Here is a 72089-nt window from a genome sequence, read left to right as displayed (position 1 = left end):
TGGACTTTTCACTGCGTATTTGGTTCTAGATAACCTCGTTAGGAATGTTTCCAAGGACATGTTCAGAGGTTCAAAGGCTGTTACCATTGATGTCGCGTCCCTTGAATGCCCCGCTTGAGCATCATTGCCCTCTGATAGAGGCTCTGGGTTTTCCATCCTGTCCGAATCGCTGGGATTACTTCTTCCTTGATTCGCAAGACTCCAGTTCCTGGAATCACATCTCCCAGTCGCATATGTGTCTTGCATCCGTCGTTCATTTGCGGTTGGTCTGTTGCCAGTCGAACTTCCTCTGATGTTTGAGCGACGTGGCCTAGTGTCCCCTGTGGCACAGCTGGATGAACTACCTCTTCCTCTAGTGGATCCATGTGTCCTTCTTCTATTGGGTTGTTCAGTGAATTTCACTCTCGTCTCCTTGCCGGGTTCTCCTGAGTTTGGTTCCCCAGTCTTCCATCCACTCCTGCTTCCTAGTAGCCCATCCAATCTATCTATGATAGCCTGCGTTCTCCTCTCCATCATCGCGTCTATCTTCGTGTCAAGATTTCCAAGAGTCTGCTCTTGTTGAATTCTCAACGTCTCCATGTCATCTCTCAATCGTAACTCTCTTTGCTCAGCTTCCCTCGTCATTCGCGACAAGTTCTTGGCCAAGTGTTCATCCGTTCTCTCCTTCAAGCGTTTTTTGCTTCTGCTAACTTCTTGTCTATTGCGGTTGATCTCTTCCCGCAAGTTTTCTCTCTCGACGTGGACTGCCATTTCTAGTTCACTCTTTCTTAGGGACATCTGTTCATTCTGCTCTACTATGCTGCCCACTATGATGATCAAGGCTTCTTCGATTGATGCTACGTTGTCCACTAATTGCGTCACAAGTGGCAGTGTCACCCTGTCGGCTCCAGGTAGCTTGGTGCTGGTCGAGACTCGGGTCTTGATTCTCTGACGTCTTTTCATGATCCACTTCTGTATCCGCAGGTGGGTTACATAGCCCTGTGTTTCTGTTCTTTCCAGCTTGCATCTCCGATTTCGTCATGGTCACAAAGTCTCGTGACTGGTCTGTTCCGTTTGTGGTTTTGCTTATTTCCTGAACACACCAAACGGGTCCATAGAGCCAGTCTCTCTATCGATGTATGCATCATTCTCGAACTATTGAGGCTGTCTTGAGATCCAAAGTCATCTTGCTCGTCGTAGTCCTCTTCCTCTACCTGGGTTTCTGCTTCATCGCCTGTACCCGTTCCCATGGTAAATGGAAAGAATTGTCCTCATTTGTTCTTCACTCTTTCTGAAAACGAGGAGGACGTTGCCGGTTTCTCCGTCACCTAATGCATCGTAGTGTTGTCTATGGGTGATCTGTAGTCGCCACATTTTTAGTGGAGATGTCGGACAGTTCCGACATCTCTTCTCGGTCTAGAGTTCCGGTGGAAGTGGCAAAATCTTGTCTTGTTCTACTGGAGTAGGTTCAATCGCCAACCTTCTGTTTCCTATCCCTTCCTGTCCATGTCCGTCCCGGTTCTCATCAATAGCAGGTTCCGGATGGACCTCTACTTTTAACATTCCCTTTGTCTTTCTGAGGACTTTTAACTCCTGGTTTCATCCATTCTGCCTGAAACTTTCTTCCCTCTGTCGGTCCGGGTTCGTGCGATCCTTTCAACAAAAGGGTCTCTCATTGCCTTTCTTTGTTTCTCTGGTATAAATTTCCTGGAGCTATCATTTAGTTTAGGTATCCTTGACTTGTCTAGACTCATTTTAAATTTATCACTTCCTACTACCTATACACTCAATTTGATTGCTAATGCCCTCATTGTTTGACCACTGATAATAATAACAACACAATACAAAAAATTCCAAAAGTTTCACTTAAATAGTGACCACGAATCCCTGTATGTTATCACAGTACAGCGTGTATACAATTTATTCACAAAAATCGATTATTAGTTGTAAGATAGGAAGCTAGCACAGTCTGATGATATCAATATTTATAAAAGATAGTGTACTAACTACCCAATCAAGAACAGATATTATTGATTTAAAACCAAAAATGAAGGAGAATATAAAATTATTCAATGAAAAACGTATGTGTTTATTTGTACTTTAGTTAGTCGCAATATAAGAGTCGAACTTGTTTCTAAAGAAAGAGCTTTACTTGTTCGGTGCCGCACCAAACAGACAAAACTTGCAGGCAGTAATTTTCTCAAATGGGCGTTTATTGCACCCAACGAGTCCCGTGTTACCTATCTGCATTCGGATTGCCCGAGCTAGTCCTACTAAAATCCTCAAGGAAATCACTTTTCCAAAAAAACGATTTGGATTTCAATCCACACAAATCAGTGACAAACTCTTGTTCAGTTTAGACTTAGTGTCGCGAAAATCCGGGTTTAGACGGGTTTTGTCTTAATCTGTTTTTCTATAAAAGGCAAGTTACCAGTGCAGTCACTGGTTCCTAGCCTGACTCCTAATAACCTAATACCTTTCACTAGTTACTTTTCTTTTGTCTACTTAAGTTTTGACAAATATAGGAACGTTCCGGAATGGCAAAATTCGGACCCTTCCGAATTGGCAAAAATAGGACCCCTCAGGATTGGCAAAATAGGACCCCTCCGGATCGGCAAAATTGGAAGCCCTCCGAATTGACAAAAATAGGACTCTTCCGGATTGGCAAAAATAGGACCCTTCCAGATTGGCAAAAATAGGACCCTTCCGGATTGGCAAAAATAGGACCCCTCCGGATTGGCAAAATTGGGACCCCTCCAGATTGACAAAATTGGGACCCCTCCGGATTGCCAAAATTGGGACCCCTCCGGATTGGCCAAATCTGGACCCTTCCGTATTGGCAAAAAAAGAACCATTCTGGATTGGCAAAATTGGGACCCTTCCGGGTTTGTTAAAATAGCTTTTCCGTGCCTTCTAAAATTTCCTCCAGATACCCTTCCGGATAGTTTTCCGATGCTATTATGCTTTTGGAACTAACTAGGAAGGGTCTATTTTCCGTCCCTAGACCCTTCCGGATCGAAACTAAGCCTCTTGTTTCGCTATTCTACTCAACTGTGAAGTGTTTTATAACTAGCCTAGTTTTGACTCGACTATGGTTTTCTGGGTTCCTTAGCCCTCCCTTGTTGTCTAAAACAGCGTACAATTGCCTTATTCAACCGTTACTACACTTTGGTAGGGGTATAAGGGCTTTCCAAAAAAATTACAAAACTTGAAGGGTCTAGCTTCACAAATTTGTAATATTGCTAAAAACAACCTGAAAAAATTTTCACGCCTACTTTTTCGAATAGTTCAAGGTTCTATGAGTAAGCTCACCTACTTTTTGATCTTATGGTTCCAAGATCCAAAGTCAAAAAATTTGATCTCATAGGTTCCGCCTAACTTTTTTTCACAATTCTTATCTTTTTCACCTAAAAATTATTGATCCTAGCTCAGAAGGCCTATACTCTTCTAGTTCAATGCAAAAGACCCAATCTAAAACATTCCAGCTGAATCAATTTGCCAAAAACAATGCTATTTGTACCCTTCCGGAATGATGAATTCACTAAGCCAAACACGCTAAGTTCGATTTCACTGTAACCCGGAAGGTTATCGGCAAATGGGTTTTAAAACCTGTCGATTCACTAGCAAAAGTTGTCCGAACAACAATTTTTACTGTCCTTACTCAATAATTTCAAAATTGTATTCTATTTTGTAGCGTTTCGTTTGTTCAAAATTCAAGAAAATTCGGTTTTTGGTACTCAATTAGTTCCAACCACTTCTGAACTAAACACAACCGGTTCTACCTATTATATTAGTACAGTTACAATGTTACTTACTAATTTTGCGCTTTTTTCCGTTTCAAAAAATATCGATATCTAAAAAATCGCGATTTGTGACGTGATCAAAACATCGCTATTTTGACCCTAAAAACCGGTCTGCTTACTCAGAAATTCGGAAAATCGTACTTCGGTGAAGGGTCACTACAGTGCAGTCACTGTCGAGCCCCTCAAAGATTTATATCTTACTTTTTGTTTTAAAAGGGATACAAAACTTGTTAAAGATACCCAACAGTCGATTGTTGTTGTCCTTGAGCCCCTTCTTGTCGCTCCTTGCACTGCTTGCCGGATCAGTCTTCTTCTCTAATCCGGAGACCCTTCCGGATTGAGCGCAAATTAGCATTAATGTGCTTAAATACTCAAATAACTCTACAGTACAAGCACCACAAACAGGCCAACATATTGATCGTAACAACCATGACTGATATAAATGCCTGTAATAACAATATATCTAACAACAACAAACGGGAGGGTCGGATCGCATCTCGTCTGGGGGGATGATTTCTACTGATTTTATATTTTCTTACTGTTTTTCGTTTTTTCGGTTTTTTTAATGTTTTTTTGTTTTTCTTAAGTACTTTTTGTTTGGTTTCCTGTATATCTTTAAGTGTTTTTGGTCACGTACCACTCAGGGAATGACGGGACCGCGAATCCCCCACCCTTCCTGGTTAGTGAACTTTCGGTCTTAAATGGGTTAAAAAGCTATTCACGGGAACTCGGAAGGCTTCCGCTTTCCGAACTACCCTTTCGCCCCGGTGGTTAGTGCCTTGTTTTGAGCATCCGCTCGGCGCGGAATACTCGTTAACGGTTCTCCCGATCATGATGTTAAAAAAGAAAAACACCCAGGAGCGCCATAAAAACATCTATGTAACTATTGTCCGGAAGTACATATCGACGGAAAATAAAGCTAGGTTGTAAAACGACTGGCTAGCGTCTAAACACAGCTCTACATGCTTTTCACTTTCCTGCCAAAGCCAGTTCTTTTGATGGTCTTTCTGTTATCGGGTCGACAACAACGTTACTGTTTCCGACTTCGATCAGAACGCTCTAATTAACTGAATTACATGCAAAAATAGTGAGCTCATGGCTGGGTCTCATTATCCCCAGACCACGAGGTCACTCCTAAAAACAGGGCTACTACTTATTTATTATATTAAGATTGTTTTTGTTCAGTTGATAAAAATCATCATCTCCATCGAAGATGGATCAGCCCTTTACCTCAACTCCTAGCTTCTCATTATCTGAAAACGAATTCAGATGTTAATAATTCAATTCAGGACATCTCCAGAACGCTTAAAGTTTACTCCCGAGACTTCTCTGGAATCTGAAATCCGGGGAAATAACATCCTTATTTCTCTCCGGAAGGCTGTACCAACACCCCGGGAATTGCTTTGAATTGCGGTTCTCGGGAATTGCTTTGTAGCGATTGTAACTGCACAATAGTTACAACTCGGAACGGTCTGATTGTTGTTTTCTATTCCAATTTCAATTTGTTTCTCACAACTGTTGTTCACTGTTTTTCTCTACTAATTCCGTTGTTCTCCTTGAGAATGCTGTTGTTGATGTGTTTCGCCATTTCAGTTGGTGCAAAATCTCAAAGTCGTTACGGGTCTTTATTTCGAAACGAATTTTCAAAAATTACATGACACTCCATATTAACTCTTTCGAGTTCGTCAAAATGAACGGTTAAGACCTCTATTCTGTTAAAATCGTCAATCTTCTCGGTCCGATGTTACAAAAAGATTTCGAATTCGAACTTGCGTTTTGACACATTCTGGTCGAATGTCACACTTATGCGTTATGTGTGTGTAACCGCCCTTTGCACAGAGTAGAGCATGTATCTAGTTAAAATTTGAACCAAATGCACATGTGAGTGGGGTTTTGGTCGGTTCCAATCCGTATCTTAAGTAAACACCATCTCTGATTTCTGATTTGTTCAGGTTGAAGTTGCATCTGCTCAGTGGTAGAGCATTGAGCTAGTTAGAGGCTGCTTTTTCAGAGGCCAGGTCGATTGCGTAACTATCCGTTTCATTTAGGGAGTTAATGAGGTTTATTTCTTTCGGTTTGTTCAATCAGTGTTCAATTTTTTTTAATTTCGGACATAACTTTTCTTGCTGTGTTGTTGCTGTAACAGGATCTTGAGACTCCAGTACTTGTGATGTTTATTTAGACCATTCTAAATAGCTTTCATGATCGGATGGCAGCTTGATGTTAAGGTCGCCCATTTTGATGGGTGAGGAAGATATCTCACGGAACTGGAGTTCAAAAGTTCTTTACCGAGTAGGTTAGGTACTATTTGTTCTTTGATAGTCTTTTCACATCTTTCTATGTTTTCCACAGTGCTAGGCGTTGTCTTGGTAAGAAATGGTAGCTTTTCTTGAACTCCTTTGGTAAAGCAGTTATAAACGTCTTGGGGGGAGGTTTTAGCGACTTTTGTTATTTTATTCAAAATTTGGATTTGCTCACTCTGTTAAAATTCGAGGAGTTTTTTTAAAATCAGATTCATTTTCTATAACTGAACCAAGTCTTCGGGTGCCTGCTTTTATAGTTATTGGTGTATTTTCGATGATTTTCTCAGCTTCCTCGAGTTTTTCATCTTTTTCAACTCACCGACAATGAGTTGGCTTTTGGTTACCTAACATGGTAGCCAAAAGATTTACATAGTGATACAATTTTGTCGAGGACTGTTTGTAGAATGCCTAATTTAACGACTGTGTTTCCATCGTCTGCGTACCATTTCTGGGTAACGTTGTCTATTGATAACAGCTTTATGAGGGGTATTATGGCTAGAACGCCGTTTATGGTCACTGCTAGTGGGTCCTCCTGGGTTCGTGAGAGTAGATTGTTTTTTGTTAATGAACAGTTTCGATGGATTGGAGTAGGAGTTTTTAATTGCTGTTAAAAGATATTGGCCGGTATTTTTGATGTTAGTCAATTCCAGCTTTCGATTTCGCGAGTTGAAAGCGCTTTTGGCATCTATCAGTGAAACAGCATGGGCGGAGGCTTTGTGGTATTGATCTCTTAGCGTGTGGATTGCATAATCAATGCCAAGATTTTCCAAGACAGAGTTGGTAGTTTGAACCGGGCGACATGAGTGCGTTTTTTAGACATTTGTTTATTGTTAGTCCTATTATCCTACGCATAACTTTTACGCATTACAGGAAAATCAATGAAGTAATCACAAAAACAGTATGTCCATCAAATGTGAGTGGGCAACTTCAACTAACCAGACTAACAACGCCAAGATACGTGAGTTTGAACCTTTCAAAATCCCCGATGGTTCCAAAGTTCTGATTTTGGGATCCAGTATCATTGCTCGAGTATGAACGGAAGCTATGCCGAATGACAACATAATTCATACTTTTTGAGGAAGAAGCAATCCTGAAAAGAAAATTCAAATTTTGAGTAAGTATCCATCAGCAGAATTTAAGTGTGCTATGGTCCAAGATGGCACTAATTCCATTCTGAAAAAAATATGATAATGTGAAGGAGTTTGAAATCAAGCATCAGAAACTTATTGATGATAATACTAATAAATTCACCCCTGAAATGACTGTAGTGAGCGAGGTACCTCCAGTCGTAAAAAAAGAGGAGACAACCTATAAGGTTGAATTGTATAATGTCTACTTAAAAGTCCTTTACAATAGCAAACCAGGTCTTCAAGTGGTAAAACTCAACCCTATGATGAAAAAAATCAGTAATTTGAGCTTTCTAAATTGGGATAACAATAATCTTATTGATGATCATGTTGTGCCCTTTTTGCAGAACAATTGTATGCCAATTTCAATTTATCTGCCACGATCACAAACTGTCGAGAGGTATAATAGTCGCACTCAAAATAGCTTCACTAATCGCAACCACCCCTATTCTCGGACCGGTGCTTATCGTCAGATTCTTAACCGGCGAAATAAATCACCATATAGTCAAGAGCTGTGCCATTATCAAAACGTGTTAAGATGATTTCTATAAATAAGGTTGGCATATAATTTACTCGTTAAGATGATTTCATTAAATAAATCTGGCATTTAAAGTTTTTTAAAGTGACACTGGCCTTTACTTTTTAACTGGCATTTAAGACTGGCATTTAATTTTTTTTAAGCATTTTTGGCATCTATCAGTAAAACAACATCGGCGGAAGTTTTGTGGTAGTGATCTCTTAGCGTATGGTGCGCATATTTAATGCACATTTTTGTCCTAGACAGAGTTGGTAGTTTGAACCGAGTGACATGATTATGTTTTTTAGACATTTGGTTATTTCTCTCAAATGTGAGTGATGCAACTCCAACTGAGGCAACTAAACAGACTACCAACGCCAAGATACGTGAGTTTGAACTTTTCAAAATCCTCGATGGTCCAAAATTTTGGTTTTGTGTCCAGTATCATGGCTCGAATATGAACGGAAACTATGCCGAATGACAACATAGCTCATACTTGTTGAGGAAATAGTGCTGAAGAGAAAATCAAACTTTTGAAAAAGTGTCTATCAGCGGAATTTGAAATTTAAATGTGCTATGGTCCAAGATGGCACTGATTCTATTCTGAAATCAAAATATGTTTATGTGAATGAGTTTGAAATCAGGCATCAGAAACTGATTGAAGATAATACTAATAAATTCACTCCCGAAATGAATGTAGTGTGCGAGGTACCTCCAGTCGTAAAAAAAGAGGAGGCAATCTTTAAGGTTGACTTGTATAATGACTACTTAAAAGTCCTTTCCAATAGCAAACCAGGTCTTCAAGTGGTAAAATTCAACCCAATGTTGAAAAAAAATCAGTAATTTGAGCTTTCTAAAATGGGATAACAATCATCTTAATGATGATCATGTTGTGCTCTTTTTGCAGAACAATTGTATGCCAATTTCAATTTATCTGCCACGATCAAAAACTGTCGAAAGGTATAACAGTCGCACTCAAAATAGCTTCACTAATCGCAACCACCCCTACTCTCGGATCGGTGCTTATCGTCAGATTCTTAACCGGCTAAATAAATCACCATATAGTCAAGTGCTGTGCCTTTATCAATACTTGTTAAGATGGTTTCTTTAAATAAGTTTGGCATATAATTTACTCGTTAAGATGATGTAATTAAATAAATCTGGTATTTAAATTTTTATTAAAGTGACACTGGCCTTTACTTTTTAACTGGCATTTAAGACTGGCATTTAATTTTTTTAAAAGCATTTTTGGCATCTATCAGTAAAACAACATCGGCGTAGGTTTTGTGGTATTGACCTTTTAGCGTATGGATCGCATATTTAATGCATATTTTTGTCCTGGACAGAGTTGGTAGTTTGAACCGAGTGACATGATTATGTTTTTAAGACATTTGGTTATGTCTCTCAAATGTGAATGATGCAACTACAACTGAGGCAACTAACCAGACTACCAACGCAAGATACGTGAGTTTGAACCTTTCAAAATCCCCAATGGTTCCAAAATTTTGCTTTTGTGTCCAGTATCATGGCTCGAATATGAACGGAAACTATGCCGAATGACAACACAGCTCATACTTGTTGAGGAAATAGTGCTGAAGAGAAAATCAAACTTTTGAAAAAGTGTCTATCAGCGGAATTGAAAAATTAAATGTGCTATGGTCCAAGATGGCACTAATTCTATTCTGAAATCAAAATTTGATTATGCGAATGAGTTTGAAATCAGGCATCAGAACCTGAATGAAGATAAAAACTAATAAATTCACTCCCGAAATGATTGTAGTGTGCGAGGTACCTCCAGTCGTAAAAAGCGAGGAGGCAATCTCTGAGGTTGAGTTGTATAATGACTACTTAAAAGTCATTAACAGTAGCAAACCAGGTCTTCAAGTGGTAAAACTCAACTCTAGGATGAAAAAAGCAGTAATTTGAGATTTCTAAATTGGGATAACAATCATCTGATCATGATCATATTGTGCATTTTTTTGCAGAACAATTGTATGCCAATTTCAATTTATCTGCCACGATCAAAAAATGCCGAAAAGTATAATAATCGAGAATAATTTCACCAATCGCAAACACCCCTACTCTTGGACCGGTGCTTGTCGTCAAATTCTTAACCGGAGAAATAAATCATCATATAGTCAAGTGCTGTGCCAGTATCAAAACTTGTTAAGATGATTTCTTTAAATAAGGTTGGCATATAATTTACTCGTTAAGATGATTTCATTAAATAAATCTGGCATTTAAAGTTTTTTAAAGTGACACTGGCCTTTACTTTTTAACTGGCATTTAAGACTGGCATTTAATTTTTTAAAGCATTTTTGGCATCTATCAGTAAAACAACGTCGGCGGAGGTTTTGTGGTTTTTATCTCTTAGCGTATGGATGTCATATTCAATGCCACATTTCTGTCCTAAAAAGAGTTGGTAGTTTGAACCGAGCGTCATGAGTTTGTTTTTTTAGACATTTGGTTATTGTTCGTCCTATTATCTTATGCATAATTTCTACGCATTACAGAAAAATCATTGAAGTAATCACAATTACAGTATGTCTATCAAATGTGAGTGATGCAACTACAACTGAGGCAACTAACCAGACTACGACCGCCAAGATACGTGAGTTTGAACCTTTCAAAATCCCCGATGGTTCAAAAATTCTGATTTTGTGATCCAGTATCACGACTCGATTAAGAACGAAAACTATGCCGAATGACAACATAGCTCACACTTATTGACGAAGTTGTCCTGAAGAGAAAATCAAAGTTTTGAGTGAGTGTCCATCAGCAGAATTTAAATGTGTTATGGTCCAATATGGCACTAATTCCATCCTGTTTTGTACGGCACCTTTTTGCAATCAAATCAAAACATAAGTATTCAGTCAGTTGATATTCACCAAAACCGGGCCCACCAATAAAATATAACAGCATCATAAAAATTTGATGAATTAAAAAAACAACATCAAAACTTACATTTTAACTCTAGAAACTTACCAAGGAAACGTTGAGATCTGACAACGTTTATGAAAACTATTGAAAAATTTTCCTTTTTTTAGAAATTTAGCTCAATGAGTCAAACGACCAACTTCTGTGGAATATTGATATAAGAAAATACGTTGTTTTTCGATGCAATAGATCTGTGGAAGCCAGCAAAAAATCAAAAAGTTTTGGGATTATGCTCCTAATACCCAAAATACTCAGCCCAAAACCACGGCAAAACTTAAACACTCATCGTAAAAAAATACGATAGCATGTGGATTGAAATCAAAACAACGTTTTTGAAAAAACGAGAGAAAAACGCTTTTGAATATATAACATATAATCAGTGCAAAGCAAATAAAATTGATTTCCTGTGTCAGTCGGTCATAGTCCGAAGTTTAATCTTAATTTTATGGTAAATATTAAATTTTGAACAAATCGAATTGGCTATGCCATGCTCAAGTCTATCGCAGCAACTGAAAAAAGAAGTGAAAAAAAATCACAAGAATCTAATTATAATTGCGGGCAAGTAGTTGAAAAATCAGTCTGGAGGTAAATTGCTATTCGCAATTTCTCTGATAATAACAATCAATTCGAGTAGATCTGTGGTATTCCTGATAGAGAACGCCGAGAACTATTGCGAGAGTGTTACTTTTGGGATAAGAAGAACCCTGAGTGGGCAGGACGACGAGTGAAGCAATCCAATGATCCAGATAACAAAAATATTGAGTTAAAACTAGTTATTCTATAAAACTTCTAGAGTTGCTTTAATTACGTTATTTAGTTAATTCTAGAGTTAATTCGACTGTTACCCTTCCTTACAACGAACATGGGGTATTGAAAGGGTTTTCAGAGAGCCTTGCAATTTTGGATAATTACTGGAAGACTTCACTGGGAAAGATGACCAATGGGATAGCGAAGGGGTTCAGAGGACTGAAGTCCTGGAAATCAATTAAGGACACTACTTTGAAGAGGCTATTTGAGTATTAATTTTAATTTCTTGAATGTATAATACCCATTCATTAAGAGATAGGGCGGGTCTTAGCTTGATCCATCTGAAATGGATCAAATGTCCACTGTCTAATAAAAACTAATGGTATACTTGAGTTTCGAACCCTGTTTTCAACGGCGTTCCCATGTGTGAGGTGTTTAGATACCTAGCCATGGGGACATTGTTATTTCTAAAGTGGGGTTATTTTGGTAGCGGCCTTTAACCTGCAACACGATTTTCTAGTCCCCTTCCTTAGGCGAACCGAATTGGCTCCGACATAATGATGGACAGAAACACAAGAAGTAGTGTCCGTGACCCTTGAGCGAATGGCATAATAGGGCCAATTTTTCCTATCCTTAAAAGTGACGTACGCGGACGACTGTAACATAGTGTTTTTATGGCGCTCCTGAGTGTTTAACGACATCATGACTACGGGATTGAACCCACTTGACGCTGCTCCGGGCTACATGCCCGTTTTAGAGTACCAGTGATACAGCTCAACTGGAACGTCTCCACCTTCTGGTCGTGCGTGTTAGTGTTTTAGGTGAAATTGTAAAAACTTTATAGGTCCGCTTTCGAAAATGAGGCTTAGCTTACCGAGTATGCGGGGCCACTAGAGAAACAAAAAACGGGTAAGAGACATAAAGCGAAACAAAAACAAACAAGAAAATAAATTAAAAGAAAACCAGAACAAAGTAGAAAACGGACAGTGACCTTGATTTCCAGGTTAGATGGTTTCTATCAAAATAGCTGTATTTAGCAGGTGCCCGACTTTGGGGCATTGAAAGGGTTTTCAGAGAGCCTTGCAACATTGGATAATTACTGGAAGACTTCACTGGAAAAGATGACCAATGGGATAGCGAAGGGGTTCAGAGGACTGAAGTCCTGGAAATCAAAAAAAGGACACTACTTTGAAGAGGCTACCAGAAGATTAACCAGTGCAGTGTGAATACTGGATGATATCAACCAAGCGTGCTGTTTGGTCAAACAAGTTTTGCTTACATGCAACTTATACTCAAAGAGATAGGAATAAATACGACTGAACGGTACCCCACAGTTTTTACTTAAGCAAACATTTTTTACTTGAGCAGAGCTTGGAAACAGATTCTACGAGATTTCTCTGGGGTGTCTTAGCACCCATCGCGCTTAAGGGGTTTTCACTTAAGTTGGGAGCTATAAAGAGGGACATTAGAGAGGGGGGTTGATTAAGAGAGAGGTTGTGGTTGGAAATTGTAAAAAAGGGGTTCTTATTACTGTTACCAAAAATTGGCATGACTGCAATAAAGACTAGAAACAGGAGTTGAAACGCAAAGGTACACCAAAATGAACTCGAGATACAGAAGATGGTTTGGCTGGAGGGGATCGGAGAAAGAGTCTCTTGATACAACAATCCTTGTTCCTTAAAACTTTGACATTACTAACAAAACAGTACCCACTTATTCGAAAACCCTAATTGACTCTATTAAAACCGATCTATCTTTGAAATATCAAAAATCAAAATTTTTAACAACTGTATTTACGCCATCCTTCAAAACAGACCACTTAGCTACAATTTTTTTAACAGAACTAAAGCTTCCTGCTAAAACTATACCAACAAACCCAAAGTCTACGATTAAAAAATTACTCAGCAGAAGATTATAATCAAACTTTTCTAGAGCAAAGTGGTAACAAATTTACAGGAAACTGATTCTGCGTCAAAGTAGATCATTTTCACTAACAAAAATGTACTATATATTATAATTTCGCCCTGCAAAAACCAATCTTTATCCGTAACGGCCAACCCAGAGCAACTTTCCAGGATGAACAATTCATTTCGCAGCGTTTCAGCTCAAAAAAATTAGACAAAAAAAAGGAATTATGTCAATGATACTAGAAATTCAAAAAAATCAGCAAATCATATTTCTCTTCTAGGAAATTAATTCGGTGAAATAGTTACAAACAGTTCCGAAATGGAAAATTTGCTTAACTACAAATTTTCAATGTTACGCTGCTTTATGATAACGTTACGACAACCAACCCTCTTTCCTCAAAAATTACCTTAACTTAAATAACAAAATGAGTTTTAATTCAGATTTTTTACCAGTCCTGAGTGCAAAACAAAACTTGTAAAAACCAATTCTTAAAAACCACCGAAAACTTCTGACATTTCAGCATGGGCACGAAAAGATGGTTGCAATGAGTTACACCTACACCTTTCTTTCCTTTTCAGTGAAAATCTAAAAAATTATATCTCTAGCGATGCGCCTAAAAAAGCCAAAAAAGACGATCCAGAACCAATAGAAAACTACGAGCCAATCTCAATAACAGGTACATAATCAGTAGTATTCGAATAACTTTCATACAAACAAGTAAGCGATCATATTTTATTGCAACACCTGCTATGTTACACCCAATTTGGTTTCAAAGCCTCATATTCAACAACAGATGCAATCATATTCTGCACCGAACTTTTTAGAAAATCAAATGATCGCAACAAGTGTGTTGCTTGCTCATTATTAGATTTTGCAAAGCCTTCGATTCTATTGATCATAAGTTTCCACAACATAAATTTAAATCTCTCAAGTTTTTTGAAATCGCTATAGAATTGATAAATCCATCCTTTCATCAGTTACCGACAACAGAAACCAATTGTAAACAGCATTGAATCAGATTGAATTTCGTTGCACCAAGGTGTCCCTCAGGGCACTGTTTCGGTACCCCTGATCTTTAGTTTGTATATCATTGTCAATCACAAACAGTGCAAAGTAGTACAGTAAGCAGGTGGCACGCTACTTTTTTTGCGAAAATCAAAGTGCTGATTTAGCAAAAAAAAAACAACTAGAAAAAATTGAAAACTATTTTTATTGGCATATATTATAGCTGAACACTAAAAACGGAACTAATCATCTTCAGCAGAAAACATTCGCAACACCACGAAACTAAAAAGCTGCTTATTATGAGAACATCAAACCACACAACGCCTCTTCGGAAAACTGGTGTATCCCGGCTGACATGAATGGGGATGACTACTTGATAGCGGATCCTGTTTATGAAGTAAACGAGAGGGGCACACGCAATAAAAAACGACGAAACGAGGTTGTGACTGATTGTGATCTGCCACTGGACTTAGAATTATTTGAGCGAATAGAAGTCGATGACGAAACCCTCCTTTATGTCGAGGAGGACTGGAATGGCCAAGAGCAGACTGAAAATCACAAATGAGTAGAGCCTGACTTTTCCTTGACCATGGAGCAAGAGGGGAAGAGACAACAAGAAGTACAATCCGTACGGTGAGGATTTTGTCGTAGACATAATTGCACTAGACGTCATAACGGAATCACTATTAGGTCTCGATGAGATATTAGTCTCGCAGGACATCGACCTGGTCGAATGTACAGAGACAGACTGAATCGACGATCAATCAGAAACGGAAATTGAGTTCGAGCCTGAATTGGAGCAATTGCATGAGCAAGAGTTGACAAATTTGCGAGTGCTCGAATGGCTCCATGATCTGCCCGCAGATCCAAAGGAGACAGTCCCTACAATTCAGGATGTCGATCAGTTCAGCATCAAGTATATCAGTCACGACAACACTGAGTCCAACTGGGTCGTTCGAGATGGACCATTGTGAGTTCCCGAATCCAACCTCGGTCTGCTCGATAATTGGCGATCGACGGGGACGTCGATGGATATTTTTGTCCGAAGAGTGGGGATAGGACTCACCCACACCGGAAACTTTATGATCAAATACCTAAAATTGGCAACGAAAACAGGAAAACTGGGAACGATGGGAGAAAAACCTGAGAAACCAGCTTTTGGACAAAATTTCGAATCATATTTTGACCTACCCAATCACTACTGGAACTACATCGTTGTGAGCGACAGTGATTTTATACTCACGGAACGAACGTGAGCCATAGCGATAACTGCGGATGGAAGTTTCAAAACAGCACTAGCGGCCGACTTTAAAAGAGTATATTAGAATATCGAGTTTTTATGGAAACAAAGGCCTGGTGTAGGGGGAATGATAGAGCTGCCCCAAATACCGAGTGTTTTTTGGTAACCAAGGCCACCGATAGGCAACACGTGAATCCGGAAAGTTTAGCGCTGGAACTAACTCGACTCAGTGTTTTCCTGGTCGAGAGAGGAGTGATCTCGCTTTCCTTACCCGTTTATGATCCCATTAGGAGAAAACTACATACCAGAGAGCTTAACGCTCTATTGCATGTGGTTTTCTGGGAAACGTATATAGAAGTCTACTTCAATAAGAAGTACTATCTGCGCAAATGCTAACGCTACGATTAAGGATGAAAGTACTTCTTTTAGGGTTAAGAGTTTTCTACTAGGCATAGTTTTTAGATTCAAATAAGGATAAGTATTGAGTATTAGGTTTTTTGTATAGTAACGTTGATATGTGTTATTGTTATGTTCTGTATTTGAGTCTGGTTATGATTACGTGGCTGTTGCTTGATTGTGACCTGGACCATTCCAAGTGTGAAAGCTGACAGCACCTAATAAGTTTAAAATGACTTAGATGGAGCTGGACAATCCACCTCGTTTTCAAATTTTAGATCAAACGAAGTGACAAATTTCAATTGACTGTTTATAAAAAAAGATGTGAAAGATGTTTTATATTTGACATAAAACTGTCTTGTATAACGGTTCTAAATTGCGATCTGTCATTTAGAATACCAGTACAAGTACAGAAGCCAGTACAAGAAGACAGTGCAGAAGCCAGTACAAGAAATAAGTTGACTTTACGGCAAAATGGATATCAGTGACTAAATGTATTCCTCAAGGATCAATCCTGGGTCCGTTTCCATTTGTCGTTTACATTAAAGATTTACCTTCTAGCTGTAAAACTTCAAAGTTTTTCTTTTTGCATATGAATCTGCCATTGTGTTAGAAAAATATAGTTTTTCTCTGGATGTTTCACAAGTCAGTGACTGGACGAAATCAACTCATCGCACTCTAAATAACAAAAATTACAAAAATCCTGAGATTTTCTCAGTCAAAAACTGCAGCAGCAGATTCAGTTAAGTTAAAAACAAAGCAAGTAAACAAGTTCCATTTTGTAAAGTTTTTCCAGTATAATTAGTTAATGAAAAAATTGTGTTTTGATTTTTGGATAACAATGTTTCAAACAGAGTATCAAAACTCTTTGGTCTTTTTTAAATAAAAAACTTGTTTCACTGGAAGCTGTTAGTTACTACGAGAGTTTCATTAAGCCAATCATTCAGTTTGATGTTTTAATAAACAGTTGCTCAAATAAAAGTCTGAATCAGGCAGTAAACCTGCAAAATCGAAGATTCTTTTTTTTTTCAAAAAATACCGTCCTTTCTTCGGGTACTGGATGATCGGAAATAAAATCTCCAGTGCTTTGGGATGCATTTGTAAGAACTGCTCAATGAGGTAGTCAAACAGATTTCGAAAACTAGTAATTTAAACTGTATGAATCTTGTGCAACCCAGTCGAATTCCAAGTCTAAATTTTGCGTTTTTCTTCAGTAGTAGGGAACAGTGTCAAAAAAGGCTTCAAAATAGGATGAACAAAGTATGCAACTACTTTGGTGCTTTAAATGGCTTAGAAAACATTCCTGATATTGAGTGTCGATTTTGTTTCAGCTGCTTTGTTCACAGAATTTAAGACTGTTCTTTTTAGATCTAAACAACGTTGTTTTTGAAAACTGAAAAAAAACTTACACTATCTATTTTGGTGTTGAGAGAACAGTGGGCTTTAAAAGCTTCGATAATTTTTAATCAAGCATAAATGTGGAGCTTGCATAAGAAAAATTCTTGAATTTTGTTTTCAGCTTGCGTTCAGTAGACTAGAGCCCCTATTGTTTTGTTTACTGTCACATGGGCTCAGTTGGGTGTTTTCTTTCCAAAACTGTCCTCTCTGTTCTACAAGGGTTGTAGAGACTCTTGGTTAAAAACAAATTTATTAGAATTGGGATCAAAAAATAAACAAACTCAAGAACTTTGAAAAAACTGGTTACAGGGGCCTGCGACTATCGAGTTTCAGAACCAAAACAATTTCACTAGTGTTAAATTTGAGAAAAAACTAAGATCTCGTGTTTGGTTTGCCATTTTATATTATCAATTTCGCGATAACTAATCGACTAATGCTAAAGGACCTGCCTTTGTAGCAGTAGAAAAAAATTGAGTATCACAAGTGAAAAAAAATTTTTAAAATCAAATCAGGTGAAATTATTTGTTCAACTCCGACATCAGGGCTAGCGAAGTGGCTGATCCTAAGCAGAGTTGCAGTCTTTAGTCAAACCTATTTTTTGTAGATAGATTGAAGCCAAACTTGTTACGAGGCTTATGACTTTTTTGGAACTCCCCTCATTTACTTGTTTATTTTTTAAACTTTTCTAGACTATCAGCTTAATTCGAGCCTCAATCAGGAGAAACATGTCCTTTTGAAGGATTTCAATGAATGTTAGCTCCTGCTGTTTCAGATTTGTTTGTTAACGTTAGCTTCCCCAGTTAATGTTTGTGAAACTCTCTGGCTTAATAAGCTGACAAGAAACACCAGCATAAAAGATAATTTAGACTTAAGCGGATTTTTCTCAGGAAATCGTATTTATTTGACGATCTGTTGTGTGATTAAAATCAAAACCTAGATAAAAAAGACAAAAACTGGTCTTTCGGTTGACTGAAATTTCATTTCATTAGCCTGTCGGAGTTCTCGTCAATTTAGGTGGGTATTGTCAGCTAAATATAACGGTAAGTCCCAAAGATAGGAGGCGACGTCTTTTTCTCAAATCCCGTTATATTGTCCCTATATCTTCTTAATTCCTTCCTTAATTGAACCGCTCATTCTTTTTATTACCACCACATAACAAACCTGATCCGACGTTATCTGATTTAATTAAAAATGTTAAAATCTATAAGCAAAATACCACCAGTTTAGTAGTTTTTCATCACAAAAATTCGCAAATCACACCGAGTGTTTTTTCATTTTGAAAAACGTTCAGCAGGTTATTACAATTTTTGCAATATCCTTTCGTAAACGAACATTTCGGACCTTACAAATTTTATTGAAGTTAGCTATTTAACAAAAGTGCGTCAGTGTTATGATTTATTTCAGGGTCAAAATCAGTCTAAAATCGGACACGTGTTGTTTACATGTTGCATCCACCCCACGTAAAGACTATAAATCTAACCTTTCTGAAGTTCATTTTGTTGTTTATCTTGACAACACCCAATAAATGAACCTGAACATTCGGACAATCAAAATCAAAATTTTATTTGAGGAGGATTTGAGGGTCGTTTTTGACCGGACAACGGATGCGCATGACGGGCAAATATTTGGCCCCGATTGAAGTGTAAATCATCTTTTCGCACCGATGATTATCTTTTCGATGTCATAATATTGTTTACAATCAAAGGTTTCAAAGGTTTCTTTATTATAACTAAATTCAGATCGAAGTTGAAGTTCATTCATCAGAATTTTCCGGCAATATTCTTAATCAAAAATTTTGTCTTGCAAACAGTCGCGTTCATCACTGCAGAAAATTTTCAAAACTGGTTAGTTATATATATTTTTTCAATTTTACTTAATTTTTTTAAACTTAATTTCGAGTTTGTTTCTTTAATTGAGTAAGTGTCTTAATTTTATGATGTTTAAATTGAATCAACTTCAACTGTTTCGATCTTAGATTAGAGAAAAATCTATTTCACAAGAAAGTTGAGCTAGAAAAATTTTAGAAAAACGTAGAAAGTGAATCATCCAAAAAAAAATTCAGCATATTAAGATTTCAAGCATTATGATTTTCTGCCATAGGTTTTATCAGCCCTATTCTCATGGGCGGATCTAAAATTTTCTCGAGGGGGGGAGGGGGTATGGATTTCAAAATTTTCTCCAAAATGTCAAAATTTTCTCCCAGAATACTATAAAAACACTATTTTGACAAAACTTTTCGAAAAAATTTTCAAAAATAAACAGGCCAAAAAAGGCGTTTTCAGTCACATTTTGGAAAGTTTTAACGAAAAAAAAGTGTTTTTTCGGCGTGCACTCTCCCCTAAAAATTAATTATATTATATATATATATATTGGCGCCAAAGATGCCTTCAGAAAAGTTTTAGGGTCCGTCAGCCAAAAACGGATATCTCAATAAAAAGCATAAGGAGATTTTTTGGGGCGCTATTCTTCTCTCTACATCTCTGGAGCTGGCTTATTTGAACGTATCAATTTCTTGCTAGATGGGGTATTTCGGAAAACTAATTTGGTAGATCTAGAAAAAAAGGTCGACAAAATTTTCGAAAATTTTTTCGCAAATCCCCCCCCTCTCGAGTAAATCCTAGATTCGCCCGTGGATATCAGTATAGTTATTGTATCAAATGTAAAATCCTAAGTCTACGAAATTTTGCAATTCAAAACAAGAATACTGATCTTTTTAAGTGAACAAAACAAAACGAAACAGAATTGACATAAATGTACGAAACTTATCCAATTTTCTCTATTTTCTTAAGAGAGTCAACGAATGACAACGCTCAAATGTGAAATGCTTAATACGTTTACTAAAAAAAGTTTGACACAGCTAAAAATTTGGCAGTTTAGGTTGTTTGCATTGAACCCGTACTCTTTTTTGGCATTTGGTTGCTCTTTTTAAATGAACGAGCAGTTTGATCATTGAAAAACATGCTGTAGTTTTGGTTTTAGCAGTAGTTTTAGCTGTTGTGAAGGTAATTATATGCACTTGTTTTTTTGTAAAGGAGCCTTTGATGCCACTGCATACTAATTTTGATAGGGGAGCCCTTCAAAAATCTTGCGACAAGTGCTTTACGGTGTCAAATTTTTCTGGTTTGATCTAAAATTTTTCTCTAGTCGCTTTTGATACCACTGTATACTAGTTTTGATGAGGGAGCTATGAAAATCATTTTTGTCGACCTGAAAACTTTTTTGCTAACTTTCCAAGAAAACTTTTTGAAAAAAACATCCCCCTCGCGCCTCTGGTTTCTGCTAAACCCTGGCAGAAACTCTACAAAATCTCACACTTGACTAGAAAATTTCTTTTTGGTAGTCGTCCTAGTTCACAGTCATAAAACTTTTCAAGTTAAAGTAAACAGGTTAATTATTGAGAGCATTTATTTTGCCTAACATATCTGTCTGCGAACGACATAATGACAGGAAAGTTTTAATGAATAATTATTTTGAAAAAAAGACCAAAAGTTCATTTTTAGAAAATTGCTTGAACCGTAAAAAAGGAGGTTTTGTCTCTCGAAGAGCGCGTCGATGATTCACTTTTTTGCAGACACGAATCTGGCACTATTTATTCATTTGTTTAAAAGTGAGTTTTTTGCTCTTAATCAATTTTGTGGTCCTGTCAGTTCTTTTTAAAATCTATTTGTGCGTTCTCGTTCTTTCTTTGTTTGAAAGTGTAAAAAATCATAAGTGACAAAATAATTGACACATTTTGGTCTATTTTTTCTTTTTTCTTCATTAAAAATTCTCATCATTAATTTGTACTTTTTTAACAACAAGAATTAGAAATTTCTAGTCCATTTGTTCCTAACTACACTGTACAGTTTGACAGTGTTACAATTACATAATCACCGCAAAATTACCTGGACAACCATTGAGAAATTACGTAACAAAAAGACAATCAAATTAAGCACCTGTTCCTTAATAATGAATCATACAATGCTGAACTCGAATTAAGTTATCGGTAATTTGTATTCAAAAAGCACATCGCTTGAATTTTTAGAATTAAAATTTACAAAATGATCATTTGAACTAAAATAAAAAATATCAAAATTTCATTCACCCTTTTTTATTGGATTCAGCTGTAAAACAAGCGATTGAAATTTTCCTTTTTAATTCTCAATCGATGACCGTTGTTGTAAATCTTGCTTTGTTCACATAATCTGACTCATTTTTACAATACCTCAGGTCAAATAGGAACTGCCCTTCTAAACAAACCAGGCTTCCACGTCAATGTAGGTTTAATCTCAACTTCAATAAGCCTTTTCATCTTTATGCATATGGTCAGATTAAGCATTCTTACTTCAATACGGTTAAGTCTTGATGATACTTGAATCAAATGGAAATTATCTTTGTCCATGAAAAACGTTTATGATGGTGTCGAATTGAGGATCAAGTCTTTAATTGATAGAAAAAACGTCGAAACGATTTACAACCGAAAAACAAGGTAAGATTCAAAATTTTTGCTTTTTTCGAATCCTTGCCCCTAAAATGTGGGTATACTTCATGTAAAGACGTTACTTCACAAAGCGACCGCTGCCCATTTTGGCTGACCTTTTGGTGCTGTTTGCACCATTAATACTAATTTTAAAGGGAGATCGCGGGAGATGGCGCGCCAAAAAAAATTTCACTAATGGGGCAAAAAAACTTTACAAAACCAGCCAACAACAGCATTTTTAGCCCTTTTTTCAAAAAAATGACAAAATATATGAAAAAATATTTTGAAAAAAAAGATTCTTTATTTTAGATAGTCTTGTTTTGAGATAGTATGGTTTTAGAGTGTTTTGTATGAAAATCAAATCGGCAGACCTAAAAAAAAAGTTGGGTTTTTTTCCGAAAAATTTACTGACTATCCCCCCCCCCCTTAAAAATTCCTGCTAGAGGCTCTGAAAGATGTTAAAGTTATACAGTTTTGTTTTGTTAAAATGTCATTAAAATCAGAAAATTCAGAACGCACTGATTATAATACATTTTTTCTATGTCGTTAAGATGATTTTAAGGGAGAATACTTGAATCATGCTCACCTTTGATAATATAAATGTCTCATAAAAACACCGCCTGCATGACGTCGCTTTAGTTTACGTTTAACTATTAGTCAATCAACCATTTATGACATCCAAATGCCAAAAAGTCCAAAACATGAAAATTCGCGACTTTTCTTACCAATTGCTTTTAAATTGAGCGAATTGACTCAAAATAAGAACTGGTTTCTTGGCAGAAATAAAGATAATAAAACATTAGTTTCACGTAATAAAACGCGGATCAGATTCAAACCATTCGAGTAAAATGAATTGAAGAGTTGTTTACTTAACGCTTCTTGATTATTTACGTTTTGTTCACCTGTAATTGGCGAATAAAGAGTTGGTTGGCTTCCCACGTTGGTTAAAGTTTGCCTTATGTTTAAGTTTTTATTAGCCGAATGTTTACGATCAGTCGCGACAAACTGTAAATCGGTTCACTCTTAAATGTTGTTGACCCGAAAATAGTTTTGAACGAAAAACGCCCGAAGTTAACAAGCTTTCTGATTGACATTTGACATCTTAAAGAGCAAACAAACTGCCTTCATTGTCAATCAACTCTTGTCAAATCCGACTCAGCGCATTTTTTTTTCTTCAAGTTTTTATCTTTTACCATCAAATTCCTTGATTTCTGCTTCAGCTATTATTAGTAACGGGTTTATTGCAATAAAGATAAAAAACAGGTTTGTATTTTTTCCATCATTTGATATTATGATCTTGATTTTGGTGACAAATTTTGTTGAATGTAACTTTTCTGTGTTAGGTAATTGTTTCAAATTGTAGCAAAATTGCGTTGTGATATTTTTTGAAACTTTCAATTTCTAATTAAATTTATAAAATGAAAGATTTTTTTGTAAGAGAAATCCAATAGTTTCATACAAAAGTTTTCATGACACTAAAATTCCGCTAATATGCCAGGACAACGGAAATTTTTAGCACAAAAGTTTTTGAAAAAAAATCAAATAAATTAAGTTTTGTTGTAGGATTAATCCGGATGAAAATCTCACAAATAAAAATTTTTAAAAAATCTAGAGAAAGAAAAGCATTATTTCGAGAAATTACCAAATAAATTACAAATAATACAAGACTGCTCGTATATCAGGACAAAGCGTTGAATGTTCCCATTGCATTTTAAGGCCAACTGAATTTTTTTTGCTCGAAAAATTGACTTACGGTCAGAAATTTTTTTTTGTTTCCTTCTTCCATTTATCCCCCACACACTAATGTAAGTAAGCTACAAAGGGATATATTTATTGTATCCTAATATTATGACCAAATGACATGACTAAAATCAATTTGAAATGAGATAATACGCCGCTTAAGCGTGCTATAAGAACGCAATATATCGCGCGTAAAAAATTATCCTAAATTAAAATAGTTAGAAATTTCAAACCTGTTTTAAACCTGTTAGTAGAAACTGTTTCGTTCTGATTTATGAGAATAGGAGAAATCATTTTTGTCCAGTAGTACTTTTAAGCCGTATTGCACTCCTATTGAACTTCTAGTTTAGTTTTTACATGAATAGATTTATCAACCAGCCAAGGATGATTAGCTTTCTCCTGTCTTTTTTCCCAGATAAAACGTTAAGCAATGTCTAATAGTAACTTTCTGTGTTACTTGCACAGCCACCGAGAATGCTTTTTTTTCGCATTCTAATTCAAAACATCTAAGCAGAAGCATTACTGACTCCTTACTATTTCTGTAATTCATTCATAATTGAATATGTGCTGCTATAATTTAGGGCTCAATTATTGGAGTCATGGGTGTCAAAGAGATATTTTCAGCTGCTACATATTGTTTTTAGAAGAAAACGAGACTTTTTTATAATTGCAAAATCTCTTTTTTCAGCCATTAGGTTTTGTTTGCTATTCGTAATTGAATAGGCGGTTAGTCTGCAAGTAACATAGAATACTTTGAACATTGAAATCAAAACAAAATATGGCATACACTATTTTTTAAAGAAATGATTTTTTTAATATTTGATCTTTTTTCATAAAATATTTCAAAATGGAGCAGTGAATAAACTGAACACCATTCAAATATATCCTAAACATCAAAAATTATTCTGAAAAATGGAATGGGCAAGCCAAGTTTTATTCGACAGTGACAAACTGTTTGAAATTTTTTTGTTATCCAAAAGTCGGCTGAAAGAGTTTCAAAATGGCACTTTGTTGATGATATACAATGCTTCTGTGCAGCTGCTGATTTTACCTTAAAAGCACATACGAGCCAAAAACTGTTTTGCATACAGGGGCAAAAAGTTTTTGCGGCATGCTTGAAGTTCTAAACCAAAAATAATTAATCTTCACAAAAATGTTGTTGGCGTCTCTATAAAAAATTTCAAAATTATTCACTTCAAACTATATAAACGGAGTTTTGAGCAAATTTACTTAGACTTTCTGTTCTGAACATGAAATTCTATAAAAGACCTTCTCGTTCTAGGAGATAAATCTCCCGTTTTATACTGCTGCCTGATTTTAAGAAAGCATTGTTTTCTTCTTTTCGTGACATAGCATAGTGTTACAGCGTTCATAGGGGTTCAACATAATCGCATGGCGTTTACATTGAGAAAGACAGATTGAGTGTTCGAAGTCCTGTTACGGCAATGATAGTGTGTGAGGACGAGCTCTCACTTTACCTTCAGTTCAAGCGCACCACGGCGTGACCGATTTGGGCTGCAATGATAAAACCACGTGAAAATCTAAACGCAAATAAACGGCCTTGAGGCGTAAAAAAGAGCTTTGCTCAACGAAATAACATATAGTCTACAAAGTCAAAAAATTATTTAAATAAACCGTTAAAGCCTTTTGAAAGCTCCTCTACGATTCGCAAAAACCACATGTACTGCGATTATTTAAAGCCATTTATCCACAATAGGAAGGACCAACATGCGTGCTGTGCAGCTCATCACGTCGAATAGCCGTTGTGCCCCTGCTTAATAACTACATGTAATTTTTTGTTATTTTTCTGAGCTGGGTAATTTGGCCTAAGCCTCAAGCCGCAAGCACGAATAATCTTGGGCCTCGAACATCCGACCGTTCAACTGAGATGCGGAGACGTAACCTTTTCACCTCTGCTCAACATAGTATTTTCATTTTTTCTCAGCCTTAAAAATTTTCTCTTAAAGATATAAATTTCGAAACTACTAGCTAAAAAAAAGGAAATTGCTTGTTGCTTTAAAAAGTTCGTTGTTTCAACTTAATATCCAAATTTGGCTTCTAGCTCGACTTGAGGGCAGGCCAGATGGCGTTACTGTCTAACGCTTTTGTGAAAAGATGCAAAGCTTTATTTTAGTTTCAGTTCTCAATTGTTTATTGTTTGTTTATTTAGTTCAAGCTGCCAGCTCTTGAACGATTTTGCCTTGAACGATCATATAAAGACCGTATATACTGGAATAAGAATATCTAAAACAAAACCAACCCCCCTCTCACCCCGCCTCATTCTTTTGCAAAATAGAAATTCGTTTGCTACAGATAAAAAATTCGCATATCTGTAGCCGTTGAATTAGTCCTTTTTACCGCTGGATACTCTTAAGTACACCGGCGTGAGCAGAAAATTATCTAGGGGGGGGGGGGGGGGGGGGGGGGCGGTGGTTTTGGTAGAAGAATTTTTAATTTTTTTGACCTTCTTTGTTTAAGCTCGACCACTTTGATTTTTCGAGCTCTCCGAAAGTACTATAAGGACCCTCTTTTGCCAAACTTGAAAAAACAGGCTAAAATTGACGTTTTGAACGCGTTTAAAAAATTTTTATTTGACCGAAAATCGCGTTTTTTTGGCGCGCACTAAACCCCCCCCCCCCCCTCTGCAGAATACTGGCTAAGAACCATATTAAGGAAAGGAAGAATTTGCAATGAAACTGAGTTCGTTTACGTTTATCTAAACGCCAAACACCCCCCCCCCCCCCCCCCCTATCTGCAAATATAACCGAATGAACATAATGTTTATGTTGCGTTATTGATATGAAAATTTGCAAAGCATGAAAACTTATCCCACATTTGTTTTTCCAGCATAACCTTGAAGGGGGTGACGGTAAGGTCAAAGCGCCGGTAACTGATATCATTTTAAAATATTGTGAAAAAGCCAAGGCGTTCAAATTGTTTATACTCCCATAATTTTGTTAAATTTGTGACATGATGGCTATAGTTTTAGCTTTTTTTTCAACTGAAACGACATTGAATTTTACTGCTGACTTAGTCTGTGTATATAAATACACAATAAAAATATGGATTCAGGAAAATATACCATCGCTTTAGAAATAGCAGCAAAAAAAAAGAAATAGCAACACAGTTTCTTAAAAAAGCGTTTTATTTTGCAGACGGTGCTCTTTGCATATATTAAAAAGCTTGTCAGACCAATGTTCTGAATATATTTGATTATTTAAATAATTTTCAGACTTGGAGCGGTTTATAAATTTAGCTTCACTAATTCCATTGCCAAATATTGGCCTTTCTTTGATTCAATTTAGCAAACATAGAAATTCAAATTTTTCTAATTAATAGTTTTTGCGTTATGTTTCATCAATGCGTACCGAATCCCTTTTTGGCAAGTACACAGTTATAAAAAATACAATGAATTCACTCTTGAAGGTGTAAAATGTATTCATTATTGTGTCACCGTAACAAAAGACCAAAGCGCCGGAAATTACCTGTGGGGAGACTCTTTTCTAACCGATGTCTATGACACTTGATCCTGTAATTGTTCAGCCAGCCTTAATGTCTGTTGTATTAGTACGTTAAATACGGTAACGGCACCTTAATTCTAAAGGAATGAAAAGATTTGAAATCTTACCTTATTAAATTATCTTCACGCCGCCATTGGATAAATTTCATGGTTTTTGCGCGAAATATATTTATTTTTATAGTTGACAAGCTTACCGTTGTATTCTTGGCGCCACTATACCATCATAGTGAGTCACTGATTTTCAAAAATTTAACAGGACATTTCTTTTCAAAATGGTTAAACCACTTCACAAGACCGACGGAAATTCAACAATTGAAACATTTATTATTTTTCACTGAACTCAGTTTTGTTGACTCCGATTTTGAGCAAATTAACGACCATCAGTGCTAATATTTATCTAAATTTATTCATAAAAATGCAATAAAATTTTTGGTTTTTGCATTGAAGTTATATCGAACTGCATGATTTGGAAAATTTGTTTTGTGTTTAGATTTGTGCAGATCTACGAGCAGTCGATTACAGGGCCATAATTTAAACCCATTGAGTTGATTCATGGTCGACGATTTATTGTCCATGAATAATTCACGATCCCAGGAATAAAAAAAGCATCGACACTTGAAGCGAATCGAAGCGCCGTTGCGAAACTGCAAAAGGAAATTATATTTATTAAATCCAATTTCAACTGCTCATTCCCAGTGACCAAAGGTTATTAATAAAGTCCATTTGGTGAAATAAATAAATCCGGCCGTGACATTTACCCAAAAGTCTACAGGGTTTATAAACTTTATTTGTTGTGATTACAATCTAAATTGCCAAAATTTTATAGCCAGACAGCCAAGGTAATTGTGGGTTATTGTTCAACCGGTTGTTGTTATTGATTGACAAAAAGTTAATTATTATTTTCACATTATTTTCAAAAACCCAGTCTGTCCCAAGTGAGTAAAAGTAATTGAACAAATTTAACCCAAATTTCATCAAAATTTGGCCTCGTATTGTTCAACTGTTTTGCAGAAAAGTTTATTCTTTTGATTTGCCCTTTCTTTTACATCTCCGTAACCGGATTTTATCAAGAGCCGCGCTGGTACACATTAATCATCATCTACATTTTCCAGTTTTTGGGTCAAAACCAGTGTAATTCCAGTTGAAAGGTAATCAATACTTTACTGGGTTTTCACCTCTCAAATCGGATTAGGAGATATTAAGGAGTTTTCTTATCTTTTTTGTTTTACAATACTGGGATACCTGAACCTGCCAATTTCACTGCATTTACGTGTAATTTGCCCATTGAAAAATTGTCATTTTGGTTATTTTATATTCCATTTTTGGTTATTTATAAACTCCGAAGATAACTTCTGTAGGCCTCACTGGATTACAAATAACACACAACCGTTATTTAAAAAAATACTACGAATAAATACTAATAAAAAAATTTCGAATTTTTCAATAGAGGTGACTAATCAATCATCTATCCAGCTTTTGTTACCTAAAAAAAGTTCAGGTCTGCTGAGTCCCTGAGGTGAGCTGATCACGCTTGTAAACCATCGAATTCAATAAAGTACCGCTTGAAAGATTATATTTCGATAATTCAATTCACCCAAAACACCTTTCAGCTCAGAACAGTCCCCCTCAACACTAACAGGAAAAGTTAGGCATAACACTAAGCTAAGGATTACATAATACCGGTCTCATTCCAGCACCTTTCAACGTAATTTTCTAACCCTTGTTACTTTTATTACGTAATATTGGATCTGAGATTATTTCAACTTGAATTTTATAGCCAATTTACTTTTGGTAGGTTCTTATCAAACAGAGACGTTGGTTGGAACCCCCAAAGTTTCTGTGGATTTCGTGACTCAATGTTTATGTAGTTTCGAGGAACTTATTTGCCTAATTAACTCTTAATACAGGTGACAACAACATTTTTCAAGTACAATTTATTCAAAATTTACACGATTTTGTCAGAATTTACAATTTCAGCTGTATTTGCTGTACCAATTCCTGGCTAGGTTATCTTATAGGAAAACAGCAGAGTTTACCGAGTAAAGAATTTATTCCAACAATTATCGGCTTTATTTTGATCTCGCATTGTAGTGGAAATCAACAAAGTCCCAAATCATCATCTTTAGTTAAAATTTTATTATAGCAATTATTGATTTTTCCCTTGGTGCTAAGCAAATTCTCCAAAATGGTTACCTCACAAAGTGTTCGGCAACCAATTGTCATCAGCTTTATTGGTATTTTATGGTCATGTTCTATGTTTTTATCGACTTTGGCCAGCCAGGTTTACAAATGTCACGATTTTTGCGTGTGTAATTCTCAAAATGGGATGGCAACTGCGAATTGTGAATTCCGAAACATCGACCAGATTCCGGCAATTATGAGAATTGACACGAACGACGAAGAACTGGGAGAGCTTCTTCTCACAGGGAACTCAATTCCGAGGCTTAACTCCAATTCCTTCGACGACTACCGGTTCTTGAAGAGCCTTCAGCTATCGACGAATTCAATCAGCTTTATAGACGACTCGGCATTTAAAAATCTCCAATCGATTGAAACAATCAACTTGAACTTCAATAACTTGAAAGATTTACCGGTGTATAGCTTCATTAAGGCCAGGCCAAGCTCGAGTGATGCCAGAAATCTGAAGATCTCGATATCACACAATCCTATTCCGTGCTCCTGTGAAATAAATGCAAAGCTAAACACTATCAAAAATATGAACGAAAAAATTGAGCAAATTTTTGTCACTTGCGACGACAACTCAAATACAATTCAGGTCGAAAAGTATGCTGAAAAAAATTGCGATGATCCTAGCGCAAGCGTGGATAACGAGTATACAAGAGCCACGACTAAAGTAGCCCCAACACATGTCAAAATGGACCCTCCTGAAAACCGGATTGAGGACTCGGGCTTCACGACTCAAGTTACTAGCCCGCCGTTGAAGACTTCGGTTCACCCGAATGCGAATGGAACTGTGAGCTACCCGACTTTAAATCTGGAATCGGGCGAAGTTACAATAAAACTATGGCATCTTTTGGTTCTAGTTGGAAGCGCAATGCTAGCTTCCATGTTAGTGATTCTCGTCTGTTATTTAGCCGTCTCGCGACTCTGTAAACTCGGCAAAGACGACAACCAATCAACGTCACCGAGGCGTTCGCTTTATCTACCAAACTCCAACACGCAAGATCTTCAGTTCACAACTTTGAATCGGATTCACACAAGTCAAAGCAACGGTTATGTTCCAGTCGGTCTTTACGACAACTTACCGCTCACCGGAACAGCTTACTCAACTCTGTCTCGGGGTCCTTACGACTCATCCGAGTATATTTTGGGCAACGATTTGCAACGAAGAAGTCGAAACAGTTCGCAAATAAGCGCTAGTGGGAACTTGCTTTACAGTACCGATAACGTCATGGCACCGACTTGTAATAACATTGAAGATTTTCCCGATTTCACCGCATCCTGTGAGGTAAAGCCGAGACTAGTTCCGAACGGGCACATCGAGGCGAAGTTCACCGCGAACGGCAAGCTCCCAGATTTTTCAGATGTCAGCAACGCCAACTACATTCGACCGAATCGGGAAAACGAATTATTTTTCCTTGACCGAAACGATCCCAACTGTAGAACCAATTCTAACTATGTCAATTTTGGTCCAAGAGAGGACGATAGCTCAGATTGGCTTCATATATAAACATGAAAAAACCTTTTGAAAAAACTTTAGACACTTATTTTGAAAAACTGATTCGATTGCTTAGATTAAAGCTTTTATACGCATTGATTTTGGTATTTTCGAACAATCAGCAAGAGTAGTTAAAATAAATATTTATAATCAAAATTTACTGATTTGAAAAGTTTATGTATTTTACTTAGTTGAATTTAAACCATAAAAATAACCAAAGTTTTATAAACAATGAGAGCTAGTTTTTACCACAAAAACTCAAATGAAAAATTCAACTGATGAAAAATTTTGTAAAAGAACTTGAAAATATCGATATCAAAACAAAAAACTCAATTTTTGGTTTCGAACAAATCTAGTATACAGTCGGTGTTTTTTTAAGGTAAAGTAGATCGAATTATGTTTATCGCTACAAAAATAGTTTGTTAATTGCTAGACTAATCTAAGAATTGTGCTTGTAACTTGATCTCGTAATTTTTGTGTATTTTAGTCTGAAAAAGAGAAAAGTGCAGGCCAGTTTTTCTCGTCACTGAGACAACTTTTTTGAAATTTTCATTTACAATCCGACTCACGACCATATATGGCTTTAATTTAAGTCCCTATTAATTTGATCCCCTACGAATTTTTTTGAATTAGTCAAAAGAGGGCGCAAAAACCCATGGCTCTAGTCGGACCAATAAAATCAGAGCACGATTAATGAAAATTTTGGAAGAAGACACGGATATTTATGCACAAAATGAAATGCAGCGTGCGGTTGTTTTTAAGAACCAACCGAGCCATTAAAACATCAGCGCAATTTGAACTGGCGACAAAAAACAATAATTAAGCGACAGTTTAACGAATTCGGATTGTTTTCATTAAAGAAGATAAACCATATTCTCAAAAACGTAACACGTTTTTCCTGCAATTTTACTATAAAGAAGGCTAAAGCTTAAGCATATTCGATAGTAATTGAAGGAAAGACATTTTGGAAAACAGTACATTTCCAATAAGCTGATATTTTTGGGATCCAACATCAGTAGTTTACTATTTTGCTCATTTTGATAAGTTTTTTAACGTGGTTTCACCCCTGAGAATTAGCCGAAATAGCAATACACTATCGACAAAATTTGTTATTGTGGCAGTGAACATCGATAATTCATCAATGGCGATTGCTCTTTTTTCCAATTTTTATCGCTTATTTTCAATGTGAACTCAACCCGAGAGCCTATCTTACGAGCATGAGTACAAGTCATTATGTTTACATCACAGCCATTATTGGTTTTTCAAATTGTGAGTAATTAGTGAGAAAGACCTACCTCCCACTCTTTCAATTCGTACTACAAGCTGCATTTGGTTATCTTGTTATCCAGCTAAATGATACTGTTGATGTTTTTTTTTGCTTTTCCTGCTCTGATAAATGAAAACTGTATTGAGCTGTCGGTTATGTGTTGATGTGTTGTTTGTTTTTTGGAAGGCAGTTTTTTTTCGAATGCAGGTATCTGTGTAACCAATCAGTTGATGGTTCTTATCGTAGACCCAGCATCGTTTTTTTATTGAAAAATCAAAAAAAATTTCTGTCAAACTTTTTTTTTTCGTACAAATGAGTTTAGTGCGGGTAAAAGATCACTGGTAAAAAATTGAAAATTTATAATGATTATTTGCTATCAAATGAGTTTGTAGTTTTGGAAAAATCAGTAATACTTTGTGTATGGCCGTGATATTTTTGAATTGGAAGGTTGTTGTGTAGTTTTGTCGTGCTGAAAAGATCGGCATACAATTATTTTTGTATTTTCAACCCAGCCAGTCCAAACTTTGCAAAATGAACATCCTCGAAAAGCGTCGACTACTATGTTATTGTAAAACTCAAAATGAAAATAAAAACATCTTCAAAAATTAAAGCAAAAAATTGTGATATAGTCATGAGGCGACTTTCTGTACCTCACTCTACTCTATGTATCTATGTAATTAATTATCTATTTAGTACAGTATGGAGTACAGCAGTTCTTGTGATTGAAGACAAAACTGACATATAATGATTTCCGCCTATCTGGCAAAATTAATTGGTGAAACTACAGTTTTTGTGAGAATCATGAACAGCACAGTTTTTTTTCCGCTAACCTTTAGGATGATATTTCCTTATTTAAAGTAGATTTTGCCCCAGCGGACGTAATTGACGATCCTTGTTCGGAGTCAGAAGCAATGGGGACCTTAGAATGGCAGCAAACAAAAACAAGACTGCTCGCATCAGGGCGAAGCCCTGAATGTTCCGACTGCCTTTTAAGGTCTATTGAGCAGTAATAACATGAAACAAATTAAATGTAAAAAACTAAAATTAAACTTTTTAAAATTGAGATTTTTGTGAAAATCATCCCCCCTCACGCCATATTGAATACAAAAGAATAAGTTTTGCTCCTTGTAACAAATCAATTATGGCAAATAAGCTTCTTTCAACCAATTTGGAACGATTTCTAACATGGATTAAATCTCCGCTTACGCGTTAATAGCGCCAAATAAATCGCGCGTTAATTGTCCCAAATTGACCAAAATGGCAATCTTTAAACTCCCATAACTTTACAAAAAATGATCACAGGTGAAATATCTTTTCAAATTTAAGGTCAGGAAAACAATACCTTTTGAATGCTGTAAAATCCGTCAAAAATGACTAGTTAAAAGTCAAAACTTGTCTGAAGAAAAAAAAACTCACCACGAGCACAAATATTCCGTTGCTTTTGTTACGAAAGTCGGAACAAAAAAGACTGCGAGATGAAGCAGCCGCAAGGAGAGTGAATGAACTAAAAATAGTGAGACGCGGAATTTAAATTGAGACTCATCTTCTCATTAGAGAATGAAGGAATGCGAATGATTACAAATTCCTACTTAAATTTGGATTATAACGCTTGAACCTTAATTGAGTTTCACAAGTTGTGTGTAGACTTATTCAAGAATGACCGAGATTATACATATAAAACACATCGACACGATGTTTTTGAATAATAACGTTTCGTTTGTGTAGTTTTTCTCAAGTCTAAATGACGAAGCCGCGGTATGCCCAAGAGAAAGCCACGCTCAAAAAAACTTAAAAACTTTAATAGGCCGTGCCCGAGACGTAGGTGTTCAGCAATAGTTAATAAAAGAAAAAATTGATCAGAACGAGGAGTTTAAGATCGCCCTGGAACTTGAGAAATAAGCCAAAACATTTTCAATTACTACTGCCATACAATCAGCCATTAATGTCGAAACAGCATAAGAATCAAGTTCGGGTCGGGTCAAATAACTGTCCCAAAAAACTTCAGTATCAAAATCAAGCTGGCAAAAATAATACTGCGAAAATTCTTTTTCGCTAGAACACCGGAGGTCAAACGCTCGTAAAAAAAGAGACACTTTGCTAAAGTCTGCAATTCCCCTTAAAAACGAATTAATTTGGTGCATCGAGAAGAAAAGGTTGAAAGCGATTTCATCGACATCGAGTGTGATAGCTAGCCAGATTACGCAATAACGTCAGTAGAGGTGGTGACAAAAACAGTGTTGAAATGCTGAGAGCTGACGGAGATAAATTTCGTAGTCTCTGTAAACAATTTCAATCAAGCGGTGGTTTTTCTATGCAACGATCGTTACGGGAAACCCCGCGTCCTTCCTGAACAAAAATGTTGGAATTAATTTTTCGCGAAATAACCCGAAAACCCAATTCAGATGTGTGAGGGTAACTGGTATGAACTAGGTACGTAAACTACAAAAAAAACCGATCAAACTGTTTGGTTCTATCCTTAAGGCTAGAAGGTGCCAAGAGCCAATTTCTTAGTTCCAGAGAAATTCCTAGTTCCAAAATCTGTTAGTATTTAACTTACATTAGTACCTGGGAAAAACAGCAGCTCGGAAAATTTGCAGGAGACCAGCGTGACTGAGGAAGAACAAAAGAACCTACCTCCAGTTCTGGAAAGAACATTTGGTAAAAAAAGTATGGCCAGGTCTTTAGCCGTTTAAGTGGCTCTAGATCTCAAAAAATATTCACTACTTCAAAATTCTATTGGACTCATGACAGTTAAGAGAAAGAAAATTAACTGATTATAATGACGACCAAGCCGCAATGCAAAAGCAACATTAGTAAAGGACAAACACAGACAGAATTAGAACGGAATGAACCCGTTAGTGCTCTGATTGTTCTAACCGCAAACTCAACAAACTCAAATTTGTGAGTGTTCAGATCTAGCAAAACAGATATCAGATACCAAATATGCTCAAACTTATAGATTCTGCGGCACAAATCATCACTAAAGATACTCTGTATCTTCAACATTTGTGTCTTCAGCATTTTTTGAGGTCAGACAACCGGAACAAATAAATTCAAGACCAGAACCTCCGGACTCACGGACCCACCCAAAGAAACCAAGAAAACGATGGAATGAACCCTCCACGACTTTGAATGAGTAATTTGTTATCTGGAAAACATTTTAGTTTTAAGTAAGCAGTCTTATTTGGCTTGGATATCAGAAAAATGAAACCTTTTATTCGTCGAAATTTTCAAAAATTGAGACAATCAAGTCGTTGAAACCTCCGAAAACGCTGAAGCAAAAGTCATATTTCATGTGCACGTTTTTATCCAAGATTTTATCCACGCTTTCATCCAAGATTTGCACAAAAGCACCCTTACATTCCCACCATTGCTTAAAGCATATAACAAAAAATCATTTTTGTGTTAAGAGGAGCAAAATGACAATTTCTCGAAAATATTGAAACTTCTGGTATCATACTAATCTAAATCACTATGAATCATCCAATGTTTCTCGAGTAGAGTGCAAGGCTACTCTTAGCGGGCTAAATGTGTGTTCTGCTTTAAATGGTAACTATGCTAATGGGTCTTACCAACGAAGCTTAATTTGGTGCTTGGATAGGTTAAGTTCGTTCGACCATGAAGTAATAGATATTCCGGCTACTTCCGTGGGAATTGTGATCTAAATGTGCCGACAACTTTCACACGAGGCACTCAAACCGTCTTCGCATGACAAGCTGATCGTTATCATGTCAATTCATGCATTGGATAAAGCAACTATTTTGTATGTTCTCAAGAACACCTTAAATCCACTATAAATAGCACAACTACGAGCTCGTTAAACTCTCTGTCAATCAGATCTTCTTTTGTAATTTCAGGCAAAAACAGTCAACTTTCTTCCAAACTTTTCAATCAATCAGAATTTTAGAAAAGTCACATCCTTTTGCTGCTATAGAGTGTCAATGATGAGCTTTCTATTCTCAACCAATCCCAGCAGACTAGACAACTTAACAACATGCAGGACTCGCCGATTCAAGCGCAAAAACGGTAAAACAATCAAAGATTAGCTTGCTAACTCAAAGCTGCAAACATGATTATATCCAAAAAATTCATTTTCTCCGATTTTACTGTTCAAAACTGTAGTTTTTCATTTCAAACTCGAAATTATTTCCTAACTTAAAAAACGGTGAGCACATTTCGCCGACACGATCAACGAACAATCAAAACAACTCAATTTCGTTGAAATCTTTAACATCCCCGAACTTCCGGATCCCAAGTCATGGGCAAAAATTTTACTCAGTCTCTACAAGAATGTCGAATCGTCCAATTACTATTGACGTTATCCGAGGCTGGAACAGAGCCAAGGTCCAGCATTCGGAAGAGCGCTCTGTACTAAAGCGTCAAGCAACTAATCGGGACAAGCTAACGCAACAATTGGGCAAAAGCCATCACAGAAAGAGGCTCACAAGAGCGGCCCAGCAACAGGCCGTCGTGCTTGTGGAGATCGATGAAGTCAATAGAAAAAAATCGCTGATAAAAAAGACATCAGCGTAGTTAGCAATTACATGTTCGTGGAAATTATATGTTCGTAGTTAGCAATTACATGTTCGAATGCAAATCAGAATGCACTCTGTTTGGTGAAAATATCATAAGTGCAAAATAACATAATTCCCTTAAGCCTTGATCAGAATCTACTCATTGAATCCAGAAACACTTGATTTTGCGGTCTCGGAGATTGAAAAAAAATTGAAATCAACTGTTTTCAGTGGCTGCAGACCTTTTTCTGAAAATTTTGTTGTTATTGCTAGCTAAAACCACAAATGAAGAAATTGTAATCAAGTTTTCACGTTTATATGTCAAAAATTGGCATCTCTAAACCAATAAAAGTAAACCACGGTTCCGGGAAACAATAAAGCCAACTTGAAAGAATTCTGGCAGAGTTTGCTGGGTACCATAGAGATCTCTTCAAACATCGCATAAAAAGTAGGCTCAGAAAAGTTAGATTCATATTCCAAAAATCTGAAATCAACAGTACAACAGATCGTAAGTCACATCAGAAAAACAAATCGCGCAGTTCTAGAAAAATCAGCATTTGAAATGCATTTAGGACAAAAACCGAAAACAAATTTTTTCTGACAGGTGAAAACTATTTTAATCTTTTTCATTCTGCTAAGGCACTGGAGGAAAAACTATTGTTACTGGAACAGAGAACCAGTCAAGACGATAGCAGAGACCGAGCAAAAGTGGAACCAAAAAGAGCTGCAAACAGTTCGGAGATCCCGGCCAGATTCAAACCGATGTTGTGGGTTGGATGGGTTGGATGACGGTTTATGACATTCAGCACAATAAGGCACTTGAGGTTCTGGCTAAAGCAGTAAATTCTTGATGTCATATAATGAGAAACGTGGCGCCTCATCAGGGCAGACTTTTACTGAAGAAATAGTGATCTGTCACGCAAGAATGGAATCACAAAGAGACGCTAAGTTTTCACGACCATGTGGGGGACTCGAACATCCCCGCTTTTTCACGCAGCCAACGGCTGAACTTGGCCTCTTTCATGAGACCAAACGACTACCAAGAAAAAATGAACTGAAAAGTTTTTTTAAGAACTGTGGTACCACCGCAACTGCTACTGCCATTGCAGTAACTATGCAGTCCTCATATATTGGCCTTGATAGTGCTACTTACATCTGCCACTGCTATCGCAGTAATCAGATAGTCATCACATATTGACCTTGATAGTGCTATACATATTGTTATCTATAAATTATATAATTCTATTATAAAAACCAAGGTCAAAGAATACGTGACCTTTTACAAATCCAAGAGAGTCAATCTCTCAGGCCTGTGGCTAAGAACACAGTCAGTAAGAAACTAACAACAGAAAAGAAACGGTTTCATTATGGTTAATTAAACTCTTTCGAAACCACTTCAGTTTTCACTATACAACCTCAGAGGTATTGTTAGTTATCACATGGCGCAGTCAGCAGGATCCGGTTTCACTGCTCAGGATAATAGGACCGATCTAGGAATCCCAGTATTTTGGGCATCCGCAAATTCAGACCCACCTTGGAGTTTTGAAACGTGGCTTGACCAGTTCCTATTAGCTGTTACAGTTAAAGAGAATGTGGATCCAGAAATAATGTTACAAGAACCCAAACCGGTATTAGAAGAACCTTTACCAACTCCTGAAACACCAGCACAAAATGAGGATGAGATTGCGACAGCAGAAAGAGAAGCTCGGAACAGATTGGCTCGAGATAGAGTGGTTCAAGAAAATGAAGAACGGACACTAAGAGGACCTAGAGTGGGACACAATGTATTCTATCACGAAGTGGGCAAACGGCTAACATCGAGATTATTCCTCGCTTTAGGAGCAGAAGGGAAGAAAAAATTTATACAAAAGAACCCTCACACAGAAATATCCAAACTAGGGTTTCGCGATATAATTCGATTAGCAAAACTCTCATTTGAGAAAACGAGATGCATTACCTATGAGAGATACAAACTGTTCACACGATCCCACGAATCAAATGAAACGTTGGAATCTTTTCATGCCGCACTGACTGCACAAGCAGCAAAGGCTGAATTGGGAGCGTTGGAAGAAGAATTGGTACGAGATTTATTCATCTCAAGAATGAAAAATGCTGTCCTCCAAGACACATTGACTTTCGAAACATTCTCTCCAGAAGAAGTGTTAAAACGTGCACTAAAGTTTGAATATAGCAAACAAACAACTCAAGCATTCCAAAAATCTTCAAACACAAACAGCTCAGGACTGTTTACAACTCCACAGATGAAGATTAAACAAGAACCAATTATGGCAATCGGAAACAAAGGGTATAACCCTAGACGTCAAAATCAAAACAGAAGAAAACAGTACGAAAATAAACCTCCAAAAGGTAAAGGAGATCAAAAACAATGTACGAGATGCGGTAGAGCATTTGTAGAGAATCATTTAAAAAATTGTCCGGCAATGGGCAAAACATGTAAAAATTGTAACAAACCTAATCACTTCGCTAAAATGTGTAGGTCTCAACAAATTAACGAAATTGCAAATGAAGATTCGAGTTCGGGGGAAGAGTGCAATCTTATACAAACATTCGATTCATGTGATGATTTTGAAATCATGTCAGTAGAGGAAGAGTGCGCTTCCATCATGGACATAGAAAAGTACATCACAAAAAGGATTTCGGAAAATGCGTACAATAACGAAAAAAGTCAGAATAGAGCATTGACGGAGAAGTCGGGTAAAATTGAAAAGATCGAAATTCGCAGAAATCCCAAATCGCATCAAATTAAAGCACTTAAAGCTTTGGTTAAGATTGATAGTCATATTTTGAATATGACTATAGATACTGGCAGTCCAGTATCACTCCTGAATTGGGCAACAACGAAACAGATTCTGGAAGGACCTTCGAATTCAAAATTTATTCCGGCAGAAAAGCTGAACCTGTCCGCGCAGTTTGTGGATTATAATAAACGACCTATTCTAATATTAGGAGCGTTAAAGGCCAATCTACGTTCGGCAGGTTGGGAAGTGTTGGGAGCGATATTACTGGTCACAGAGAGACGTATGCGGTGCATATTAGGTTTAGATCTTCAGAGTAAACTAGGAATTCAAACCACGCAAAAATCGGCTCCAACACGAAGGTCCAGGTTTGATGTGTTACTGTGCGAACAGTCAGATAGTTGGAAGATTTATTTTTATAAGAAGTTCAAAGATCTATTCGATAGACAAGGGGAATCAAAAAATCACATGGTGAGTACAAAATTTAAATATCCTCTGTGCCCTATTCAAGAGAAAGGTAGGAGAATTCCTATACACATTCAGGATAAAGTTCAAACAGAACTAGACAAGCTGCTCACAGAGGGACACATTGCGAAATTAGACAAATGCACAAGCGATTGTTTTATTGCCCCAATTGTTATCACGGTAAAAAAAGACGATTCTATTAAATTAGCCTTGGACGCCAAACCCATTAATAGACAGTTGTACAAAAATAAATACCAGATGCCTAATGTGGACGAACTGATTGATGGAGTTAGCCAGATCATCACATCAGCATCAGAAGGCTCTCTCTTTTTCACCGTGTTAGACCTGAAATATGCTTATAGCCAGATAAAACTAACTGCTGAAACAGCAAAACAATGCAATTTCAATATAATAGGGGGTAATGCAACGGGTACGTACAGATTTCTGACAGGTTTCCACGGGTTGGCAGATATGCCAGCCGAATTCCAAAAAGCGATGGATAGAACACTAAACCACGCAAAGAATACCTTTTGCTTCTTGGATGATATCCTAATTGTTTCAAAGGGGGAAGCTAAAGAGCACGAGAAATTAGTACACAATGTGTTGCAAAAGTTGGACGACGAAAATCTCGCATTAAAAATTTCGAAATGCGAATTCCTGCAGCCCGCAGTGAACTGGTTAGGTCATAATTTGTCAATACAGGGTATAATTCCAAAAGTTACTAAAACGGAGGCAATTGCAAACCTTCAACCCCCAAATCATTAAAGCAACTCAGATCGTTCATGGGTAGCATCAACCACTTAGCGAAATTTATTCCAAATGCGGCTAGTTTAACTGAAAAACTTAGACCACTACTGAAAGAAGAAAATGAAAAAAAGACGATGAAAAATGTCCGGTTACCAGTTAAAAAATTTGAGTGGAACGATCAACACTCAGTAATTTTTGAGGACATAAAAAGGGCAGTTGCTAATATAGCCTTGTTAAACTATTACGATCCAGCAAAGCAATCTAGAGTAAAATGCGATGCAAGTCATAGTGGGCTCGGAGCTACTTTAGAACAATGGTCTCATCAGAGCGATTGGATACCGATCGCATTCGCTTCCCGGTATTTAAATGCTCAAGAAAAAAAATATTCTACCAATGAACTTGAGCTATTAGCAGTAGTTTGGGCGGTAGATCGTTTCAAACATTATCTACTAGGGAGAGAATTTGTCATAGCAACAGACCACAAGGCATTGACATCAGCTTTGGGAGAACATAGATCAAATAAAACGTATCAATCTCGTTTGACTAGGTGGGTTGACCGATTATTGCCCTTCCAATTTAAAATTACTCATATTCCCGGAAGGGATATGGGTATCGTTGACTACTTGTCAAGAGAACCTAATGGAGAACCGTGGCCAGAATCGGAACTGGATGAGAGATTCGTAGTAACGTCTATAGAAAGTTTCCATAAAGCACTCGACTGTTTAAACAGTCGGTCTAGTGAAACAAACCAAAGTAGCACTATGAACATTCCAGAACATTCTAGAACATCAAGAGAAATTAACTACTGTAAAGACAGCTCATCACGCGGTTGCTATGACAACCAGTTTGTTCAAAACCGGACAAAGCTCGACCGGAACGAAAACGGTCAAAACTCAAGTTTTCAAACAGTTGAGAAGCACAAAAACACATTGGACAGAATAGCTCGTGAGAAACAGTTGGTCGATATTTCAAAACTCAAAGATAAATTAAACTCCAAACAATTAGAACCTAAGGAAACGGCGTCATCGACAAAAATGGAAAGAAGTGAAACAGGAAAATCAAAGAAGTTGAAAAATAAACAGAACGGAAATCAGAGGGAGGACGATCAACTAACGGAACAAGTAACAGAAACCACCTTCTCTCGAACACGGATGGTAAAGAGAGGCGCTGCATGCAGTCGACAGGAGTCAGACGATTCTGATTCAGATATACCGCAAGTTGAGTGGAGACCAGTGAGAAAGACGATAAAGCCTAGAGGACTTAAAGAAATACAATCTGGAAAGGCGTCAGGAACTAGTGGAACAACCCTAATGTCATTTTGGGACCTCATGGGGGCAGAGAGACCAGACAATCCAACAAGTCTACTTGAATTAGAGGCACAGACAAGTCTACTTGAATTAGAGGCACAGACAGCCTTGGCAGATTGTAATAGAGGTGACCAGTCATCACAATTGAATACCCAAAGTGAAATCCCCCAAATTATTGAAGTGGACCTAACAGCCGAGAGCCCTTCGGAAAGCCCAGAAGTCAGCCTAATTAAAAAGGAAAAGACATGTCACGCTTCCAGGAAACGCAAACCAGATCAAAATAACGTGCGTACAGATATCAGTCTGGACAACCTAAACAAACTATTTGATAGAAGCCTATTAGCGGAGCTGATATCAGAAGACGCCTGGATGGACAGGCTGCGGCGGGTCATTGAGAGGAACGATCGACACAGCTTCGAGCTGATGGGTCCATATACCAACCCTCTCTGGCACCAACTCTCAGTTGTGGACGACTGCATCCTGGTTGACAACAGATTAGCTGTCCCGGAACAATTGCGTTTGGCAGTCCTAAAGGGAATTCACCGCGGTCACCCAGGCCAGGAAGCGATGCTAGATGTGTCAAGGTACCTGTGGTGGCCGCACATGCACAAGGATATCGTCAACCTTGCAGAGGAATGCAGAAGTTGCACCCGCTATGGTAAGAATGCAAAATACATCATACCAAAAAATGCTACGAAGCCTCTGCCGCTGCTCACGCAGCCAGGTCAAGAAATTCAATTAGACTATGCTGGCCCGCTTGAAGATTTCAAAGGAAAAAAAATTTATCTGTTGGTAGCAATAGATAGGTATTCTAAATTTCCTTCAGTAAAAATCACTAAATCAACAGGGGGCAAGTCGTCAATAAAATTTCTTCGCTCATATATTGATATACATGGAATACCTGAATCAATTAGAACGGATCAATTTTCCGGGTTCAAGGGCAAAGCAATGAAAAAATTTTGCTCCGACAATAACATTGAACAAAAATTCTGTCCAGTTGGCGACCATCGCGGATGCGGCTTAGTAGAACGCACTATACAAACCATCAAGAGAAGGTTGGGAGTAATGTTACTCGATGAAAATGTAACGTCGATAAAATTGTGCTTGAGTACGATACTTCGCGACCTTCGTTGGATAAAACAGAAGACAATTCAAATGTCGCCATTTGAAGCGCACTTTGGGCGATTGCCAAAAACAGAATTTAAAATTCTCAGTGATAGGTTCTTACAAAACTCTGATCGTTTAGATAAGGAACATCTGGAGCGCTCCGCCTTGACGGCTTCGCAACTCAAAAAGAGAATAGACCAATCTCGTGACAACTTAAAGATTGTCCGGAAGGGACAAAACAGCCGAGATGTGAGTCCATTATTCAAAGAGCAAGTCGTCTCGGCAAAGGATCGAGAAAGAGCGCGGGCCCTAAAAGAGCTTCTGGAGGCCAATGCAAGATGGAACCAGACTCGACGTGATACTTCGGCCAACGACCTAAAGCGTACTGTGGATGAGACGAGTACCATTAATCCCGAGCTACGCAAAGAAATGCTATACTCGTGGGAGCGGGGGTTCGTTGAAGATAAACCGGAGGCCATTTCACAGCAACGTCAGTCGTCACCAATCCTGATACGAAAAGACGAGGGGAGGAAGAGCGGTAAGGCCCTCACGAAACCTCTAAAGGGAAGGGTCGTAGCCGAAACGCCTTCCACAATTAAGACGGCTGCAGGGTCCATTTACCGGAAAAGCGATATTGCAAAGGTTAAGGTTGCGGTGCACGATAAGGAGAAAAACAACAATAGACGATCCCCATCGGGAGAAGAGCCTAAGAAAAAACAACAGAGGCAATCGAGGCGACAATCAGACGAACAAGTTGAGGCTGAATTGAGTCAGTCGGATGAAGACTTATTGCTAGAACAGCCAGGTGCAGCGAAGGAAAAATTTCAGGATAGCCCAACGGTGATCACTTCAAAAGACACCCTACAAGGCGGTGGACTGAATTTGGCGGTACGAAGAGCGAAGCCAAACTTGGCTGGACCATTCTCGAAATCAAATAAGGCTAAAGTGGGCCCAATCTCGACGAAAGACGCACAACAAGTCATATTACAGGATAAAGGTGCTGCGCTAGCAGCAGAAGTAAACGAACCGAAGGCGCCAGACCACGCATGTTCGTCGAACACTATCAAGAACAAGAAAGAAATTACACGCACTACATCTCCTGAAACAATCCTCGACACTTTCAATAGTAAGGACTTATCGGCGAATGACTGGAATCGATTAGCGGATCAAGTACTTGAACGAGGAGTTCAGCGCGCGGCGGCAGAGATACTGCATTCGAGAGAGGATGCGGGAGATGACGAGGAATTGATGAATCCTCCGGGGTTTTCTGACGAATCCGAACTTGAGGAAACATCAGTGCGGAAAAGCGGGAGATCGAAAAAGGGACCATCCAGATACGGAAACCCGATTAAGCATTCGGTGAAATCAATCTCGTTCCAGAATAACTTATTAGACTTGAACCAAGCCGCGCTCGAAGCATATAGAATCAAGCTTGCAAATTTTAAACCTGGTGCTTCTAATTCGGTGGAGACAAAATTTGGTCTGCTGGAAAAACATCTATTTAGGAGAAAGTTTGGCAGCGAAGCGCTAGACATAACCCGTTCATGGAACGCCGAGTGGAGAATCCCGTTACAATTGGAAGAGGAAGATGAAGAGAGAGATGGAAATTGAGTTATCTACTACACAAAGCCAAAACTTCTTAAACTGAGTTCTAAAACTCCTATTCATTATTATTTAAAATTTTAATAACATAGTATAAAAATTTTCTTGATCGAGGGGGTATGTGGTACCGCAACTGCTACTGCCATTGCAGTAACTATGCAGTCCTCATATATTGGCCTTGATAGTGCTACTTACATCTGCCACTGCTATCGCAGTAATCAGATAGTCATCACATATTGACCTTGATAGTGCTATACATATTGTTATCTATAAATTATATAATTCTATTATAAAAACCAAGGTCAAAGAATACGTGACCTTTTACAAATCCAAGAGAGTCAATCTCTCAGGCCTGTGGCTAAGAACACAGTCAGTAAGAAACTAACAACAGAAAAGAAACGGTTTCATTATGGTTAATTAAACTCTTTCGAAACCACTTCAGTTTTCACTATACAACCTCAGAGGTATTGTTAGTTATCACAAGAACAATTAACAAGATCTTTTCCAGAAAACTAGTCGATTGAAGTTCGGGAAAACCTCAATTCAAACTGGTTAAATGTGGTGAAAAATTAAGAGACGACATAAATTGCCGTTAAAGGAAAGATATAATGACAAAATCATGGTTATCTCAGACAAAACTTTAAGTTTCGTGGGTTTCAAGAGTCTACGGAACACTAAGCGAGAAAACGCAAAGAAAAAGTGCACTCAGACCTTCCATTATTTCCACCACTTTGCCAAATCCCAAACGTATGAGTCATCGTGCGATACACACAATCGTAGCCTCACAGCGAAGTCATTAGGTGAGGGACTTGATACTTAATCTCCCAGGACTCGAGGACTCGAGGCTGAAATTTGAGTCACCCCGGCTTCACCAGCAGTCCTGAAAGAACCCGATCACACGATGGTCATTGCGATGAAGCCGGTACCTGTCAGCGATTTTCAGGAAGTAAAAACTGCGAAAGATATTTCGAATTGTTCTACTACGGAAGTACGGCTGAACCACCAGAGAAACTAAACAGATTTTTGGAGACTCGTTTCGACATTCCGTTAAGAATGTCGAGCAAGCAGAGGAGGCTGGGCAAATATCTTACACAGAACCAGGGGCGGAACAACCAAAGAGACCCCTATTCACGTCAACCAGCAAAACAGGAAGTACAATCACTCCCCCGCACAAAGGAGCACGGGACTTCATTCAAGAGGATAAGGTTCCAGGACAAAGACAGCCGAGTTACTGAAGAAAAAGAACTCGCGAAATTAAAGCTTTTAAAATAAAAAGAAACTGCAATTAAATTATGTCAGTATCTTTTAGCATGCAAGTTTTTTGATGGGCTCGCGCTCCCCCTCAAATTTGCAATAAATAGGGGGTATTTTCTATTCTTCCGGCCAAAATTACCAAGTTACTAACTGAGCTTCCGTTTTTAATAAAAAAATCCTTATTTTCTTTTGCTGGAGTTACCGAGATACCAAAATATCAGCTTTGGGCCGTGTAACAGAAAAGACTCTAAATAGGCGGCAAAGAGGCTTTAACAAAACGAGGACATTTTGCTTGGTGATGGGTTCGATACCCTGAAAAAAAAGGGGAGCGCCAACAGCATAAAACATCCCCACTATAACTTAATGCCTTCCTGAAGCAATCGCGTCCCGGGCCGAAATGGACTTTCTGCGACCGAAACTTCATCATCCGCAGGAGGCTTGAGTCGCACAAAGTCGCAGCATAGCGAATTTGGGTCGCACAAAGTCGCAATATAGCTAACTTTGGTGGCTCAAAGTCGCAACATAGAGAATTTGGGTCGCACAAAGTCGCAATATAGCTAACTTTGGTGGCGCAAAGTCGCAACATAGCTAATTTGGGTCCCGCAAAGTCGCAACATAGCTAATTTGGGTCGCGGAAAGTCGCAACATGGGTCGTGCAAAGTGGAAACATGCGTCGCGCAAAGTTGCAACATGGGTTGCCCAAATTCGCAACATGCGTCGCGCAAAGTCGCAACATGCGTCGCTCAAAGTCGCAACAAGCGTCGCTCAAAGTCGCAACATGGGCCGCGCAAATTGGCAACATGGGCCGCGCAAAGTTGCAACATGGGTTGCCCAAATTCGCAACATGGCTCGCGCAAATTCGCAACATGGGTCGCGCAAAGTCGCAACATGTGTCACGCAAATTCGCAATATGTGTCACGCAAACTGGCAACATGAGTCGCGCAAAGTCGCAACATGGGTTGCGCAAAGTCGCAACATGGGTCGCACAAAATTGCAACATGGTTCGTGCAAAGCTCAAGTTATGGAATTTTTTTTTGCTTGCATAAGCGTTATACAGATGCAGATTGCAAAATAATCATGTACTTATGTGTTTTCAATGTGCACTTAGCTAGGTCACCATATTTGCTGATCACATACAGAATCGCCACGAGACGGCCTATACATGGTCCTAAAGTAAAATATAAACTAAATTTTTGGGGCAACAACAAAGTCGTTACTACAAAAACTGAAAACTAGAAACCATTCAAATGAAACATAAATCTGAATTAATAAAAAATCGTTAAATTAAAATTAATAAAAAAGGCAATTACTAAACAAAACACACTTACGACGAAACTAAAATAAGAAAAAAATTTTGTAGATTTTTTTGCTGGCAAAAGCGTCACCGTATGCAAATTGCAAAAAACAGTATAAATGTGTTTTTAATGTGCATTTAGCTAGAACAACATTTTGCTGATCATTTTGCTGATCATACGCAATATATCAGTTTTAGGTCGCGCAAAGTCGCGCAAAAATTTTGGTCGCGCAAAGTCGCAGCATATCTTGTTTGGGTCGCGCAAAAACGCATAAATATACTTCGGTCGCGCAAAGTCGCAACATACTCATTATGAGTCGCAATAGTTGCCATATACATTTTTGGGTCGTGAAAAGTCGCATAAAGTTTATTCGGTCGCGAAAAGTTGCAACATACCCATTTTGAGTCTCAAGGCTTGCAAAATACCCAATTTGGGTCGCATTGGTCTCGCAACATACACATTTTGATTCGCAATGGTTGCAACATAAGTCCCCGGCCTCGAACCGGGGTGCGCTACTTACTTATTTCGCTACTTATTTTATTGCATTTCATCTATTACTATTCGGTTAATTTTTCAACAAACCAATCTGGTCGTTTAACTAATTGTTAAATATTCCAAATATGTAAGTTGAATTTTACTGCATTTTGATAACCAAAAAGTATTTAGAAATCTTTTTGCAAAAATATAACATCACATAACTTGTATGTAAATTAGTTCTCCTGACTTCTGGTCGCTTAATTCCAATTTCTTTTCACAGAGTAGGCATTTAATTTCATGCTTTTGAGTTGATCACGTTTTCTCTCATGTTTCAGCTTTTTTCAGAATTGCATCCGATTTCGGTTGCCATACAAGTAGGGAGCCTCCAACTCTCGAAGAATTCGTATCACCCGGTCGTAATTGTTTGTTGGGTAGTTGTTGCCACGCTTGCCAAACATGCCTGAAAAAAAGTTTAAAAATTAATTTTATGTGTATATTTGAACTAGCTACAACTCAACATAAAAGGCTGTAAAATGCATACAAATTTTGCGAAACTCGTATCAGTTTTATTATTGAAAACCATTCTAACTATAGTCAAACTAGAGTCTATAGAAAAGTAAATGAATTTTCATCTGTCTCTTCTATTATATTCAATTAAACTTTAATTCTTTATGATTTTAATGTGGTTGTTACTTCAATTGATTCTTTGTTTTAAAAATTTGTACTTTCAAGAAGATGGATTTTTTGTGCAAAATGAATAGAATTAAGACCACAAACCATTTTGTAAACCCATACCGAACAAATTCTTTATTTCTGGTGAGAAATATTTTATTTCTAATCTAAATATCTGACCAAAAATTCTTTTTGAAATGTTTAAAAAAAGCAGGGATTTTCTTGAAATTCTTTATGATTTCTGATCTTATTTAGGATCCCAAGTTTTTTAAATCAAAACTATTTCTAGCAAGAAAAAAATCTACTCGTGGGGCTCGAGCTCCAGGTCTAACGGTTATAACAAATGTTAAGGTGCATTGTAATGCTACGATTATTGTGTGTACCCAAAACATTTAGAATAAACGTTTATCTCGTTGCGGCTGAGGAGTGATCTGATTTTAGATAATTCCTTTCTGAAATTGTATGTTTCTAATGGTAGATGAGAAATAATTAGTTTCGATTCAAAAACGCCAAAAATTTGATTAGATTATCAGTACGCAGAAGCGAAGCCAACAATATAGAATTCTTTATGAACTAAGATACCAAGTGATTCAATGATTCAGTTACACAAGTTTTTAACCCGAAATAACAATATACCGATTTGATATCGCTTGCTAATCGGAAGCGTCACAAATTTCTACCTAGATCGCCAGTGGATTAAAGAGAGACAGGGAAGAGGGGACAGACAGTTCCCCCCTCAGGGATTCAACCACATGCTGACCCAAAAGGTCGCCCTTTGTACTATTTTCAGACATCCATTTTTGGCTGGCAGACCCCAAAATTTTTCTTATTTACTAAAATATATTAATTTGAGGGAAAACGCGCGCTGAAAAACTGGAATTTTTTTGGTCAAAATTTTGAAAAAACACCTTTTTGGCCCGTTTTTTCAAACATTTGCCTGCGGCGCAGAAACTTGGTCAAAATGGGGTCATTATAAGTTATAGTTAATTGCGAGAGCTCATAAAATTAATTTGGTCGAATTAAAAAAGGCCACTCTTGATCTAAATAAGATTTTAAAAAAATTTTGTCCGAGAATGGGACTTGAAAATCACTTTTTCTTAAGACTGCTAAAATGAACTAACTTGCTTACCAAAGCATAAATTTGCCGAGCACTGCCAAAGGTGTCAAAAAAGTTTTTTACCTCAAAAACTATAATAGGTTTTTGAAGACAAAATAATTTTAAATTGAGTAATTTTGTTGATTGTTCCAAAAAAACTTTCTGAGAAAAATGTTTACTGACCAATTCTTATAACAAGCTAAAGAGCGGGAATCAAACCCAACTTCTAAGTGTTCCGAGGCGTATGTGCTATGTAATTTTCTTAGCCAGCTTCCTTAAATTTTTGAATCAAGCAAGCTAAAAGATCAAATTAAGGTTAAATTCTCATTATTTAGATGTTTTATGGGAAGAGTATGTCTTTGCTTTTTCACACATTTTTCCATCACGACAAGGCATGAATGAAAAATGAAATATAAGAAGGCATGATTGAAAAAAGAAATCATTTGCATAGTTTCGCTTACTTTTCGGGTCCTTTTTTTGAAAGAAGCCCAATTATAACAATTGAAAGAGCAAAAACAAACAGAAAGAGCAAAAACATACTCTTCAACAGTTAGAACATAGTTGAAGATGGCCTCGGGCAAAAGAGACCTCAACTATGTTCTAACTACTACAAAGTCCAAGCTGTTTTCAACAAAAAGTTCATTGACAAATAACACTCGACATCAATCAAAGGGCAGTTAGAAGATTCAATATTTTGCACTGGTATACGAAAAGCTTTTTTTGATAGACTAAAACTGATTTACTAAAACAATGAACTTACTTTTCGGTCATACTCAAATTTCGCTGAAGTTTTGGATTCAGAAGTTTTCAAGAAGTTTTGGATTCAGGCGGATTCACGTTTGAATGTATGGTTTTTTGCGCAGGAAATTCGATTGGAATTTTATAGTTAGCAAAACTAAACCGCCGCATGCGCTATGCCGTAGTAGAAAACATGTAACGATGCGCGGATTAAATAATTTAATTTTGGCAAAAAAAGCTGTTCTTAAACCGAAAAACCACAACACGACTGCTTATTTCATGGCAAAGCCCTGAATGTTCCGAATGCCTTATAAGTTCTATGAAGCAGTGTCCGATTTATAACAACTGATGATTTTTCAAAAAAAAAATGATTTTTTTTAGGTTTGAGATTTCTTATGGAAACCAAGATAGATACTGCTCCTGGTTTATAGCAATTATGGCAAATAGCCTGCTTCAACCATTTGGGACAATGCATATTAATTTGAGCCCAGGACAATAATACCTCTCAGATAATATAATATTAAAAAAGCCGTCGAAAATGGCTAGTTGAAAAGTCAAAATTTTTCGGAAGACAAAAACAGCCTCGAGCTCAAATATTTAGTAATTTTCTTCAAAAGTCGGAAAAAAATCTCACAAAACATAATCTTAGTTATTAGGAGTCATCAAGGCTTTAAAATGTTCCATGAAAATTTGGTCGAGTTTAAGGAAGTTGACATATGAAATCATACACCGATCATAAAAAATACATGAGTTTTTAATGATCAAAAATAACTTGATTTGCCTACCAGATAAATAAGCAAGCACTTTTGCATCTCGATAATTCTTATACATTTCCTAACTTTTATTGGGTTCAGCGAGGCGCTCATTCTGGTGCAATTTGTTAATATCTTGACCGTGAGATTTTGTTCCTTTTCGTTGAACAAATTGTGACGAAAAAATATCATTTTTGGGGTACACAAGGGGTCCATTTTTTGTTTAGAAAACTGCATCATTCTACTATAGGGAAATCAAACTGAATTATTCTCACAAAGGAAAAAATTTTCAAATAGTTTTTGTGTGATTATGCAACCCAATTGAAAAAATAAAGAAGTGTATTTTTCAAAAGGTATTGGTGTCGTCCGGATGTTCTGAATACAAAATGTAATTAACTGGACAATCAAAACGCGCATAAGTTATTCCTGCAATTAGGAACATTTGCCTATTTTTAAACCTTCGTAAGAAGTTTTAAAAAAGGTGATAGCAGATGACATTTAATTTAACGTAAGAATTCAGGGCTTCAATATCTGAAATAGGAAATAAATATTTGATGAAAGCTAAATTTGATGATGGTTAAAACTAGTGCAAAGAAAAAACCAACCCAATTACACACAATCATTGGATTCTTGAGTTTCGAGAATATCGGGAAAAAATAGCCAGATGGTTTGTCATCGAGAAGAATTTTTGGGCCGAAACACAATAAAAAAATGCATGAACTAAAAAGTATTTAATCTCTAATTTGCACATAACCTTGGATTTTTTGCGTTTTGGTTTTTTTTTTAGCACGAAGAAATTAAAAATATATATGCTATTTAATTCATTGCTGCGTTGGGTTTTAATTTTAAAACATGCGTTTTTTTAAATTTTGTATTTGTATTTTTAAAAAAGAGGACAAGAAATGGGAATATTAAGTTTGGAAAACGCTAAAATTTTAAAAATGGTTCCGAAGGTTTTTAAAATGTTCACACCAAAAAAAAATTTTAAACAAAAAAAAATGTTCACACACAAAAAAAACTTTTCTTAGAATGGCAACTGCATCCTTGGATTTTAAGTCTCTAAATCCCTGACCGATTCGAGAAACTCCGCCAATTCCGATGCATGATTGGGCGGCTTGCTCGGTAACATAAGTGCTGACTGCTCAAAAATCACTCCAATCATGAACCGTTTAGGACGGCCCGGGTCGAGGTCCGCGACTTAAGAAATAACTTTGTAAGTCGCGCCGCATACCGTTTTCAGACTGGATTTTACAGTCGCGCCGCTTAGGTCTTTTCTCAAGTCGCTCCGCTTAAGTCTTTTCTTAAGTCGCGCACCTCGACCCGGGGATTTTTAGGCTGTTTTCAGGCAATATTTGGGTAGTTTTTGAGCGATTTTTTTTCTGTTTAAAAAATTCTCAAAAACCGTTGAAAGCTTATGCAATTCTTAGCGGTAGGCACTTTTTTACCGTTTAAACTATCAGAATCTTGTCAGAAAGTATATTGTAATATCAGCTCAAAATAGGCCGAAGTAGCGCTTTGGACATGCAAAAAACTGATACATAGTAGCTTGTAATTTGTGTATCCGTAGATTTTTACCTTTAACTGCATCAATAGCGCGTTTTTCGTCCGCGTCAACATCGACTACTAGACAATGACAAATTGTCAGAGTCGAAAAGACGAGAATGATAATGTATGCAAACGATGATTTGAAATTCATTTTTGTGTTATTTTTTTAAAAACTTTTTGTTCTCAAAAATAATGAAGAAAACCTCCTGTTTTACGCAGAGGATTTTATAATACTAAACAGTTTGGAACTTGAATTGATAGAAATCAAGAAACGAAGAAGATGTTATTTGCTTTTTATTGAATTTTCCCTTAATTGTCTAGGAAATTGGTAGAGAAAACGGAAGACAAACGTTAAGGACGTTGTAAAAATCAAATAAACCGGCCCTCGTTAGTGTTAAGCGTGATCGAACTTCTATTCAGAATAAAATGACGAAGTTTGCTCAATTTTTAATTCAATTTTATACAATTTAATAATTAATTTTCAATCAATGACTCAGTGTCATTTTGGACTTTCAGCTGATTTTTGACAGATATTCGAATTAAAATCGTTCCTGTTCTCCAATAGTCGGTTTTGTGACGCATGTTTGCCTAAACGTGCGTGACTTGCTTCCCGCATTTTGTCTGCGGTTTCGTCATAGTTGTTTTCGCAACGCTATTTCTCAATTTTTCACAGAAGTGAACCTTTGCTTGAATTTTCGGATTATTGTCGTCAAGCCTATCAATTGGTAGTGATTTTTATTTGCAAGCCAAAATGAACGAACAATAACAATATCTAGAGCTGAATGGCAAGAAGAATTGAGTTAATCATCAGTACATGAAACAAGCTATGTAGGCCGAAACCATTTCTTTCATGCAATGTATGTGTCTGGAAAAAATAACCTATTCAAAGTAAAGTACTCAAAAGTTTCTTTTTTGTTAGGTCGGGCGGTAGGTCGAACAATGCGGGAGCATAGCATTACAATTAGCAGCAAAAATGAGAAGAAAATTTTTACAAGAAAAAAAAGTTTTCAAAATTACTGAGTAAATTAGAAAAAATCAAATAACTGATTTTCGGATTCTGGTATTAAGTTAATCAACACGTACTACTACATCAACACGTACTACTCATTTTTACAGTTGCTGTTTGAATTGACACATCAGGGATAAAAGTATTTCTAGGATAGTTTGAAGTAATATTTACTAAAGGTTAACTTAGACACAAGGGAGCGAGACATAAGTTAGGTTGAACATAGGGTAAAAAGACATTGGATAATGAGTTAAGTTTGATGTGTATAACTCTTAGAGTAATTTCAGATAGGGTACACGCTATCTTGTTTTCGGCCGGATAGATTCGTGCAACTTCTTAGTCTAATACCGATCCTAATCTTACTGTTATATCTACTAGTCTCAGGGTGTTTAACTAGTCTCGAGGAGAGGCAACTAATTTCTAAGTTAAATTCAAATCTCTCTGGTGCTGAAATTACAAGTAATTTCAGCACTTACAAATAAGTGGGTTGTTAGTTAGATGGATTGTGATTGGTTAATATCAAATATTTTACAGTGGTAAAATATCTAATTTATATGAAATAATAAAATGTAGTTTAGATCAGTTCCACCCATCCGGGGTTTACAGAGTTTTTGAGTTTTATCTCTTTCTTCTGCAACTGAAGGATGGATGATGAACGTTGGTATTTGGCAAAAATCATTTTTTTTTCGTCCGGTTTCTCTTTGAAGGAGATCGTTCCAGAACGCTGGAATTATGGACATGAAATTGTCGTCTTGTCATTTGACAACGACTGCGATCCCCAATGAAATCAATCCGATTTCAGAGTGGTTTGCTATGTCAGGTTTTCCTGTATTAATGGAGAACTGTCTTGTGTTTTGCCTCGTCTGGGAATGGCGTGAAATTCGTGTTTGGAAGGGATGCCTTGTAACTCGGATCTGCACGTATACTTGAACATTGAGGTGGTCATTGGTCTGATTCAATGAAGTCCTTTTCTGCGAAGTCAAGTCGTACTTTAAATCCTTTGAGTCGTGATTGTGGACGGCATGTCGGTTGTGTTTTAGCCATTTTTTTATTCAAGTTGTGATGGGATCGTCTAGTTCTTGGATGTTCGTCTTTGTTGTTGTGTATGATCTATATACTGCATATAAATTTTTGTTAATTTGGTTTTTAGTCATGATCTTTGTTAAATGTTTTCGCATGAGCGTTTTATTTTAGTTTAGTTGTTTTGAAGAGTTACTCACCCTTGAGTACGTCTCATTAAAAATTGAAGTGTGGTCACAAAGCGTGGGTGTAACGCGGTGGGTTAGGCCGGCTATAAGCATGCTCAGGACGTCCTTCTCTGGTGGGTTAGGCCAGGAATGCGAGTATGATTTCGTGCTGTTTCGTTGAGAGGTCCTGTTTTGTGATAACGTTTTTTGTTGGTTTTTTCTGGTCTTTCCTATGTTACTTTTGGTTATGTCCTTTTTTCAAAAATCAAATTGTTTTTGGTTTGGGTTTGTCTTACGACTTTTTTGTGTTTTATTATTTCTTTCTTAGACTTTGTAATAGTCTTCAAAAGAATAAATTATCCAGTTTTATACTGGATTTATCCGGTTTGGGTACCGTTGGTTTTCTTTTCTTAGTCATGCTGTTATTTTATGGTTTGTGGTGTTTAGTAAACTGCGTTAGTTAGTTGATTTAGTGTATAACTCCACTCCAACCGGGTTAAAGAAAAAATGGAAACTTGTTATCGTTAGTTGGAGTTGTTGTTATTGAAAACTAGAAACATAAAATCATTATTTTAAACAAAACTTCGTGGGCAAGCTGTGCGAGTATGGATAGAATTCTTGTGCGAATGAATTGAAACATAGAAAAGGTTAGTTCTGCTTTCACATTTTATGAATTTTTGCTTGAATTTTGAATTTTACTACTTTTGGGGAAATTTAAAATTACAACTTTTCATTGTATCTAATTTTACTGCATCTGGGGAAATAAGTTACAAATTAAATTACTACATTGAGTATGAATTGTTCCACATTATTTAGTCCGGAAATTTTTATAGCAGAATAGTTTTAGCAAAAGTGTTTTACCATATTGGTATTATAGTTTAACAAATTTGTATTTTTCTTTTTCTTTTTTTTTTGTTTTTGTAGATGATGATGGGCAGTAGACTGAAAAACTGCGTTTTAAACGTTTATTGAAAATGGTTAGTACAATTCGAATTTTTTAATTACGTTTATTTGAATTATACTTACCTTAGTCTTTGGGAAAAAAGCCATGTGGGAAGATTTCTTGAATTAAATTGGATGTTGTTAATAATTCGAATGACATTTTTAGTCTGCAGCAGTGGCCAAAACAAATCAAGTGCTTTGATGGTGTTTAGTTCTTCGGTGCCTACTGCGAACTCATGAGGTGTGTTTTGGATTAGATTGTAAATTTTGTGATTGTATTTAGTATTTTGAATGAATTCTAAATTGGAGATTTCTATAGGTTGTATGAATTCATGCGGGATGATGAAGGGTCTTGATTCTTCGGCATTGAAGGTTTTTGTGAGGGGACAGAATATACACATTTGGGTAATGGGGTCATATTTGCGGAGAATGCCGTGGAGGTTAGTACTTTTAATGCAATATGTAAAATTGAGAAAAAATGGTGACGTATATTTTGATTTAATAAACTGAAAACGTTGGTGGGTTGTCGTGATGGTGTGTGTAAATCAAAATGATTTTTTATAAAACGATAATATGTGTAAGTATGTGTTTGTTTATTGCGTAACGTTATGTCGTGGGAACAGTGCAAATCGCGTTCCTGTGGTGAAAGAAAGTGAAAGGTTAGTGAAAGGTTAGAAAGTGAAAATAATTGAAATTTATCATAGAAGCTTTCATATGCTTGTATGTCGATTAGTGCTTCGGAAATTATTTGGTCGTGCTTTTTATCAAAAATATTAAGTGTAAAAAGGTATGATGTTTTATTTAAAAAATTTTCGGTTAGTTGCGGGTTTGCAAAGCGGTCTTCATCTAAAAATTGATCTTGGTTAGGGCGTATGATGGTATGATCGTAATATTCGATTGAGAAATCGTTAGCACGGGGTGCGGTGAATGTTTTTAGTGATTTTTTAAATCAACGTATGTAAATTGTCGAGGTGTTAGTGGTGTTGTGAGTTTATACAGTATATCCTTGCATCTTTCATTATAGTCATGTGTATTAGTGAGTGGTAGAAAAAGAGGGGGCTAGAATAGTGGTAGTACGCTGTCCAGTTAAGTGTTGGCATTAAAACGTGCTCATCAACATAATTTCTTGTGTCATTAGTACTGGTAGAGGTATTTAAGGTGTTTTGTGGGAATGAGGGTAAGGTTATTGCAAGGAACCTCATAGTATTTGTGTGTTCTGGGTGGTTGATATACTCTTTGGCTGTTCCTGGTTTGGTTGTGTATGGATGATTAGGGAATTTTCGTTTAAAAGTGCGGTAAGCTCGGTTAGTGCTAATGGATGTTTCAGTGGATGTAGATGATTTCGCTAATGATGGGGTGTAATCCGATAGCGGTGTAGGTGTTGGTGGGTTTGATGAGGTTGCTGTGGATGATAATTCATGAATGTTAAGAGTGTGGGGTTATGTCAATTGTTGTTGTAACGTAATAATATTATCTAGTTCTTCGGAAAATTGGACAGTATCTGGGGAGTTATTATTTGATCTTTCAGAGGTAAAGGGGGAATAGGTCGGGGTTACTTGGGAGGCGTAAGAAGGTGTGGAAAAAGATGGGAGTGGATGAAGGGTTTGAAGGGGTTGAAAGGGGGGTTGTAAAAAAACTGTGGGGTTGGTCTGGGTATGGGAAGAAGGAGATATTTCGGAGTCTGCAAATTCGTCGGGAGTTTCGATGTTAGGGTTGTTAGGTTGTGAAATGGTATGAAGCACTGAAATATCTGAGTTAGTGTCTGAGTTCGTGCTTGATGGTATATTAATAACTGGGAAATCGGTTGGCGGGAAAGCGAAAAGTGGAATTATTGGGATTGGATTTTGGAGGTTGACTGGGTGGGAATTTGAGCGATGGAAGGCTCCATTTTGTCGGCTTATCGTGGGCTAAAAGAATGCTTATTTTGAGATTGAAAAGTGGTGGTGTGGAGTTGTTCTATAATTTGTTCATATGTATTTTCATTTTGAGAGTGATTTGTTGTTATATGCTGAATAGGGCTGTGTACTGAATTTTGTTTGAAATTTGGGTTATTTGTGAATGCTAAGTGACGAAAGTTTCGGGGAACTAATGATAGTGGATGATTTTGTGGTAGGGCTGGTATTGTAATACTAGAGATTTCTGAACTTGATGGTCGCACCAGATGATTGAAGTTTGATGTGTATACTTCATAGAGTATTTTCGGATAGGGTACACCGTCTGCTCGTCACGCTATCTTATTTTCGGCCGGATAGATTCGTTCAACTTCTTAGTCTAATGCCGATCCTAATCTTTCTCTTATATCTGTTAGTCTCAGGGTGTTTAACTAGTCTCTGCTAGGCTCAATAGATCTAGAGTATACTGGTTTTATTGCGGCTGCTGAAGTTCTCGAGGAGAAGCAACTAATTTCTAAGTTAAATTCAAATCTCTCTGGTGCTGAAATCACAAGTATTTTCAGCACTTACAAATAAGTGGGTTGTTAGTTAGATGGATTGTGATTGAATATTTTACAGTGGTAAAATATTTAATTCATATGAAATAATAAAATGTAGTTTAGACCAGGTTCCAATAACCTAATACAGTAAGTTGCAAAAAAACGCCTCTCCAACCCCTACTCCTTCGCTTGGTATCATTTTTTCTCTTTTTTGTTGCATTTTTCAAAGAACTGTGCTCGGGGTGGTTTCGAAGAACTATGACGGAGTAATAGTGCTCGGTTTGATTTTTTTTCTCAAAACGAATTTCGACTTTTTCACAGGAAATTTTTGATGGTTTCTCTATACCATCAAAAAGGAGTTGTTCTACTGAGTTCAAATTTAAAAAGTTTAATTTACCTGTAATTTTTGTTTCGCTACCAATTTGGCCATTTTGAGATAGTTAGCGCGCTATATTTTTTGTGCTTTTTACTCATGATGTGATTAATCGTTCACATGCATTACTTGACGAAGCGGTGATTTCCAAATCGTAGTTACTAAATTATCGGACTGTAATCTTAATTTTGGTGATGTATAAACCAACTCAGAGATGACAATTTAAGATTTGAGAACAAAGAGTCTTAAACATGGGCGACAATAGAAAAGCAAAAACAAAAGTCCACCAGAGCTGACTCTAGAGCATGACTTCAGGGTATCATCAGCGCCACTTCAGGGCATCATCAGCGCCACTTCAGGGCATCATCAGGCTACCACTAACAGGACGGTCTCAGAGGTACCCCTCCAGCAAAAACATCAAAGTCTACATCAATGACGGTCTCAGAGGTCCCTCAGCAGTCATTCTCAACGTCAAATCAGAGGTCTCAGTGGTCCCCCAGCCGTCCTTCTCAGTTCCACTAAGGCCAGATTGAACTTTTTTGAAATAATTTTGCTATAAATACTCAACATCTTAACTTCATATCTGTGCTAGTTTATTAAAAAACCTATGCCACGAAGCTAATTTGACTAGCAAATGAGACCAGAATGGCGACGTATTTTTTGGCCCCCTTTAATTGTTAAATGTCGGTACCAGTAGAGTATTAACAAAAAAAACAGGTTTTTCTATAAAAAAACTTATAACCAAAATCTATTAACCAAAATTTGTTCAACATGGAATGATAATAAAATTGGTTTGAGCTGATCCAAACTGCAATAGGAAACAATCCCAAGTTAACGGATCTTGAAAAAACAATTTCACTGTAATCCCTGTGTTCGATAAAACCAAAAACGTCATGTGGAGCTACGGCACGAGTTCTTCACAGTATACTCAAGCAAAAGAGGAGCTAAATAGCAGATTTGGCAACCCTAATTTCGTTGTGGCAGCTTTTACTAGGGAACTGGAAAACTTTGAGCAACTGCATGTTCAAGAACCTCAAAGGTTCGTCAGATTCGTTGCTTTTCAACGTAAACTGGTGCACAGTTTTAAACTAAATACCAACACGTCCGACTTGAACTCGAGTAACCTTAATCGACTTGCTTGCTCCAATGGGAAGAATCCTGCGTACATAACGGGATGGAATATCCAACGCTCGAGGATATCACGGACTGGCCTAACAACAACAACTACTCTAGAGCTTGCGAGAACTTAGACGTTTTACCCGATGCACCACGCTTTTTCAAGGGAAACAAAGATTTGTAAAACAGCCAACAACGAAAACCTTTCGTAACCATGCGTAACTGCCAACCGAAAAAAAAACTTCAATAATGAACCAAGTAAGCGGAAACAGTTATTTCCGCTGGATAATGAAGATCACTACATTGGACACTGCCCAGCTTTTGTAAAACTAACTACTCAACGAAAATCGTCAATTAGAGAAGAATAAGCAATTGTGCTTCAACTGCCTGGGTAACCATAGGTCAACTGATTTTACTTCTGCAAGACGTTGTATTATAAATAATTGCCGGGGAAAACACAACTCTACTTTACATAGGAATCAAGATAAAAATGCGCAGCGACATACTCAGAAATCCAACAAAATCACTTTGGAAAATCAAAGGGAAACAGAATCTGGTTTGAAAAATCAACTCTATTTTTGCCCATTACTTTATTCAACAACAACCAAGCGGTTCCTTGCTATCCGATTTTTGACAATTGCAGCAGCTGTTCTTATGTACAGAAAGGCACAGCTGATACCCTACAGTGTGAATCCAGTCCAACAATTGAATTAAAAATTCGTGGTGCTTTCAGTGAGGACACTGTTTCGTCAAATCTGGTTCAACCACGAATTGAACCTTTCAACTCTACTTCTTCTACGTTAACTCTACAATCAATCTACTAGTTGGAAACGCTCAACTTTGATTTGATAGATGCTGCAAAACTGAACAACCTACGTTCCCGGTATGACCATCTACGACACATTGCGTTTCCTTATCTCCCGGACAATTCGGTACACATTCTACTCGGCGTCGACGCTTTCTGGCATATCGAAAAGATGGAAATTTTGGATGGCCCTGCCGGCAGGCTGTATGGAGTGCGCAACTTGCTGGGTTGGACGATAACTGGCCCGCTTCATCAAAATTTTTTAGAGGATCAGTGCAACTATCTTGTAAACACTTTTATAGACATAAAGCAACACGAGGATATTTCGTTAAATAAAAAATGTTGGAAAATCGAAGAATTTGGCACAACTTCTGACGTAACTAAACAATTTTCCAGCATTATGAAATTAGAGTTTATGAAATAAATCATTTGAAATGACGGATCTCGCTACCGAATCAAATCGCTTTGGAAGAACAAAAAAACGATGCCAAACAACTACGTTGATGCTTAAGATAAACTTGAACATCTACAATGTTGACTACAAAATGTCAAACCCACAATGCAATTCTATGACAAATCATTATCAATAACTGATTTTGATAACAGTTACGTGATTCAACTGCCTGATTTACACGTAACTGTTATCTACCTGATTTAACTTTATTTACATCCACCACCGTTACGAATATGGCACCTACCGCACCATCCGGTTATATATCCCCAGAAAAAATTTTAGGTTCGACGTGTAACAAAAGTGGCAACATAATCCAAGAGAATTTCTCTCATTTAGTTCCTGTTTAGAGACGGGACCGGATCTACATAATAACTTGTTTAGTTTACTAATGAGGTTTGGAGTTTTTGGTGACATTGAAGGCATGTTTAGGCGGATATGCATAGAAGAAGAAGATCAGAAAGTACTACGATTTTTGTGGCCGACTAATCAAGTAGTTAAGCAGTTTCAGTAGGCGCGTCTAGTGTTCGGAGCTAAATGCTCGCCCGCACTAGCCATCTTCGTTCTACATCAAACAGCCGTTGATTTCTGCAACAAAGAACCCAACATACAGAAACTAATTCATAACAGCTTCTACATTGATGACTTCGTTCATTCCTATGACAATCTAGTGGAAGCCCATGAATCAACTAAACGATACCGAAACTGAAAACAAAAAGACTATTCATCAGGTTTTGGAGTAAAGTGGGATTCTATGAATCTAATTGGCCTCAAGCAAATATATCAGACGACAACCGGTTTTCACAAACAAAGATATGGAGAAAACTAGAAAAAAAACGACAATGCATTTCTACATACCAACGAAATAGTGAAACGGGAAAAAAATCTACTAGTGCTCAAAAGGAACCAAACCTTGATGTTTCGAGACTTCTGATAAGCTTCGCTTACTCCGCGCAACTGCTCGTTTTGTTCAATTGAATGACGTTCAGCAAAAACGAAAACGCGACTTAAAAACAGAAGACCGGGAGATGTCTAAAACTCTGCTCTACGAGCAATCGCAACACGCTACTCTCCCTGATACTATTGAAAGTTTAACAACCAACAAAGCATTGGACAACAAAGATGCTTTACTGCCAAACTCACCATTCATGATTGGTAACCTTATTCGTGCGCGAGGACAACTGAGGCATTCTCCAATGCCAGTTCCAACTAAGTACTCTATTATTCTACATGCAAAGGAACCTACGATTAAACTTATGATCAGAAACGCTCATCATAAATGCATGGACCTCGGCACTGAAATTGTACGACACTACTTGCAACAAAGCTTGATAATTTTGGGTTTCAGAAAAGCCACTGTTTATTGCATCGCCTGTTTATTTTAATCATTTTTCTTGTTTACAACGCGTGCAACCCACCTTGAAATTACCAACAATCTTTCAACTGAAAAATTGGTTGACAGCAATTCGTAGATTCATAGCACGACGTGGTTCTCCTAAACTAATTCTTTCGGTTAACGCAGCATACTTTGTTGCCGCACGTAAAAATCAGGGAACAACCCTTAAAAATTAACAAAGACAAAAAGAACAACTAAGCTTCGGCTGAAGTCAATAGGCTGGCGTTTTAACCCACCATCAGCTCCTCATTTTGGTGGGGTGTATGGAGCGTCTCTTTTTGATCATCAAACGAGTATTTCTATTGAATTTAGGATCGGACAGACTTACCAGGGATCTTTTTCATCTATTGTAGTGGAATGCGAAGGCCTCATCAACTCCAGACCACTGACTCAAGTAAGCTTCGACGCTAATGACACATTACCGCTTACACCTAACCAGTGTCTACTTGAGAGGCCATTCGTTTACGCTCCCGCAGTTTCATTCTACGAACAAACAAATACCAACAAACTAAGCAACAAACCCTGGAGGCTAACCAAGGACCGACCAGACAGCTTCTGAAAGCGACTATTTAAAGAATACGCTCTAACCCCGATCAAACGAACCAAGTGGAAACAAAAATATGAAACCATAGAAAAGCATGACCTCATGTGGAGCCTCGAACACTTTACTCCACGAGGCATATGACCCCTGGGTAAGGTTGTTGAAATGTTTACCGGTCCTGAAGGCATTGCACGCTCAAGCGTAATCAGAACAGCGTTAAGAACACTTAATAGGCCCGCGTTGAAAGTAGCTTTAATAAAACCATAAACGGTTTTTTAGACCTCAAAAGCAATTGTAATACGAAGCCATAACACCTCTGGTTTCTGTAAATAAGGCCCTACAGAGGGATGATATTCATGATGTGAATAATCATTCTTATGCATTTCTTGAAAAAAAAGTTGGTTTCCAGTTTGTAATTATTACTTTATCGGAGTATATAAATAATTTTGATGAAGTATAAACCAACTGAGAGATGACAATCTAGGACTTGAGAACCAAGAGTCTCAAACTCTTTTATCGCGTAAGCGGAGTTTTAATCCGTCTTAGGAATCGTCCCCAATTGAATTGAGGCAAGCGCATGATAAATTTAGTCTATTTAAAACTTTTCTAATTGCGTAACCTATCGTTTTGTACTCAACACAGCTTTCGAGTGATGGTTTTTGGACAATTTTTTCTAATATTTTTTCTAATTCTATAAAAATTTAATTTTATAAGTTTAATTTTATTTAGCAAACGTGATTAGAAGTAGCCTAAAAGCAGTCGAAACAATCAGGAACTTACCTTGACGGCAAGCAATGTTGTTTGTCTCGTATAAAAACAAATTAAATTTGAAAAAACGTGAAAAGGATTACAGTTTTCACGATGAAAAAAAACTGATTGTATCTTTTTAACTGAGTGAATACTCTCTGTCATAATAACACAGCACTTTTTCATCGTTATTAATTTCTTTCATTGACAGCACTTTTTTTCAAAACTAATTTCTGATCACATTAGTTTAGCCAAAAAAGCAGAAACGAAGATCATATGTCGCAACCTACTTGTAGGTTTAGGGGATCGCTTCTCTAGGTTCGTTCTCTCTCTCTTTTTCTCTCTCTCTTAAAAGTACGCAAAGTGGTGTCTTGGGTAGCGAACTCAGCAGGGCGACCGAGATTCACTACTATTTACAATCCCTAAAGGGTTAATTTGGTGGCAACTATTCTGTATTGTATTAGGTTACTTGCCCCTTCTTGTGTACTGCTCTTAAGACTGTCTCGTCTACTCGATACAATCGCATAATTGTCAATTAAATTCAATTTCTTTGAATATAGGTCCGATTGCTGAAGGTCTTGAGGCGCCAGCATAAAACGCATCAGTCTAATAAAAAAAACGGTCTGCGATTTATCAGCACAATTGTTTGGTGGCAATTTAACTTCCAATAACCTCACTAAAAGAATCTTTCTCTTTCTCTAGAGAATCCTAACTAACCATTTACATACAGAAATTCCACACAAAGACTCAATTCGGCCTGCTACCTTTAATAGTGTCACTACGGATCACTAACCTTTGAGGTAATATAACTGATTTTGTTAGCTTCAGGAATAACTCTTCTCATTCTGATGAGAACAAACTATCTACTGTTTCTGCTATAATGGTTCTCTTACTCCGAGAAATAAATACTCAACTCAGTAGCAAAAAATGTTGTGGCTCTTAAAGGCTCTCCAGTACCCTCCAATTCCTAATCTTTCTGTAGTCTTATCTTTAGTTCAGTCACACCATTCAGTCAGTCAGTCCTAGCACCCGCTTAAATCACTGAACCGGATATGATTTATGAGTCCTAGCACCCGCTTAAATCACTGAACCGGATATGATTTATGAACACGTCCCTCCCCCTGCCAACACTACCACGTGCCTACTTCGCTTTATTTTATCATACTCTTCACGCTTATTAGATACCCGGTAATCGGTAGGTGTCACAATCCGACCAAGCAAACAAATATCATACAACTTTAGTCGACAAGCTCTTGACCTCAGTGAACTTCAGCGCTCGAGTTCAACTCAACCTGCAAACAATACTATATTTACTCAATGACCCTTCCAAGGTCTTTGTTCTATTATACCCTCAATGTTCCGACGTCCCGAGGGAGAGACTTTTTTCAAGCATAGCTAATTAAATTCAAAGATCTAATTTTCCATCTATTTTTTACTCGAACCCCGACGTTCCAGCTTTTAGGAGAACGTAGTTTGTCTTATAAAGGTCAAATTAAGCCAAAAATGTCACCTCCGGGAGTTCTTGTTTTTTAGGAGACTTAAGTGATATGCCGCAGTCCTAATACTGCCAACATCCTCTGGGACTACTTTTCCTTATTCTAGTAGAATTGCTATCAATAGATAATGTGCCAAGCTAAGCTGAACTCAATTTTTTTCTAGTCGACTTTGAACGATTTCTACCACTCAAATGTTGCAGGGTAAATGTTATATCGCTGTCAGCTTCTGCTTCAGTTCCCAATATGTAAGTTTCCTCCCAACTGTTAGTAAGGTGAGAGATTTCTATTTCCTGGAGTTGCGCTGAGGAATACGCCACTTTCTGGTTTAATCCCGGGGTTTTCTATACTTTTAGTTGTCAAAATGCGCTCCTGGGGTCTCATGGGGGTCTTAACTACTGAGTGTTGTCATATCATATCCTATTGATACTTGCCAAGTTGTCACATTTTAAAAATTCATTATCTTTTTTATCCGGAAAAAGGCCATTAACGCCCGAAAGTATCGCCGGAGGGGTTTTACTCATTAGGGTTTCTCCGGCGGTGTGGAGCAGTATTATTTGCCGCTAAATTAATATCAGTACGCCCTCACTCAATATTATGCGTAAATGGACTAATTCCAGTCTACAGGGGTGTTTTTTTTCAACTGCTAAGAGCTTCCGATTCAACCATTGGAAAGGTATTTTGTTACTATCTTTGATTACCCCAAGTTTCAGCTCCCTGCGTTCATCGTGGTCGAGAAACGACTTCTAGAAAATGAAGGCGGGTTTGTTTGTTTGGGGCATAATATCAGAAGTGGGGTCCAGGGGCTCTGATGTTCTAAATTTAAGCTTTCCTCAACTAGGCCTAACACATACTAAAAATCGAACCCAGTACTACCCCAAATTGCCGAGTTATGATGAGGCCATTTACACTTCCGGGGAACGTTATCACTTTCCCTCCCCCATAGGTCCGAGGGGTCCCGTTTTTGTATACCCTGAAGGGTATACTGGTTCTGGGAGGTTATAAGGATAGTTTCCTTAGTTCCCATTTGAGGGGGTGGGGTTAGCCGATTTTGTTGTTTTTCTATTTTCCGGCATAGGAGTGACGAATTTTTGGAAACTTGAACTATTTTGAGCTCGAACCTTTGTTCGCTGTACTGCTTAAATTAATGACTAGTCAATCTTACGCTCAGGTTACTGTTAGCCTTACCAAGCTGCATGCATGTCCCAAGGTAATACATTCTACGTTTGGTTCTTATTTTGCCGAAAGTGTTTTAGGATCACCGATGCTACAGTACTGATAACGTGAGCTGATAAAATTATGTGACTGAGTTTTGGTTCAATTCAACGCTAAATTATTGATAATTTTCTCTTTTCATCATTTTATAAACGAACATTTTGCGAGCACGTTAAAAACACAAACGCTGATAAACTTGTGTGATTTGTCGCCTGCTTTTGGTTTTCGTCTAATTAATTCCTTGCAACGCTATTGATCTGTTGCAAGAAGCAAACTGCTTCCGGCACTGTTTAGCCCCCATAGTCCATCTGTCTAATTTTTTCATGCAGCTTTTGGTGTATTACTCATGCACATTTGAGGTTGGTCGTCCTCACAAACTTTGCAGCTAGTAAGAACCATACGAACCAAATTGTAAAAAACATTGGCTAAAGTTATTCACTTAAGACATGTGTAAGTTTTTTTATATTTACAAATTAATGTCATGACATGCTTAATCGCCGTTTGCTTGCAAGTGAATTACGCTAACCCTTTTTCTAAGACTTAAAATTTAGCCGTTGATGTAAATCGTTCTGTTCAACTAGTTCTTGCTAGTTACACATTTCTAAAGATGTGCAAACTAGCATATGCAGAAAAAATAAAAGTAAACAAGAGCAGCATGAAACAATGATAGCCGGTTACTGAGCAAGTAGCACAGAATGTTCCGACCACAGTCTTAAAAAAAATTGGTTTCGTTTTTTTCTGCATGTTGTGATAAAAAAATCTGAACGAAAAAAAGAATCAAGGCATATTTGAGAGTCATAGTAAAATAAGTCAATTGGAAAACAGTTTTTGAAGAAGAATCACTAAGTAGAAAAAAAAAATTTAAAAATTTGGAGAAAAAAATTTCATTTTTTTTTCAAATTTTTTTTTTAATTTTCAAGTTTTTGATTCCCAAATTGCACTAAAAACTCCAGAAATTACCTTTATTTGAGTTTAAAATTTTTCACGGCTGAAGTTAGGATTAAATAAGCTATTGTAAGCATATTCGGTACCTCATTAGCACGAAATTTGACCAAAAAGTAAAAAAAATTCCAAACCAATTTTTCTTGACACTGTGAAAAAAAAAATTCTTAATGTCGTTCGAATCGCAATTGAAAGGGCTTTAAAATGATATATCACTGAACGTAGTCTGATGATTGTTTGTGGTACCTGACTTTGCGTGGAAAACAAAAAAAAATAAAACGCAACCGAATACAATGCTCGGAACAAAAATGGACATACAGATTATCAGAGCCTCGCAGTGTTAGGAGAGGTCTGGTTATATTCACAAATTAATGTTACCTTTGAATTAGCTAAAACAAATAATAATTATTAATTGCGGTTTCTGCTCATTGCAGAGGATCTATGAAAAGATCTATCTAAGCAGTTTTTTTTAACTCCAGACATTCCAGAATGAGTTGTTTTGTTGAGCATTTCTTTTTTTAACTCTTGAACTTTCACGTGATACTACTATTGCAGCCGAAATTGGTCGGGCTGTGGTAGACCTGAAGCTAGAGCGAAGTGAGATCTCGTCTTGAAACACTATCATTGCAATGGCAGGGGATCGATTACACGATCTGACAGTCTCGAAGTGAACGGTTTACCACTATGCTGAATGTCTAGAAATTTGTCTTGATGGTGTAGGACTGGACAAGATATGAAGTGCTTAAGAGTCTAATAAATCATGCACTAATTAGTGTAAAAAAACAAACAAAATTGAGTTTTTAAATAAAATTTGACGTGAGGTCTTAGGTTAAATGACAGGAATTAGAAAAAAAATGACGAAGAATTATGGCAGAGAAAAATGGAGAGGCAAATTGCACATGAAAAAAGACAACATGGCAATTTTATTTTCAGTCCAAAATAGAAAAATAAAAAACCTTGAATAACGAAAATTAAATACAGTTAGTTTTGAATACAAGCTATCGAGATCTTCATGGTTACAAAATCTGAACAAACTTTTGTTGTATGGAACTCTTTTTTGTGGATTTTTGCCAAAGCCGCTCTGCATAAACCCTTTTCATTTGCAAATCTCTTTGAGTTTGCCTGAAAAATTGGATCATTTTAATGAAAACTTAGCATTCAGGACTAAATAATTGAATCATTTTTAGTATTTTATTTACAGTTTTCTAGTATTTTTGAGTGTTTTATACAGCATACTTGCTGAAAAAGTTTGAGGGCAGAAAATTGGTGGCATAACCCAATGTAAAAGTAGAATAGTCGATACTATCTACGGAAGGACAACGCCATTCGCTCTCAGCTACCGAACATCGCCACAACACTTTCACATTTCTGCCCTCAAAGTTAAGCGGATAAGCACAAATAGTGTTTTCGTACAACCAATCTAATTGCTCATTTATGAGCGCTTTTTCGGTCTGATTAGCTGCGGGTAGAAACCCGGCCATGATTGCGGCTGAAACTATAAGATCCGGACTTCCGTCAATCCGTTCAACAGAGTAACCAGAGACTCCTGGACCCGCCCCTGCTCCAAATACTCTTCCTGCAACTGGAACTCCCCAAACAGTTCCATCATGAGGAATTGCAAATGACCAAAATAGTTTGTCAGACTGGAACCAAGCTGGAAGCATTTGAGTTGAGTAAAAAGAGTTTGACTGGAAATGTTTCGACAAAAAATAGCAAAATTGAGGAATGAAACTTGACATGAATTTATTTGGATTGTCTGTTAGAAGATCGTACTGATAATAAAACTTATGCACCGGATAGTGTCCATCTCCAATGGGTTCAGGCCCGTTCGCTTCCATGTAAGTTTCAAAATACTGAACGGCTTTCGAATCTACGCTGCCGGATGTCAGATAAGCTAAGTATGCTACTAGATAATACTCGTTGTAGGGTCGAATGTCTCCCGACATCATGCCAGTGTTCGGATCGACGACCGGATAAATTGTCGGATTTGAGGCAGATTTAATTGCCGCAGACCAATCGATACTGTTCTTCAGACTGTTTGCAAGTTGTAAAACTTCACCTCCGAAATAGTTGCCGGCAAAAAGAGCCCCGAGAACCAATTCGGCCGAATCGATAGTAGAAAACTCCGAAGTCGCTTGCCACTTTCGGTTGGTGAAATGAACCAAAAACCCAGTATGCGAATCTTTTGGCCAGCAGTTTGTGATATTCTTCAACGTCTGTATGGCCTCTGATTCGGCCTGCGAGTAACTATTATAGCCATACTCAGCCATTATGGACTTAATGACTAGGCCCATACCTGTACCAGCACTGGAGTAGAAATTATTTCCGGCACCGCAAGGTTTTGAGCTGTGGAACTGGACGTGGTCGCAGTATACTCCTGTGATAGGATCTCGGTACATTTCCCAGAGAGTCAAAGAGTCGTTAAAAATTGACTGTCGTGTATTTTGTCCGAGACTTAACGCAAAAAAGAGCCCAAGCAGAATTATGGATTTCATTTTCAGATGATAAAAATAGAGATAGATACGGAAACTAAAAAATGGAAAGATTTATATGACCATAAGAGCTGTTTGTTCTACTTATGACCCCGAGAATATGTTGATATATACTGATAGCTCGATAGAATTGGGAGTTGAACTCAAGAAAATCAAAACATCCTTTCTCAAACATTTACTTTGACAATCTATTAAAAGTTCTCATGTTCCATTCTTTTGTTTACACATTGAGGCTGCTTTCTTTTGGGCGGGGCTTAATTTGAACTTTTCCGTAGCCTGCGCAATTTTGAATCAATAAATAGCAGAAGATTATATGAAAAGAAAAATTTAGAACACCATTTTGAAAAGGTCTAAAAACAGTTTTAAAAGGTTGTACATACAACAATAGGAGCACATGAGGATCTTTGTTATTTGACCCCTTTTGCAAAAAAGGGCTTTTTCGTTACAAGGTACAAAAAGGGTTAAAAAGGAGAAAAATCCGTTAAAAGAGGGGGGACTAGTTGACAAGATCCGCATGTTGATGTACTCGCAGCACAGAAAGTTCATTTCAAAGTATTTTTTTCAAGAAAATTTTGCTAAGAAACCCGCCATAAATTTTTTTCTCTGCACTTATTTGTAATCTATTCTGCCTAAAAGAATAAAAGAAACAAGCAGTAAAACAGACAAAGATTTTAAAATTCACCCCTTTTCGCACAAAATCCCTCGAAAAACTCAATAACCCATTTTTTTCCCATTTCAGCAAAATTACCGAACTGAAATCTTGGCTGGTTCGATTGAAATTGGGAGTATGTCAATAGAGAATAGAGTCATAGTGTCTTAACCATTAAATATTCAAACATTGCAACCTTACATATACCTAGAAAGTCTTAGGCTGCAATTTCCACAGATTTCCAATTAACAACCGGAAAGGTTCATCAAAAAGGTTCAGCATTCTCAGGGAGAGCGCGAACGCAGTCCCCACACTAATAAATTGTGCGTCCGAGTTTCTCACTTGGAGAAATCGCAGGGGTCAACCTCCGCGCAGTGCAATGCAGAGGCCTCGCCCTGGACCACCACCTCTCTGCTTGATCAGAGGACGGTCGGCGCCAGGTAAGTATGACTAAACGTCGATGAAAGCTACTACCATAGTAAATTGCACAACTTCTTAGAGAAGGTAAGATAGCTTTTCGATCCCTTAATCAGACGAATCGTAAAAGCTCCAATTACTTCGCCCGAACTGCGTTTGAGAAAAAATGAACATATCGTAACATCCCCTACAAAATACTTGACTAGCAACTATGTTTGTTGAGCTTCAGATTTAGTGCAAGTCAAAAATCAACCGAGAAACTATATTAATACCATATTTGGACATATTACCAAATGTGGTCATGTTTAGAACTCTCAATGGTTGCATGAGACTGAGAGCCAATCAGATTCGAGAATATCAAATAACGAGCAATGGTATGCTGGGTCGAAGCCATTGACAATACCAGAACGATAAGCACAGATAACGAGAGCTACATGAGGACCATGTTCTATACGAGGACCATTCCAATACTAAAACCATGTGCATGCAAGACGAGTTCATTTTGAACATAAGTTGGGAAGTTTTCAGCAGCGGTTTTTTAAAAGTAATTTGAGACGAGTTATTGCAATTCTCTATGATTCCTTAAAAAAAAGAAAAATGCCGGAACCTTAAACGAACAAGATTTCATATGATCTGAAAACAGCCCAAAACTACCAAATCTATCGGAAACTGAACACGCTTGGTATGTTATGGAGTACAGTTACGGCGATAACCATTATCACTGGGCAGGGCTTTATAGTCGCGGACAAAGCCTGGAAATATCCCATTTTTGTGCAAAATTTGACCAGATAACGCTTTATTTGTTAATTTGAAGCGCAAATTAAGGCTCATTTCATTCAAAATATAGGATTGCCAGATTGCGTTATTACATAAGCAGGGTACCAGACATCAGGCCGACGGGACTTTGCAGCCGATTTGTAAGTTTGGGGACTTCAACCCGAATACTTTCAAAAACAGTCGTGAAAAATGATTTGTTTGAAAACTGCTTGCTCAGGGATTCGACACCCTGCCCATCCAAAGGGTTCCCATTTGGAACTATTTTGAAATATCCATTTTTGGCTGTCAGACTCCTAAATTTTTCTAAAAGCGACTATACTAATTTTTTCGGAGTGCCGAAAAAACGTGATTTTTAGTCAAAAATTTTCAAAAAGTGCCTAAAAGCGCTTTTTCGGCCTGTTTTTTCAAAATTTGACCAAAACAAGGTCTTTTTAGTAGTTTCGAAGAGCTTGGAAAATCAATTTAGTCGACCTAAAAAAAGGTCGACAAAATTTTCTAAAATTTTTTGAAAATCCGCCCCTCGAGAAAAACCTAGATCCGCCCCTGCCTGCGTGGAAGGGAGAGTACATATTCCCATAATAAACAATCTACACCCCCGGGGTAATTTTTAGTCACCCCCAATCACACGTTTTTACCAGTTAGGTGGGGGGAGGGAGGTTCAGTAGAAGTGAGCGGTAGGAAGGGGGATTAACGTGCGGGATATCTCCTGCACTCTCATCCTCCCCCCACACACATTCCACCTGGGGTTAAAATGGGA

At 37.4% G+C, this 72089-nt stretch overlaps 1 protein-coding gene and 1 non-coding gene across 6 annotated transcripts; one reads left to right on the top strand and one right to left on the bottom strand.

The window, feature by feature from the left end:
* Nucleotides 1-18823: 18823 nt before the first annotated feature.
* LOC134842117 (uncharacterized) lies at nt 18824-30955 on the top strand. Of its 5 annotated transcripts, none has more exons than XM_063858309.1 (2): nt 18824-19204; nt 27570-30955. In XM_063858309.1, exon 2 carries the CDS (start codon nt 29265-29267, stop codon nt 30768-30770), a length of 1506 nt encoding a protein of 501 aa, XP_063714379.1. In that variant the 5' UTR covers nt 18824-19204; nt 27570-29264; the 3' UTR covers nt 30771-30955. The 5 variants fall into 5 exon arrangements, with proteins under 5 accessions (XP_063714379.1, XP_063714377.1, XP_063714376.1 ...); XM_063858307.1 differs by lacking the exon at nt 18824-19204 and adding an exon at nt 21190-21828; XM_063858306.1 differs by lacking the exon at nt 18824-19204 and adding an exon at nt 22535-23082.
* Nucleotides 30956-70422: 39467 nt separating this feature from the next.
* On the bottom strand, nt 70423-70586 carry LOC134843000 (U1 spliceosomal RNA). Its single transcript, XR_010162580.1, has one exon. It is a non-coding gene; the product is annotated as a U1 spliceosomal RNA (small nuclear RNA).
* Nucleotides 70587-72089: the final 1503 nt, after the last annotated feature.

This window comes from Symsagittifera roscoffensis, chromosome 3 (assembly GCF_963678635.1).
Source record: "Symsagittifera roscoffensis chromosome 3, txSymRosc1.1, whole genome shotgun sequence".
NCBI lineage: Eukaryota > Metazoa > Xenacoelomorpha > Acoela > Convolutidae > Symsagittifera > Symsagittifera roscoffensis.
The sequence above is the reverse complement of the archived record's forward strand: the minus strand, read 5'-3'. Positions and strand labels throughout refer to the sequence as shown.

Coding starts and splice junctions, on each gene's coding strand:
- LOC134842117 (XM_063858309.1), top strand. CDS start 29,265: ATGGTTACCTCACAAAGTGTTCGGCAACCAATTGTCATCAGCTTTATT.